Genomic DNA, 71,193 nt, shown 5'->3' with positions numbered 1-71,193 from the left:
ACGGAGAAGTTCAAATTGATTGCAATTGAAAGTTCAGGAGTTCAAATTGAGAGGTTTTGAAGTTTATGGGGCTTGTCAAATCACGTGGTAATTCAGGAGTTTAAAGTGAAATTACCCCAAACTAAAACTAAAAAAAAAAAAAATTAAAACAAAATTAATTTTTTTTTCAAAATTATCCGAGTATTTTTGAAGGCTTTAGGGAAACATTGTCAATGTTTTGATAGTTTGGAAAATACATTGTCAATTGGGTAGTAGTTTGAGAATATATGAACTTTTTTCCTATTACATTTACTCTCACTCACATAGTCTGACGTACTCTCAAGTTTACGCTCTAATGTCACATTAAAAATTATTGTTAAATTCAAAATTTAATAGTAAAAAATGTAAAAACAAAAGTGAGTATAACATTATTTCTCGTTACAAAAAATAAGTTCGAAGAATGCCTTAATGATATATATATTTTTTTACCTACCCAAAAAAAAAAAAAGATTATTTTTTCTGTTATTAGCATAAGGTACTGCTACTACTGTTATAAGTTACAAATAAATCTTTTTTCCATGACATATATTCGGTGATTTATCTTTGAGAAGTCCATGTAATTAATACATCTAAGATGGATGTGGTGCATGCACTGTGCACGCAATTTAATTGATCTTCATTAATTAGGCTTTGGATGAGAGGAGAGGGATATAGGGCTGCAGCATTAAGACTATTTATTGGGCGGAAGGAAGGGGTCGAGTCTGGAAAAGGATCGTCTCCATTTCAAAATTCCTCCATTTTTTCTATTTAATGCATTTTGAAGGGTAGTGTTGTCCAAAATTTTTAATGATAGTAGTGCATTAAATGCAATACCCTTCAAAATGCACTAAATGAAGAAAATGGGGGGATTTTGAAATGGAGAGGATCCTATTCCGTCGAGTCTAGAGGGGTCAAATGCCTCCCTTAATTTTAAAAAATTTCTTACCCTTGATTGAATTTTTATCAAGGATAAGAATCGGATCAAATGCCCCGATTGTCCACTCTCAATAACTCATTAGAGGACAAATTTGCCCACCTTCGCCCTGATTTTCTTTTGATATTATTGAGCAAAGCGTTTTTGTAATTAGGTTAATTAGAAAAATTACAAAAGCTGAAATTACAAAAGCTGAAGAAAAGACCAAGGAAACTAGTATTTGACTAACATCCTTACATTTCGAAGTACTTTCAAGAAACTAGTTTTATCCTCATTTGATATCGTGTGGCAAGCTGGAGGCAAATAGATTTTTCCATCCTCGCCAGTGAACGAATGAAGTGTACGTCTCAAACTCATTTCTTGCAAGTCTTTACATGCTTCAAGATTGTCCTTCATTTTCCCTTTAATGTCCATTATTGTGCCAAGTATGTTGTCCATCACATTTTTCTCTATGTGCATGACATTAAGGTTGTGCCGCCATAAATTATCTTTCCAGTACAGCAACTTAAAGAAAATACTTTTCTTCTTTCACAATACACTAGCAGTCGCTGGTTGTCATTTTTTAGGAGTCCTCTTCCGCTTCGGCTGTGTTATTAGTGGACTTTGATTTACTGGCACTCTCATCCCCAAACATCATCCCCTCTAACTGTCTTAAGATTTCATCTCCATTTGGCACATCGAGGGCACATTCTACTTCTTAGTTACCATCAAACGTTCTTTTGTTGCACCTCCACGTATGATCCATGGGCAAGTATCACCCATGCCCCATAAAACAAAATTTTTTCCCGTGTTTTAACCGCCTAGACCTTGTTACATGTATACAGCAAGGACATGTCTTTCTAGTCCTGGTAGGCCACCCGAACAAGTCTGCGTATGGCAGGAAGTCATTAATTGTCCACATCAACTATGCTCGGAGCATAAAGCTCTTTTTAATGGAGACATCAAATGTTCGTACCCCTACATTCCATAATTCATGTAATTCCTCAATTAAAGGTTGCATGTAGACATCTATATCAATTCCAAGTGAACTTAGCCCTGGCATAATCAGGGATAATATAAAAGACGTTTGTTTTATGCACATCCAAGGCGGCAGGTTGTACGGAACAAGCATTACAGGCCAAGTACTGTGGGATGTGCTCATGTTTCCAAAATGATTAAATCCATCCAAAGTTAAGCCAAGTCTTACGTTCCTACTGTCTGATAAAAAATTCTTCCGTGCTTCACCGTCAGCCGGGTGCCTCAATATGCCGTCCTTTGTGCGACCGACTGAACGCCACCTCATATAGGGTGCGGTATGCTCTGACATAAACAGCCTCTATAGTGGTGGTATGACTGAAAACTACCGCAACACCTTCACCGGACGTCTCTTACTCAACGATATGGGGTGGTCATCCTCGTCTAAATGAATTTCGTCCTTCCACCTACATTTTCCACATTTAACACATGAATCTAACTCCTTATTGCCCTTTCAGAACAACATACAATCATTACGACAAGTCGGGATCTTCTCATACCCGAGTCTCATGTTCCTTAGAAACTGTTTGGCCTCATATATATTAACTGACAAAGCTCCATCATCTGCAGGCAGCAACTGATTATGAACTCGAAAAAACACGAGAATATCGTGTTACTAACTCCACCCACACACTTCAAATTGTACAGATCTACAGTAGCACTCAGCTTGCTATGTTTGATCTTATCATGAAGTGACTTGTCTACCTTTTTAAGCAATTCCTCGTACTTCTATATGTCACCTCCATCGGCTTCGTCATGCACAACGTGTTCTTTCTCACCATGCACCTCAACTCAGGGCCCACTATTATCATCCCTGACTTCGTGCATGCCGAATGCATCACGCAAGCATGGCGTGCATATTTTTCACACTGTTCTGTGCTCACACCCGTATCTGCGGCCGGACAAATCGAATCAGAGCCTTCAACGGGAGCTCGTACAGGCCTCTTGCCATAATAAATTCAGTCTTTATATTGGGGCCACATTCATTTTCCCCATGTCAAGTGGTCGCTTACCAAACCTAGGGGGTGTCTCCTATTAAGGCGACATGTCCTACAGGGGCACACAATAAGTCTGTCTGGAGTTTCAAAATTCCTAACTGCGAAGTCCACAAACGATCTACACCCGTCTCTGAATTCCTTCGTACCCCTAGACTTCGTCATCCAACTCTTGTCCATAACGTTACTGCGTACATTAGAAATATAAATATGTAAAGATTACCCTCCACTTAAACATAAATGCATTGATATTCTTTTTACTTTTTATCTTAAAAAGGAATGTTCAAAACTAGATTAATTACTTGTTTTTTGTTATTCTTTTACTTTTTATATCGGCATATTTACATAAAGTAAATTTGCAAGTAATTAACTACAACACAAGATTCATGCCCAAAATTTAAATGCATTTGGTACGGGGACCCTAAATTAAATAAATCTATATATATTGTGGCCGGTTTTTATATTAGCTTTGTTACGGGGACACTTAATGAGATAACTATAGTTTAGTTGTTTATACGTGTTTCTCTTTTTTTTTCTTTTTTTTTTTCTTTTTTTATCAGCACTAGATATTTTATATAATTTACGAAATATAATTTACAATAGTGATGAAAATTTAATAGGGTTAAGTGAAGTTTAATTTCTCTTTAAAAATATTTCAATTACAATTTGGATCATAGGCATAATTACAAACATAATTTGGATTTGATTTTTTTTCTCCCACATATTTGATTCCTAACTCAGAGAACTTATCTAAGTCTTGTCCTGATACTCCATTTAATTAGTTGTAACCAAATTTTTTATTTTTTATTTTCTTTTTTGTTAGGATTTAGTCATGACCATTGAATAATTTTTGCTTTCCACTTCTACTTTGGGTATGTCAAAATTTAAACCAAATACTTAATTAGCAACCATCTCTATATTCTCCCATTGGTTAGCAATAGCATAATAAGATTAACCTAAATAATTTTGTTCATAATCTTTGATTAATCATGTTAATTATGCTATTGATAGCCAATGAGAGAATATGGAGATGGTTGCTAAGTGTGTAAAACAAATTGAAAAGCATTTGTTACGGGGACTGTAAATATCTAAATCTAAGTTATGTTTTTGTTGCATTTAAAAAAAAATATATATATATATATATACATAATTTGAAATTTATATGGCATGGGGACCCTAAATAAAATTAATCTAGCTAGCTAGGTTTGTTAACGTTGTATTTTTGCATACTATATTACTTATTTTGTTTTTGTTAACAAAAATTTATTTGTTGTAAATTCATTTATATACCCTAAACAAATTTGTAAAACCTACACAAAATAAAATATCTAGCTAATTTCAAAGTAATTACCTAATAAATAAATAGATATATTTTGCATGCATGCTCATATTTAACAATCCTACTTACGTACCTATCATACAAACATGGGACCCTAAAAATCATATATTTTAAACAAATTAATAAGTTAATTAGCTAACAAAAAATGATAATCATATCATATATACACGGCAGAAAAGCCCAAAATATACACTGTAAATACATACATATATACATATATACATATATATATATATATATATATATATATATAACAAAATATATGCAACAAGAGAGAGTGTATACCTGAGGAGACGAGATCGATGGAGATGCAGCTGATTCTAGTGCATGTCAGTCGGAGTTCTACCGGAGGGAGAGAGAGTGACGGACGATGGACGACAGAGATGATTTTGGCTAAGAGAGAGCGAGTGAGAGACTGCTGGGCGGCGGAGGAGAAAGTGAGTGAGAGATAAATCAACAGAGAGTGGACGCCGTGAGGTGAACACCGCCGCAGAAGAAAAAAAAAAGAGAGAGGTCTACGCGCGGGGAGGGGAAAAAAGAGGGGGAAAGGAAAACAAGGAGAAGAAGAAAGAGGGGGAATTGCCGCGTGGCACACTTACCAAAGTAGTAACTTGCCAAACATGACATGTTACTACACACATGATATTCCTGTTAGTGCGATCGAGCTCGAGCAACTTTTGGTAACGTGTAAACTTGACACGTTACAATTTCGTAACGTATCATGTTACCACGTTACAAGTTGGTAACGTGTAAAAATGACACGTTATAATTTTGTGACGTGCGAACCTGACACATTATCAAAAGATGATGTGTCAGTTTAACACGTTACCAAAATTGTAACGTGTTGAAACTAACACGTTACTATAATTCATAGTAACGTGTTAGAGAATTATACTAACATGTTAGAAATTGCCACGTTATGAAATGGTTACGTAGCAATAATTAGTGAACAGTTGAAACGTCACTAATGCTGCATTTTTTTTAGTGATTCCTTTTTTTTTTTTTTTTTTTTTTGTCTTTTCAAAACTCACAGTTTAGTTAAACTCTCTTTGCCTTAATTTAATTGTGTGGGCATGCCTAAAAAATAAATAAATAAATAAAGGCTTTTTTTTTTTTTTAGAACTTTGTGCCTTTAAAGCATTTATATTCAAGTTGCTCTTTTAATTGTTTTTTATATGATTTAAATAATAACCAAATAGCATAATAGCTATTTTATAACAATAATTATATATTTCATTTCACAAGTCTACACTACAAAAAACTTAATTTTTGCTGACATAAGTCTTCTGACGTGTCAGGTGGTCTGACACGTCAGAAATTCATCCTGATAGAGCATTTTTTACGTGTTTCAGGCGTTAAAATTATAGGTGTCAGAAACGAAAAATTTCTAACATGTTAGATTTAACACGTCAAAAGTTTCTTACGTGTTAGATTTAACACGTCAGAATTTTTCGACGTGCTAAAAGTGACACGTCAAAAATTGACTGACGTGTCAGAAATGACATGTCAGAAAATTTTCTGACGTGTCAATAGAGACACGTTAGAAATTTTCCCGACGTGTCAATAGGGACACATCAGAAATTTTCCTGATGTGTCAATAGAAACACATTAGAAAAATTTCTGACGTATATATTTCCCACACGTTAGAAATTTTTGATGTGTGGGAAATATACACGTAAGAAAATTCTGACGTGTCAGAGACCATGACACGTCAGGAATTTCTGACGTGTCATAACATGACACGTTAAAAAATTTGGTTATTTAAAAAAAAAAAAAAAATTCCCCCTATATATTTTTTGAATTTTTTCGGGACTGTGCCCGAATTTTGGATTACAATTAACCTGATATACAATTTATCCATTCATCCATGCAAATAATATACAATTTTTTCATCAATCCATGCAAATAACATAAGTCATATCCATTAACATCAATCACAGACTATCCACCAAAACTAGCTTCAAGACACCAAAAATGACATCTATACCAAGTGCGAATGGCCAACCACAAATAACATAATATACACCAATTTAACTATCTCTGTTATCATCAAGAAAACTATCATAAATACAATTAGATCAACAAAGTAACTTATACACAACAAGTGTGAATGGCCAACCAGACGTTCAATGCTGATCATTGACATCGATAGCTTCCTCTCCATGATGTCCATTACCTGCAAATGATAAAACAAACAATCACCAAACAATATTCACCGAAAAGACAATCACCAAACAATGTTCACCAAACAAATGAAATCCACTAGCTGCAAATGACAATACAATCACTGAGCAACATCACTATGTAAAGTGAAAAAAGCCTGAATATTCACCCAACTCAGTTGTTGATTCTTCCACAGTAAATGATATAACAAAAATAGGTAAAACGTTGAAGTTAGCAAAAAATTCATATAAAATCTGGAAAAAAAAAAAAAAAAAAAAAAAAACAATTAAGTCAATATATATATATGGTCACAGAGCAACAATGCTTTTGTTAAATTTATAGACATGAGAAGATGAACTTCGTTTTTGCCATGGCAATTATGTGAGACATGAAAACTTTTTCTTTTTTCCATTGCAATTATAAAGCTTCCATGCCTTTTTAATGTTAGGGGTTCAATGGAAGAGATGATAAAGAAAAAGGAAAAGCTCCAACGTGCCTACGAAAGTGAAAGCTTCATCCCTCTCTAGAATTGAGTGCTAGGAAGCTGCAATCCTATAAGGGTGATTTCATATGATTAACTACTAACTCTTGATTATCTAAAACACCATTCCTTTTTCTATTTTATCTAAAAATATATTTCAAAAACACCATATATACTACTCTCTAAATATTTCTATACTCTAACAATATATGTACTCCTTCTCAATGAGATTGATTTAACATGTAAAGTTAGAATCAAAAGCACAACCAAGATAGAATAAGTATGGAAGAGGAACCACTAACCCCATTTCTGTTTTAATGACCAAATATTTAGCTTAGATTTATTAATTATATAGACTATGCATCTATTTATTACGAAATATTGCAAGGCTAGTCTCCGTTTAAATGTTTAACTAATTAAGTCTCGAATTGGTTATGTACAACTACATGTACTGTTAAGTTAAACTAATATAGATTACAAAACAAGTTTTCTTTTCATATGATAATTAGAAGGTTAATTAGACTATTTAGATCTTAGAAACACACACTTGAATTGCATCTATTCATGGCAATAGGGGCCAAAGAAATTTTATAACTAATGTGAGATCGATTTGTACCGTGATACAATTCATTTTTCTTAAGAGATTGTCTCTAACTTAATTTATGATTTTATAACTTATTATGCTATAACAATATACTTTTACAGCCCCATTCATTTTATTTCAAAAAAATTTGCCAATGGCCTTCCATCTTATAAGATTAATAAAATAGATATATACATACTCTTACATTTTTGATTGACCGATTCAATGTTCAAAGCATATAGATGTAAAACATGGTGGGGTAGTTTTTTACTTAAGGTTAAGTGTCAAATTCCTACATACATGTCAAGTACAACCATGCCCAATCTATGGCTTGTTCAGCATTTCTCTGCTCAAGATTGGATTGTCAAACATACAAAGCTACTCAACCTACTCAACCTAGGTACTTTTACCCCCATGCATTTATATCCATTTATATTTAGAGTTACAAAATTAAGTTTCTAAACAACTGTTCCGGTCCAATATTGATTTGCATGTATTGCTTTGTGCCATGCATTTATATCCATTTATACGCCAATGAATATCTCTAAATAATTATCTCAACCAACAATATTTCATACCAGACCAAATTAAAGCCAACAATTTGAAATATAAATATAATACATCTAGCATTTTGATAATCTTCCAATAATATTTTAATTTGTTGAGGAGATTAACACATAGGAGTTTATATATATTCAAATCATGTTATATTAACTACTTAAAATTATGATATTCATCTAGTGTAGACTTGATCGTTTCATACTCTCACACAATTACATACACTAGATTCTTAATATTCTACAAGGACCATAGTGGTCCATCTCATCATACCAATAAACACTTCAAATGCAAAGCTCTAACCCACATTCACCACCAAACCAACCATAATATATAAACCAAAGTCAACAGGATTTACAACATCATTAATTAATGAGAATGACTACAACATATCAAAACTCTAAATTTAGAAGTTCACATATATATAGGGACAGTTCTAAAACCACATTGATCAGTAAAAAATGTCATTACCTAATCCACTATCGACCGATGATCGTACCATCGCAAAGGGTGGGGAAGCTATGTTTGGTGCGGAGCTCGACCGCATCATTTCCTCGAGCTAGCGAAAACGAGCATCAAACATTGCCTGACGTTCAGCTTCCTGTTGAGCCAACCACGCATTGTTCGCAGCCATCTGCTTTGCTACTTGCTAAGTTACCCACGCATTGTTCTCAGCCAACAAGGCATCTATCTCTTCCTTGTGCTTTGCCCTCTTCGCCTCAAGCGCTCTGTCAAGCGTTTCTTGTGATATCGTGGAGTGCCTGGCGTTTTCTGACCATGCCTATGACGATGTATAGTATGAGTGTATGTACCCCCACACAGGCAAAATATTCGGTCCAGCTTGCCGAACTTTACCAGCATACTCAGGCTTATTTCCAAGCGCCTGTGCGTACGCGTCGTTCGATGCCCACCTGACCGTTCCCTCTATGACGCTAGACGATGTTGCAGGGTCGGTGGGTATAAGCTCCGCCATCCTTTCGTGTATGTTACATTAATTATTGGGCCAGTGGGTCATACAACTGTTAATCACAAATAATTTATCAAATATATAAGCGAAAGAACATATGAAAGGTAAGTAGCATACACATCTCTCCTTCACTATATCATTCGGATATGTACCGTCCTTCGTGTGTGTGCGAATGTAATTCTGTGCACGAGTAGGATGAGTGCCCAGACGTATGGCCTGCCGAAAACATAGGACATACAGATATGTTTAAATATATCAAATGATAACATGTTTACATCTATAAGTATAGGGTAAATTACATACTGACCTCCTTATGTGTCACCCTGGCATAGCTCTTCGATCCGGTGCAATGGGGCGTATTATTCAATGCTCACAAGCTCTTCATTTTCGCCGCATATTCCTACACAGTTAACATTCTTAATATGTTAATACTAACACAATTACAATTAATGACACTACACAAAATGAAGAGTTTAACTCATGACCTACATTATTCTCCCGACTACACCATCTCTCCAATAAGATCTCCAAGTCATTGGCATTGTACGCAAAGAGCGTTTGTTCCCCCACTTTTGCCCGTACAGTGGCCGAGGTATCTTCCTCTGTAATGGCAAGAATTTTTTTAAGCTCGTGCCTCCAAGTCCGCGGCTTGGAGCCCATATCCCAGAATGCTTCATTCTTTACGGCTTTCAAGTTGCACTCGGGCGGAACGAAAAAGTATGCCCCCACAAGTTCAAAATTGATAAATTAAAAAAACCTAAAATATGTGTGTATATGTATATAAATATAAACGCACATATATATGTGCAACTTAGAGCGTATATATACATATATACATTAGGAATGTTTGACATAATATGCAACACATACCATCAAGGCGTCCCAAATATCCTCCTTGGTACGCTGCAGTACCTTCGTCCAATCGTCCGGTATTCGGACATAACTTCCACTCTTTATTACGTCTTCGGTCATTTGTCTAAACCTCATGGCGCTAAAGCTAACGGGCTGCCATTATGCATTGTACTCCAGTATGATCTGTTTGCCGGCGGGGTCTCCCGGCAACCTATGCGAGTCAAGAATGGTAAACACCTCAATAATGGTGTTTTCATCTGAATCGGTACCTAACAAATTAAAAATTACCAATGTAAGTTATTTCGAATTCAATACTAACTACAAGAAAATTAAGACCTATATGCATGACATTCGAGCATATACACTTACTTATGGTTCGGACCTGCCAAGGGCCTAACCAGTCGTCGGGAGCAGGGTCGGTGGGCTGCGGGTCATCCATGGCCCATGTCCCACCAGGAATGTCTTCCTGGGCTTCTGTCTCACTGTCCTCGGGACCTGCTTTGTATTTTTTTAGAATGTTTAAAATTCTATGAAGTTGTAGTTGTAGTTAAATATAATTGATATCGCACCAATATAGTTAGACACTTTCAAAACTTTCAATCTTTCAAACAAACTTTCGGCCGTACCTGCGCTATGCTGGCTGTATAGCCGCTCCACATGTCCCTGAGAATTCTGTCCTAACTGGCTGTATGGCAGATACCCCATCTGTGCCATGTCTGCCCATCCGTATGGATTATGGAGAGGGATCTCCCCATCCATATCACCTGGAAGTACTGGTCGATATCCGTCCTGCATCCCTAGAAGCTGAGCAACATCTTGTTGCTCGCTGTCATCAAGGTGGTCTAACAGAGACCTATGCAACATAGACTGCCGCACTAAAGACGAGCCCCTGCGTGCTCTTGTCTTCCCCCTAGTACTCATGGTAACCTGCGAAAAACTCCACAAACCCAATTAATTACGTATATAATGTATGAAATATTCACTATCTTATGCATGCATGACTTACATATTAAAAATAAGATATATACCAGATTTTACCCAATGCATAACTTAATTAAGTGTGTTGATGTAATGTGCATATAGTGAACAACTACCAATCAAAACACACACACACACACACACACACACATATATATATATGCATTTGTTATATATGGGGACCTGAAAATTAAACAAAACTAGGTTAGGTATTTAATTAACAAATATATCAAGTATTCATGGATATTAATTTGTTATATAAGGGGATAGTACCAAAGTGTGTATTTATAACACTTATATATATAATTAATCTTGAAAAACCAAAAAATAAATAAATAAATACTCTATCCAAATTTAAGCATTTTGTTTTGTGGAGACCCTAAACAAAATAATTCTAGCTAGGTTATTTTATAAGATTTTTCAATAACATCTACCGAGCTAGGTTCGTTATGGGGACCCTAAATACAATAAATCTAGGTTAAATGTCACTCTTTGGCATTAGTATGTGATGACATGCATGGGTCATACAACTCTTTTGTTTGGTTTATTTATATATTTATTTTTTATATGATATATATAAAGGTTAAAAAATTTTGAGTGTCTTGCAAATATTGTAAATGGTTTCTTAATATTTTTTGGTGGGATGTTTCTTGGGTTATTGACACATTAGATTAATTTCTTTTATATTAATCACAATTTTAAGAAAATTCTAATTCGTTTTTAGGTAATATTAATTTTAATGTGTTATATTTCAACTTGAAAAATCTAAGTTCCTCAAACCAAAAGTTTAATCCTTTTTGGATGGTTTTTTTTGTTTGAAAAAATATGTTATGTGGGATGGAATTAAGTAAAAATCGTATTGAATATATTTTGCATGTGTTTTAGGTTATGTGTTTAATTATGATTAGATTTGTTTTAAAAACTCAAAACAAAAGTGTGAAAGAAAAAAATAGTCTCAAAAACAAAGTCATGACTTTTACTTATTCATTTGGAGTCTCTCTAAGTTTGACAAGGTTTGCACTTTTGCCAACTCTTTTTCCCGTTAAATCCATGGAATTCGGATTGAATCCTCGCGTTGTGCGAATTTATAACTTACAAATTAATAAGGGATCAATGTATGTTTATGATGTTTCAATATTAATCATTTCTTTCAATATTAAGACTCATTATATTTTAATATTAATTAAACAAAGTCTTAAATTAAATCTCTATAATTATCACCACGTATTACACGTACTTAGAAGGTCAAATGATTGAAAAGGAATGATTAAAATTGACATAATGTTCTATAAATTCCTCACTAATAAGCCAACCTTTTCAAGTAAACAAAAAAAAAAAAACTAGAAGCCACATTTAAAAAACTATTATATTTTGGAACAAAAACCTAGCTAGCATGAGAAACATCATTTTGCATGGATGTGCATATACAACGTACAATAAGTAATAGATATACAAAAAAAAAAAAAAAAAAAAAAAAAAAAAAAAAATCACCTAAATTAAATGCTCACAAATAGAACATCCAATGCCTTAATAAACAATCATGCGGATTAATGACAAAATAAAACAAAACAATATATATATATATATATGCTGGAGAGATGATATTGCCAGAAAAGCTAAGGTGGGAGAACTGCCAGAGACGGCGACGGCAACGAACGGGAGTTGGCCCGCTAGAGATGAGAGTGAGCTTGAGAGAGAGTGTGGTAGCTGCTGTTCCAAGTTGAGAGATAGAGCTGAGAGAGAGAAAGATCGGGACATGAGGGAGCTAAGGAAGAGTGAGGGAGAGACGGATCGGAGTTGAGGGAGGATAAGAAAAGAAAGAAAAATGGGGGAGGGAGGGGTTCTGGTCTGGGTAGGAGAGGAGAAAAAGTGGGGAGGGAGAGAGGGAAAAAACCAAGAAAAAAGTGCAGCGTGGCCTCGCGATGGGACGGCTAGTAGGCGCTGGCCTTCCCAAGGCACGGTTCCTAACGTGCCACGTAAGGCACGTCAGGAATTTCATGTGGCACGTCAAAATAAATTTTCTGACGTGCTGCATGTGGCACGTCAGAAATTGCTGACATGCCACATGTGGCACGTTAGGATCCATGCAAATATTTATTAATTGGCTTCCATTAAATATCTTTTTGGTTAATTTATTAATGTTAAGTCTCAAACTTAATTTGTTAACAGAATATAATCAATTTATCTATTTCTTAATTTGCAGAAGTACTTCAAATTTGCCGGAAGATTAAAATTAACTCTATCTATATATAGGAGTCGATCTCCAAATGACGCCTTGATATATATTAATCTTAACCCAAATATCATGGTTCTATTAATTACTTGATGTTCGATTCCATCACATGTGAAACTCCAACGCTTGTTGAATGTATATAAGAACATAAAATTAAAACACAAGTCAAACAAAATGCATCGTTCAATACTTCAATGGAAGATATTAATTCACTCAATAAGTAAGATGTGATTAACCCACACTGATCTAATTCGAAATAAAAATTTATTAACGTGCATGGTTCAAACCTAAAGGATATATAACATTTTCCTCATTCATTTGGAATCTCACTAAAATAATTAAATTAACATTATTCATATTGAAGTTTTGACATATATATATAACAGAAAAATATCAAATTCTTATCGTGCCTGTATTATATATAACTGTTTGTTGTACACTAAGACATCTTTGTAAAATGGTCCAAATGATTGACAAAAGAAGAAGAAGAAGAAGAAGAAGACGAGGAAGCTAGAAAGAATTGAAGAAGAAAACCTAGTAGTAGATGCAACGACAATTTCATTTCATGTTTCTTTGTTTTATCTTTAAATAAATTGTGTTTTTTCGTTAAAAAAAAGACATAGAGCATTCAACAGATTTTTTATTTTTTATTTAAGTTCTAAACTAAGCGAATGGAGAATAATAAATCAAAGAAATCCAGATCGGAAGGCCAAGAGTAGCAATAGAGTTATTTAATAAAGATCTGGAAAGATTTTGAGTCTCATCTTTATTTAAAATTCTTCCTAATAAAAAACAAAAATTAGATGAAATATATATAATATAAAACAAACATGATATAAAACAAAAAAAACAAAAAAACAAAAAAATAGTTAAAAGAAATTCTGACGTGCCACATATGGCACGTCAGAAATTTTCTAACGCACCACATATGGCAAGTCAAAACTTTCTGCCTTTGGCACGTCAGAATTTCTTTTAATTATTTTTGGCATGTCAGAATTTCTTTTAACTTTTTTTTTTTTTTTGGTCAGCAAATTCAAAATAATTAATAAGGTGATCATGATGAAAATTATTAACAACAGTAAATAAGATTAATGAAGATATATTAATTCACTCAATAAGCAAGATGTATGTGGTTAACCCACACTAATCTGATACTAAATGAAAATTTATTAACGTGCATGGTTCAAACCTAATGGATATATAACATTTTCCTCGTTCATTTGGAATCTCATTAAAATAATTAAATTAACATTATTCATATTGAAGTTTTGACATATATATATAGGAAAATATCAAATTCTCCTTGTGTCCGTATTATATAACACTGTTTGTTATACACTAAAACAGCTTTGTAAAATGGTCCGATTGATTGACAAGAAGAAGACGAGGAAGAAAGAATTGAAGAAGAAAACCTAGTAGATGCAACGACAATTTCATTTCATGATTCTTTGTTTTATTTGCAAATAAATATTGTTTTTTTTGTGAAAAAAAAAAGAAAAAGAAAAAGACATAGAGCAGAAAACAGATTTTTTTAAAAATTTTATTTATTTATTTATTTAATTTCTATACTAATCGAATGGAGAATAATAAATCAAAGAAATTCGAATTGGACAGCCCAAAGCAGCAACAGTGTTATTTAATAAAGATCTGGAAAGATTTTGAGTCTCATTTTCATTTAAAATCCTTCCTAATAAAAAACAAAAATTAGATGAAATATATATAATACAAAATAAACATGATATAAAAAATTAAAAAATAACAATAATTTCTTGACGTGTCAAATTAACATGTCAATAAATTTTGACGTGTCTAATTTTAGCACGTCAATAAATATTTAAATATTAAGTTATTTAAATCAAATTTTAAAATTTAAATTGAATTTAAATTTCTTGACGTGTCAAATATTGATACGTTAGGAAATACTGACGTATTGAATGTAACATGTCAATAAATATTGACATATCACATACAACACGTCAATAAAAAATTTGTTGGCGACATTTATTGACGTGGCAAAACTTGGATATTGTTTGCCACATTAATTGTAGTGCTATTATGTATACCAAACGTACCCTTAAAATTTTTGGGGCATACGGGTACTCATCAATTTGAAAAAGTCCTTTGAATCAGCGGTTTTTATTTTTTAACTTCCCTTGGCTTTGCGCGCCAATCACAAATTTCAAATTTCTCCGCGAGCACGTACGGTCCGCTCCACAAAATGGAAGATCTACGTGAATCCTCGATGCGGTTCTTCTCCGATCAAAACCTTTGCTACGCCGATATCGTCTCTCCTTCTGAGGTAACAATTTCTTCATCATCATCATTGCTCATTCTGTTTGGTTTGGTCCAAATTCGAAATTTTTTGGTTCAGGTTCGAGCGAGAATCGAAGTGACGGTGCTGAATTTCCTCAGAATCTTGACCGCTCCTGCTCCTGCAATTTCCGATCTGTCTCTGGTACTTCTATCAATCATTCAATATTTGACTTCATTGTGCTGCTTGATTAGCATCCTTTGCTTGGTTGCTGTGAAACCTCAGGAAAGGAGAGAGGAAAATTGAATTTAGGAAATGTTTAGGTTTTCATTTCTCGGTGCACTTTCTCAGCAACCAAACGGACATTAAGTTGAAATTTTTCTGTCAATTATTTGACAGATCAGTAGAGACTCGAGCAATAGCCGAGTGAGTGAAGGGCTGTTGACTCAAGTGTCATGGATTTTCCTCTCTCACTCGTTTTGCACAAGGTCTTTGATGAGAGCCAATACCGCTAAAGCCTTCATTCGAGGTATTAATTTCAATCGAATAATATCTTTCGCTTCTTGCTCTACAATAATGAGCTCGAAGATTATAATGTCATTTTTGTTTTCATTTTTCTACGTGATAGTGTGGAAGGTGATGGAGATGTGCTTTCGGATTCTGGTGCAAGAAAAACGCGTCACGCAGAGGGAGCTCTTCTACAAATTGCTTTGTGATTCGCCGGATTATTTTACCTCTCAATTGCAGGTTAACAGAACAATCCAAGGTTAATTGTTTGTGATTTTCTGACATTTTATGAATCACGATCCTCTAGATTTTATAAAATAATTTTATATTAGAGTTCCTAAAATGTTAACAATTATTTTTAAATTAGATTATTCGGTTTTATGTTTTCACAGTATTTATCTTTTTTTTAAAAGACTCTTAATTTTTTTCGTAATTCATTTCATTTACATACTTATAATTTAGCTGTTTCTAAGTTACTTAGTAAATGTGTAACAGATGTTGTAGCATTGCTTCGGTGCAGCCGATTTAGTCTTGGAATCATGGCATCCAGCCGAGGACTTGTTGCCGGGCGCTTGTTGCTGCAGGCACGTTAATTATCCAATTTTCGTCTTAGTTTTATTAATTGTAGTGAAAAGATGCCCCATATTTGAAATCAATCCAACAAATTAACTTGCCGTTTTCTTTGTTATCTGGGTTTTTTTTTTTTTATTCAATTTGTTATCTGGGGTTGAATTGCTTAGCTTTTTTTTTTTTTTTTTGGATGAATTGCTTAGCTTTAAACCTTCAGCTTGAGCAGCGAGCTTGTGTTATTTATCATATAAAGACTCTTAGAGAATTATTAATTCTTGTATACTATCAATGCATTGTTTCAACAATGCATTGATACTTGGTCACTACTTTAGGGTGCCCGAATAATTGCTAGCAATGCGAATCTCACTTATTTCAGACAGCTTTTATATGGTCAGGAAATGAGCTGAGCATATGGGCCCTGCTGCCCTCCACTCTATGAATTCGGGCATCTAAGTGCAGCAAATCCTCTTCTTGATAGCGTAGACGACCAGTTTTTAAGTTTGTTTAACTCTTCTAAGTCATTTTGCCCAATGCTAGCAACTCATGCATATAGATTGGTCACTGAAAGTGTTCTAGACTCATGAGTCGTGACCTCAGATGAAAAGTTGTTTAGCAGATCATATTAGCAAATGTTTGTGGCTGTTTTTACCTTAATTGGCCATGATTTGATACTGCTTTCTTTTGCTTTGCGATGAAAAAACGCATACAATATGTAACTTATTTTCCAGTTCCATCTCTTTGTAAAATGCATAGGAGCCAAATCAAGAGGTTGTGGATTGTTCTGCATGTGGATCATCTGGGCATCCTATTTCTGGTGACCTGAGTTTGCTAGAGAAGTTGGTTTTGAAGACAGATGCACGGTACATCATTGTAGTGGAAAAGGTAGTAGTTTCTTTGCTCATATTCTCAAGCAACACCTTCTGATGGCTCTTTCTATTTTCCATGCGACACTTAATATGTTGGGTACTTGCATTGTATAGCACGCAATATTCCAGCGGTTGGCAGAGGATTGCATATTCAATCAAATTCCAAGCATTCTTATCACGGCCAGAGGGTACCCAGATATTGCCACAAGGTAAGTTTTGAACATGTCACTCCACTGGAGCTTAAGCTCCAATAGCTAGGCGCTTCTTTCCTAAAATCTTCCATTGTTGCTTCATTATGGATTGGTCTCAACCTTAATTATGAGGTCTGACATAGGTTTCTTCTTCACCGATTGAGCCGGGCTTTTCCACACTTGCCGATTTTAGCACTGGTTGATTGGTATGGGCAAACTTTTCTCTTTGCCACCTCAAGAGTTACTTGTTAGCACTCAATTGTAACTTCCAGAAACAACTTTAAAGGAATCCAGCCGGATTAGCTATACTTTGCACCTTCAAATATGGAAGCATAGGGATGGGCCTGGAGGCATACAGATACGGTAATTTCTTGTTATATCATATGCTAAATTGCACCTACTTTCTCCTTTAGTAAAGTGTAAAATGTAAATGCCAAATGCATTTAGCTTGCAATGTGAAATGGATGGGACTTCGAGGAGATGATTTACAGCTGATATCTGAACAATCTATGGTTTCATTGAAGCAGCGGGACCTGCAAATTGCTAAAAGCTTGATGTCCTCAGAAATCTTACAGGTAAACTACCCAGCACCACACAACTTAGGCCCTTTTCATTTTTCCCTAACAACGTCCAAGAAGGTTGAGCCTATCTTCTGGAAAATTGTGAATATAGTACAAACTGGTATTTGGCAGGAGACCTATAGAGAAGAGCTGGCAGTGATGGTTGTACGTGGCCAGAGAGTAGAAATCGAAGCTCTGTACTTCCATGGGTACGATTATTTGGGGAAGTACATAGCAAAGAAAATTGTTCAAGCCAATTACATCTAATAATGGTCCCAAATGGGTATCTATACGAAGAAGATTGCTCAAGGAGATGGAGACAGGCAAATTGCTAGTAAGATAGAAATATGTGAGAACATAGCTTATCATGTACATGTAATCAGCAGTAGGTTGCAAAGTATCAGTGTATAAGATACGCTAGATACATTTTACTTAAAATGTAGAGAATCCAATTCATGTTGGAGAAAACTGACATAGAATTTACCCCATCAAAATGACTGGTTAAAACTACTGTTCAAAACTAATATTGTTGTAGGTTCATTATCTTGCCCACACTAAGCTTTACCCATAGATGTCCAGTCACCTGTTGCACCCAACACATTTCAAGGAGGGCCAAATACATCTAAATTTGAGTGGCATTTCACCCTTACTACAACTCATCCGCTGATTCTTCAATATTAATTGGTTTAGATCTTCACTTCAAGCTTCATCCTAAACATGGATATATCACTCAAGTTTGGGTCCATAGGCAGTAACAATTGCCCTATAAAAACTTCCTTTCGCTATAGCTTTGATAGATTCCCTAAACCAAGTCACTACCTATAAGTTGCTGGCTCATTCTTCAACAAGAATGAGCCCCAAGCTCCTCCCACTAATTCGGGGCTTGTGGTTTCATGTTCTATTTTACTCCTTGACAAGAGTTTCTAAGGTCTCAAATTTCCTCCTGCCACAGCTAGGGAAATGGCGAAAAGCTAACTTAAAATGTCATCTAGTCAGTACGCATACATAAAGGAAGTATTTAAGAACAGTTAGATCATGGGCCAAAGCAAATGAATATGGTTAAGAAATATCAGGTTGTTGTAAAATTGGTAGATTCATCTTATTCCATCCAAATCTATAATATGATTTTTTTTTTAAAAAAAATGAGAATACCATCATCGTAATTGTTTACAAGTCTCACCCAAGTAATGACAATGGCCGCCATTACATTTGAGCAAAACAATTAAAGCATAAATTATCACAAAATTTCCATATAATTACGACAACGGACCTAGCAAGGGTCTTGTAAATTAAATGATAATCTAACCTCAGATGCAATACACAGATTCGTACATGCAACACAAATCCCAAGAAAAGAATATGGCATTCCAAAATTTGTAGCAAAATTTTCAGCCTCTCCTCGACGTAAGACTCACTTTTTTTCCTTCCACGTAGAACTTCTGACTGCCTTCCAGCTGCAATTGCAACCAAAGACTTATTGAATTGCACACGAACAAATAAAACAACACTAATATGATGCATCTTAAGGGTCTCAGTTTGTTAATGTTGCCCAAGAGCTGAAACTATTAAAGGAATTATGAAAATTGGCAAGAAAAGAAAAATCCTTCGGGGCTAAATCATACTTCCATCCAAAATTGTTCCACACTAACTCATCAACCATACCTTTTGTTTTAAGTAAGCTAGAGCATCTCTCTTTGAAGCAAAATTGGAAAAAACAGAAGATGAGTGTCCATCAATAAGAAGTTTCAGCTGTTTCAGCTTTAATGACTCTCCAGATACCTGAAATAAGCCCTCAATCAGTGATGAATGAATTTTGAACATTGAATTTACAGTTTTTTGGAGAACTGACCTGACGAAGAAGCTTTTTGCACAGCTTCTTCAACTTCACTTTAGGTTCATCTGTCCGTTGCTGTTCTGATGAGTCATCACGTTTTCGTTTACCCAAATAACCAAGATCAGAAGAATCTTCATCTTCGCTATCACTAAATGATGTCTTCTTCCCCTTAAAGTGGCAACCGGCTACTTTTTTTGGCCGGTCCCTAATACCCAGTCCTTGCTTTCCAGTTGTGGCTTTCTCCTGAAATGATAGCAAACTTATAACAGAACTCAAAAGTCTTAACATTTCTCTGTCATTATGCTGTTCCTTCCCTATACTCAACTAACTTGTCATACAACTATAGTAAATAAATCACCCTTCTACAAGATGTGTAGAAAATCCATCAGCATCTAGCATTATTAACCAAAAGATCAGCCATTCCTCACTAGTCACTTCTCATTATTTGCTTCACTTTCAGAAATATGGATAAAATTAAATGATTAAACTAAGAGCAATACAGCATGAACTTTAAAACTTACAATCATTTTCGTTCACAAAAACAACAGAGTACCTCCTCTGTTCCAAAAGCAAAAATAAAAACAAACAAACAAAAATAGGGCTAAAGAGATCCCCAGATATTTGTCCAAAATGAGATTTGTTTACTTTCCCTAAATAGCTTTTGTCGTCCAATATATATCATTTATGTGGTGAAGGAGTATGTCATATGTTGCAAAGAAAGAGTTTGAAAGAATAAGTTACATACTTGGACAAGATTGTATAGATTCTCCTGATCATCTTCAAAAAATACAGTTCTCTCATTATGGGTTTGAGCTTCTTCAGTCATCAGTGATTTCTTTCTTGAAGATTTTGCCCCAAGAAAACCTCCTGAGATAAACCCATATTTATAGCCCCACCATTCTGCAGAAACAACTTCAACTTTGTCTTCTGTCACAATGTGATAAGGCTATTTCAGTAATAAATGAATTTATCCATCGAGCCAGCAGTAAACAAAAAGATTATGAATAGCAAGTAATTGAGGAATATATAAGGCTTTAAATTGAACAGCATACTTTACACATAAATGCAGATAGATTTATTTTCCAACAAACACATTACATAATGCACAAAGTTTCTGAGAAGAACCAGAATTCAAAATACCATCTGCAGGTTATACGACAAGATCATGACAAAACATAATGAATGAGAAGAAAAGGAAGGAAATGACTTAAAATTTCAGAGTTTGACGAAGCACCAGCTCAATCTCTGACAGAAGACAACTACTTAACAAGCCTATCAGCTTTTCTCTATTAGGCATGTAATTGGTAGATATTTTTTATATGGAGCAATATATTAGAGTATACACTACACATTCTTCAGATCACCCAAGTCTGATCTCTTTTTCCCTACATCAGATATCTCTCTCGTGTATAGCATTCATCAATGAACTTCTGTGCTCCCATGGCGGCACCAATGGTTAAAAGTGAAGCAAAAATTATATTTCTGTGTTTACTCGTACATATTTTTTTTCTCGGTGTTACTAATAATACTATTGCAAGGATAAACCTCCCAAGCAACATGACTTCCACAAGCAACTGACTTCTGTAGTGAACAATATTATGGCGAGGGTGCACACACAAAGACCTAGTACAACTAAACATTCTATAGGAAACTAGCATTTTACTTTTAAGCGTAGTGAAGAAAGTTTTAACCATGTTGTGAGAAAAAAATGTGTCATATATAGGAAACTACCATTTCACAATAAGAATTCCACCCCCATTATTCAAAACCAATGGACAATTTACAGCTCTATGTCTACTTACACTCCGAATATTACCTTCATCATTAAAAAATTGACTTTCAGATGGCTCTACTAATTCCAACTCGCCATCTAGATCAGGATTTGTTCCAGGCGACTCCTCAACCTTTTTGACCTAGAGCATACATTCCCAAAGCATTAAAGTATCAAAAATAATTACAAAGAAGAATGTGGAGACATTAGTTTCGCGAGAACTATGCTTTTTAAGCTTACAAGAATTCCTTCAAGATCCTTAGAAGAATAGGCATGGACAAGCTTCCCTCTCTCTCTTTTCTTATACCTAATTATCCCAGAGAAAAATGGACAAAAGCATACAGCATTAGATAATCATCTGTGAACATCCATAACACCCAACACAGACTTTACACAAAATTGCAACAACCTTCCCTGTGGTCGGGTGGCCTTGACAACTTGACCCTGAACATCATTAGACACATTGGTCTCAGTGCCGACTTCAGGCGAGCTCTTCTCATCGCCTATCACACAAAAAAAATAATCCTCAGGTTGCATTGAAACATTAAAGTAGCAGCAATACTAAGTCAAAACTCATTATCTTATAATGCATTACCTACCTTCATTGCTTGGTTGCGCCGATTGCTGCCAATCAAAAACCAAACAAAACAAATTAGCTACTTTGCAACGTAATTAAAACCTAGCGACCCTAACTTCGAAGAAGAGAACGCAGAATGTACATACCACTTTCAACCTTTTGAGAATATTGTCAAATTGTGTGGTGTCAAATGCCCAGCTGTTTGGCTTCTCCAAACCAACACCTATCACAAAATCCAACCAAAAACCGAAACCCTAAGTTACATATTTCATTAATCCAATCCCTCTTCTCAAAATTGAGTAAAGTTCATTTTTCTTTTCATTAAGCCCCTAACAATTGGAGATGCGAAATTCAAAAGTTAACATTTTCTTTTCCTTTCCTACATTTTCTCAGCAGCCAAACATGCGCAAAACATAAGCGAACAAAACTAACCAGTAGTGTCCTGTTTGTTTTTTACTCTGACGTGGCTTTTGATTCCCTGCTTGTCTTTCCCGAGCCCTTCTCCTTCTTCCCATCCCTAAACCCAAAACAAAACCCTAAATCAAACGGTCCAATCCAAATTTTCAAACAGAAAAATCAGAGGGAGAGAGGAAAGGGGGCGTACCATTTGTTTCATGAGGCGGAAAGCAGCGGATTGTTTGGCCACTCCCACATAGCAGAGAGGAGCTTCCGGAGCGGCCATGCCTTGTGCCGCGTCGTTTTCGCCCTTTGGCCGACGATCCACAGTCTCTCTTGGCTGTCGAAGAGTCAGAAGAAAGAAAGAGTTTGGAGAACGAGCTCGAAACCTAAGTAGACGGATCTTCGACTTCGTAGTGGTGTAGCCTCGTGAACGGTGTCGTTTTTCTTTCTTTAATGTGTGTTTTTTTTTTTTTTTTAAGAGTAAAAAATATATGCTTTGAACAATTTTTTTTTTTAAAAAAAAAAAAAACTTATAGGGACTTCAAATAAATACTTTTTATTGAGTGGAGTACACATCAGCATGTAATAACAAAAAATAAATTTTAGGAAAAATTTTACTTTGGCCACATGAACTTTCATCCGATTTTACAAACCCCTGAACTTTTAAATATCTCATTTTAGAATCTTAAACTTTCAATTACTCTCAATTAGTACCCTTCCGTCAATTTTAGCAGTTAAAAATACAAAAAAAGATCATAATGTCCTTGATTTTCATTTTTTTAAAAATAAAAAAATGTTTTGAAAGTTATAATTTTATACAAAAGACAGGGGTATAAATATCATATAACGTTTAAAATTTAACGTATAGATTCACATTGAGAATAATTGAAAGTTTAAAGGTCCAAAATGAGAGATTTATGAGTTCATAGGAAGTTTGTAAAATTGAATAAAAATTCAAGATGTCAAAGTGAGGTTTCTCATCAATTTTATGAAAAATAAGTGTGTCAATCTTACACGTCTCTCTCTTTCATCTCTTTTTAAATATAAAAATTAAAAAAATCATCATTAAACTTGTAAGATCATTTTAAATGGTGAATTTGTCAATCTCTATTCTTTTGTACGGAGGTTGACAAGAGATAAGTAAAAGATAAAAACTCAATAATTTCTCTTAGGCGGAGGGGTGCCGTTTCTTTTTACAAGAGAAGCGACAAAGAAAAGGTGAATGGGATTTTTTTATTTTTTATTTTTATGAAAGATAGAGAAAAGTAAAGATCCAATGTTTTCATAACACTCATTTTTGTTGTTACATACTAATATATCATATTCTCAATAGATAGTACAAAATGCTTAGTTTGTGTCAAATTCTTATAAAAATTATTTTCATTCATTGCACACAAGTAGGACTGTAAATAAACTAGTTTGTTTGACAACCCGCTCGATTTAGCTTGATCCGAATTCGAACTTGATACTGTTGAAACTTGCTAGATTAGTAAATAATACCTACCTGATTTACTCAGAAAAAAATTTCGATAGGGGCCCATGAGCTCAACTTGTTTAATATATTACTAAAAATTAGTTATATAAAATTAAGTATGTATATTAGTAATTAAGTAATATATGTTATATAGGTTACTTAATATTTATGTGTGTGTATTCGTTAATATACTTTCTAGTTAGTTCATAAATTAACATATTATCTAGTTACTTAATATTTAATAGCTTAGCTCGAGTTCGAGTCGAACCTAGCTCGTCTCGACTTGGTTCGACTCAAACTTGGCTTGAATAGCATTCTCAATGAGCTCAAGTTCACCCGAACTTTTAACGAGTTAGTCTTAAACACACATTTTATAGTTCAGCTCGAATAAGTATCTTCGTAAACAAGTTAGTTTTAAAATTTTAAAACTTGACTCGATTACCTAATCATTGCTTGGCTGATTGATGGTTGATTGTCAACTGCCTAGTAACAATGTACGAGTAATGCCCAATTATTTTCTTGCCTCCCCCATCAATGGGGGTGGGACTAAATAAGGCCCCATTGAATGGATTGAAGTATCATTTGAGCGTTAAACAGTGACAAAATCTCTCTTAATGTGTGTTTAAGTGCTTTTAGACTGGTGTACTCTATTGCTGAGAAGAAAAACAAATAGCTGGAGAATCATTTGAAACAACAGATTTCAATATAGCTGAGGTCTACTGCTGAGAAGAAAAACAAATATTTTAGTGGGGTGTGCTCTATTTCTGAGAAGAATCACTGGAGAATCATCTGGAACAACAGACTTCAATATAGCCGAGGTGCCATTTTAATTTTGCTGTACAGTTTATTTTTCTAGCACAATTATATGAATTGTCATTTTCTTTTCTGAGCAAAAAAGGTAGGCCGGAGAAATTAATTGTGGCTATTTTACCTAAGCATGGCCATAATAACATCTACCCGCTCAGAGTCGCACATGAGGGGTTTAGACGGTGGAAACCGCAGGCGTTCCCTCAAGTCCGACAACACCATAGCCTGACCCAACCTCACTAAGGCATTAATGGCAATCTAAGGTGGCTAATACTAATCAGGTATATGTGGGAATTCTCCATTACGAAAATTCGAACCCACGCCCTAGTATATGTCTTGACCACTTAGAAACTTTCTTGGGTCATTGAACCACCACTCTTAATGGTTATATGAATCATCTAGGGTTGTTTGATAAAGGGTTGTGGGGTTTTAGTGATTTGATACTGTAACAAAAATTGATGGATGTAAAAAAAAAGTAAAAATATTTTTTTGAAAAGTGAAAAAGTAAAAGTGTTTAGTATAGAAAAATTAAAAAAATTTATTTTATAGTGATTTTTTATTTTAGTAGTAGTAAAAAAAATAATTAATGTGATATAAAAAGTAAAAAAATATTAAAAAAAAAAGAAATAAATAATATTGAAACGAAACAAACGCAACTTATACACTGGTAGAGAGCTATGCAAACTTCGAGAAAGCATGTGTTAGTCCCAATAATGTGTCAATGATGTCACTTTCCCTCATCGTGTCAGCTGGATACAGTCGTGGGTGCAGTCTGCAGACAACATTGTCATAATAATGCATCCTATGTATGTATGTAGGTTTTTGAACATTTCAATGCATGTCCTTTTTGATAAGTTTTTTATATATATATATATATATTTTTTAAGATGAGTTAGAAAACATAAAAGCAAACATCATATAGTTACAAAAAAAAAAAAAAAATACAGAATTTAAAATATAAATACCAAAAAAGAAAATTTTATTTTGACAACAATCCAACTACAGGTTCAAACAGAATTCTTAAGTTTGATGTTCATGTACACCTTTTTTTTGTCTCAAAATGTGAGGAGGTTAGGTAGCTTTGGGTTGGTAGGCAAGGTGAGAGGAAACAAAAGAGATTGGTGATATTGGTTGCCAGGAATGGTTATTTTCTCCTAACAATGGGTTTGAGAGTCACTTAAAATGTGCTACACCCCAAATTTATGTCTACTCTTATAGTAATCAAAGCTAAAAACATGCTTCCAAACTACTCTTTTCAGCTTTATCCTAATATTTATAATGATCACTTATTTTTTTATTTTGGTTTTAGTGGTTTTACGTTGTGCGGTTTCAAGAAAATAGAAATTTTACAATGCAGTTACTAATATCGTAATTTTTAAAAACACATAGAAATATTTAGTAAAATATACCGTATGAGAAAATAGTGCCTCAAAATATGTTTATAATCGTGCATTTTTAAGGAAGTAAATTTTTGCACATTTTTAAACCATCATTTTTTTTTTTCAAATACACTTAATTTGGACACTTTCTAAAATTTTATTTAAAAATGTACATTTGATATGCAAAATTGTTAGGCCAACCACACTTTTTGTGAAATAGAACACTAAACCAACCATAATAGTAACAATAATAGACAAATTTTTTTAATTATCATTATATATATTTTTTTGTAAAGGCTATATATATGTATGATTATCGATTTACTACACCAGGCCCAGCGAGGCTGGTTCTAGAATCGGGGCATTGTGCGTGTGCTCTCTCTCTCTCTCTCTCTCTCTCACTCGCTGCCTCTCTAGACTTTGTTGCAGAAACCTGCGTTTGATGGGGTCTATGCTCGGTGATTGGCCGTCATTTGACCCCCACAACTTCAGCCAACTCCGACCCTCCGATCCTTCTTGTCCTTCTGTGAGTATTTCACTTTCCAAACTGAATCCATTTTGATGATATTTACTTCATTGTGTTTTGTAGTCATGGAAAGCTTTAATTTTGTATGATCTGCGTAGCTTTTGGATGTTACCCACTTGTGCTTTTGGGAATTTGGAAGTATTGTTATTGGTGATGGTGAAGTTTAGAAACACATTGATTTGTGTAGGCAAATTGTAGTTTCTGAAATTGTGCATTTTGAGTGTATGAAGAATTTGCTTCACGGGAGTGTGATTGTTAATTTAACTTGGATATCCGCTCATCATAGCTTGCTTTTTTTTCTTTTTTTTTTTTTTTTTTTTTTTTTTTTTTTCTAGTTTTTCAGATTTTTTTGACCTTATGTTCATCTTTTCCTCCTGATCAGGGGTTCTCTTCTATGCTTATTGTGTGCTAGGGTTGCAACCTTTTTTAATGAGATTGAATTACTTATAAGAAAAACTTTAACTTGGTTTGTTACTCTTAGTTTTTACATGATGGCGCATTTATAGGTTTGAGACACTGGGCTTAGATTGAGTCGCTTGTAATTATGGTACTGATTCTATTTGCAGCATACCTATAAAGATGAAACTTTTATTGAAACAGATGCTGGCCTGCTGGGATTTATTCTTAACCATTTGCAAAATTGAGAGTTTATTTAATGGTTTGTATAAACTAGAAATGCATCTTGGCTTGACTTGTATAATATTGAGAATTTCTTTAATGCTTCTTTAATGTAGTTATGGAAATGTGATTATTACTTTAACTTGCTGAGTCTTGTTGGAAATGCTATTACAACCATAAAGGTGTTAACTTGGCTTGACTCGGATAAAATTGTGGGAGAGTGTAAGTCTGCGAGTCAAAATGCATCTATTATATTTTATGTTTTCTCCCCAGCAAACTTCTGTTGCTCATAAAACATAAACTTGATGCGTTGGGTTGGGTTGTCAATGGCTCTTCAATTTCTATGATATAATTTCCTGTAGATATTCAAATTTTGCTTTCTTTGTCTTGTGAAAGTTAATGTGCTATTTTAGCTTTCAGCTCTTCTATGCTTTTATACCTCAAACATAATAGAGTTATTTTATCCTTTCCATGGGGTTGTCGTTCTTGCATCATGCAATCATTAACAAAATCAATTCATGCCATGAATGGCATAATTTAATTTAATTGACTTGTCATGGTTTTAAATTTCCTAGAGAAAGTGGATATCTGAATTGATTTTAGAGGCATATCAAAAGGAGATCTTGTTTTTCGAATTTATCATTGTGGATACACTTGACTGATATCAATGGAAGTTGTTAGAAAAAAAAAATGGACAAGTATTCCTATTCTAGAAGGTGGTGAGATGTTCTTATGGTGAGGTGTCCCCTATGAGTTATCCTATAATGAGGTGCCTATATTCTAGAATATTGTAATTGTTCCTATATATTAATGAATTGTGAGGTCTTGGGCCACTATCTTTTGTGAAATAAATAATGATACTCTTCACATATGTCACACCGGCCAACATGATGTATTTTAAGTGGCGTATAATATTAACTACTTAAGAAAACAAAAAGTGTAAGCTACTTAAAACACGCCTTGTCAGCTAGTGCTATATGACTTTGATAAATGGATGTGAAGTATAGCATTACTCTTTGTGAAAAATACACTAATCTTAACTTGGTATTAGAGCCTACGAATTAAAACGAAAAAAGAAAAGCATGTCCGCTGTTTTGGCATTTTCTTCGTTGTTCTTTCTCCCTGTTTGCAACAATGTGGATGTTGATGGTGGTCTCATCAAGATGGAAGTGAGTGGCTGTGAGTGATATAAAGAAAAAAAAAAATTGTTTGGCGCTTGTGGTGGTAGCCGGTGGTTTTTGTGTTCATGGTGTTGTGTAGAGTTTTTTCGATTGTTTCTGTTGTCTGTGGTGGTCAGCCGTGTCTGTAGGGGTGGTTGGTGGTTTGCTGTGGTTGAAGTGGTGGCTGGTTGTTGGTTATGGTCAAATTCCTCATTTGGAATACTTTATCCTGGGTTTATCTTTGGGCCAGTCTAGTCAAGTTCGGCCCAAGTTCAAAGCCCAGTCCATACCCAAATCTTCTTCACCTGGGCCAAGCCTAGGCCCAATTTAAAAATACCAAACCGGATCGACCTAGATATGAGTCGACCTGTCGGTATTGGTGTTTCCCGAAGAAGTTTCAGCCGGTGTTGGTTGTTTCCGGCGAATCTCACCGGTGTTGGTATTTTCCACAAGTTTTCAACTAGTATTGGTATGTTTTGGCAGGTTTTCGACCAGTATTAGTGTTTTTTGGGAAGTTTCGATTCGTATTGGTGTTTCCAGTGAGTTCTCGACCAGTGTTGGTGGTTTCTGAAGAGTTCTTGATTGGTGTTGGTGTTTTTCGGCAAGTTTCGAGTGGTTCTCTGGCGAGTTTCGATCAGTATTTGTGTTTGGCATTGGTGTTTTCTGATCAGTTTCGACTGGTGAGTTTTTTGGCGTCTTTAAGCTAGATTTGTTGTTTTCTGGTGAGAATTTGCTGGTTTTGGGAACATTTTGGCAGGTTCAGGGGTTTCCAGCTCTGTTTTCGGCCGGTTTGGTAGTTTCTGGCGTGCTTTCAGCTGGTTATTGGCACTGTTTTGACCGGTACTGGCTGGTTCTGTTCCTTTCGGCCGGTTTTAGTTGTGTTTCAGCTTATACAGGTCAATTTCGGCTGGTTCAGACTTTCTTCGGCCAGTTTTGTTATTTTTTTGGCTGGTTCAGCTTGGTTTTCAGTTGGTTTGATTATATTTCATCTGGTTCAGCTTTGTTTTTGGATGGTTTGGTTATATTCTGTGAGGTTTGGCTTCCTTTTTCTGCTGGTTTAGTCCAGTTTGGTGATATTTCAGCCTGTTCAGCTTGGTTTACTGCAGTTTTGTGTTGTTTTTGGCTGGTTTTTCTTGTTTTTCAACTAATTTAATGGTATATCAGCCTGCAAGACGATTATTTACAAAGTGTTTGTGTCCATAAGAGTTTATTTGCTCTGCTCCAAGCTGGAGCTTATGTGATATATATGTTTAGCTTGTGGAGGAGTATTGAAAGAAAGGTACAAGTGTCCCTATTCTAGAAGGTGGTGAGATGTCATGAGTTGTCCAATGGTGAGGTGTCCATATGAAATGTCCCTTATGAGTTGACTTATGGTGAGGTGTCCATATGAAATGTCCCTTATGAGTTGACTTATGGTGAGGTGTCCATATTCCATGGTAATGTATTTGTTCCTATATATAGCAATGGATTGTGAGGGTTGAAATAAAAAAAGAAGAGATCCTGGGTCACTCTCTTTTATGAAATACACTTAATCTTAACAGAAGTTATATAAGTTGAGCTTTCTCCTACTTAATTTGGCATTTCCAGTGATGTAATTACTAATGATAATATTGTTCATGTCATTGCAAATATCTGCAAATTAATTTTTAGGTAGATTTGATGGTTTAAGATGCTACATTCAGAATGATAATGGGAAAAAGTTAATAAAGAGAATGATTAGAGAGATTGTTCTTATCTTTCTTGTCTTGTTCTCACTAAACCCTTGTATTGTTTATCTGTAGTTCCAAATTTTCATGGGTAATGATTATGCTAGCAGAACTTTATGAGTATTGCTACCAAAGCATTAATGAATCCACAACAAATATTTTTTTGGTAATATTTAATTAGTAAGTCTATATGTTAGTTCAGCTGAATAAATACATGTTAATACATTTCCTTTAGTATATTATTCTTTAATACTTCCACAAAATGAATGGTATTTTGTTTTGGTTATGTTCATCAGCACACCCTTTTTGCCCCATCGACTTGACATAATTGTCATGTATGCATCTCGTTTGCAGTTTTCTAATCCAAACTATGCATATTTGTCCGTTAACTTTCAAAATTTTTAATTGAAAATTTCCATGTTTTGGTATGAAGCTGCATTGTTTTTTATAGTCTGTATCTATGACAATATCTTCATCTAGGTCTATATTTTATTCTTGGGTACCATATATTGTTATATTCAGGTATTATAGAACTCATTGAAGTTCTATAATTTAATGCAGAAAAAGAAAAAGAAAAATTCTTAGTAGAATTTTTTATCTTGGTAGAATAGGCATACTAAGTAACTACACTATAATTCAGAATTTAGCAATATGGAAAAAATTCGTATTGGCTTTTAAATGTTTGGTAATTATGACTATTCTATTTACTTGCAATGTTTTTAAGTATTTTGGTAACTTTCCATGTGCATGAAGACTCAATAATATGTTTCAAATTTGAGGTAGAAAGCATATTGTCTTAATATGTATGCTATTATGTTTTGTTGGAGTATTAATTAAATAATTAAGTTCACTTTTTACTATCAGTTTAAGCTTTTGGGGTAATTGGTAATTTAACATGGTATCAAAACAAAGATCTTAAATTCGAACCTTGACGCTACCGTTTACTTTTATTTCAATTAAATATTACATATATTAGGTCTCACGTGTTGATGGGGAGTTTGAGCCCACAAGTAGAGGAGAATGATAAAATATTAATTAAATTATTAAATTCATTATTTCTTATCAACTTAAGTTTTTTGGACAATTGGTGATTGAACATTTTTCACACTCAGAATTTGGGGACGGTGTAGGTTGTTGTTTGGTAAGTGTTGAAAACCATGCCTTATTTCTGGTAAAATTAACGAGTTTTTGTTGAGTAGATGGCTGTTGTCAAGAGGCTTCTTACTCTAGACAATCTTGTCAATTTTGGGAGATCATGACTCTTTCTAGTAACCTTAGGAGAGTGTGGAACACCTGCTTTTTGGTTGCAAGTCACCAGGAGCATATGAGCGATATGTTGAGGTGGTTTTTAAAAGTGGAACTATATTGGATATGTTGAGGTGGTGTTTACTCTTTTTACTAACCTAAAGCATGTTGTTGTTGTGGCAGCTCACTTGGAGCTTTATGGTGGATCTAATTAAGCTTTATTAGAGTAGTTTATGATTGGGAGATGGATGTTTTCGCCTTGTTCTTCAGGGTGTTGTACTCAGTAAGAGTGAGACAGATAAGTGAAGACAAACTTTGGTGGGTCCCCTCCAATAAAGGAATGCTCAATGTTCAATCCAAGCCATCATTTTGGGTTGTAATGATGGCTTCCTTTTCCCTTGGAAGAGTGATGGTGGACTAAGGTTCCCTTGAGGGTAGTTTTTTTTGCTTGGTCGGCAGCATTAAGAAAGATCCTTACCATAGACAATCTTTTAAAACGGCATATCATTGTGGTTAATAGGTGTTGTATGTATAAAAGGAATGAGGAGTCTGTGGAACATCTTCTACTCCATTGTGCGGTTGCCAGTGCCTTGTGGAATGTTTTCTTCAGTCAATTTAGGATGTCTTAGGTTATGCATAGACGAGTAGTCGACTTGTATGCTTGTTCCATTAAAGCTCATTACAAGTGAATAGTTTCCCACTTTCTGTTATTTGTTTCATTTATGAGACGTAAGGTGAAAGGACTGCATCCTTCTTTCCATTTATAATAATGTTACTATGCTATCTTTATGTAGAGGATGACACCCGCAACCTATCATCCTACTCACGGCCGCACGCTTCCGCCACCCGATCAAGGTAATGCCGATACCTTAGTATCTCCTCATTATTTTGTTTTTTCTTGGTTTCATTTTCCTCGTTGTTTTGTTTTGTTTTTTCTTGGTTTCATTTTCCTTTTGCCGTGGCAAATTGTTGCTGTGCTTAGCTATCTATGGTATTAGATAACGATGAACCGACCTGTCTTGAACTCTTTTTGCAGTGATAACTACTGAAGCCAAAAACATTCTCTTAAGACACGTCTATCAGCGTACCGAAGAGAAGGATGTAGTGAGTTCTTCCTATCGCATATTTCTAGCGGAGACGTGTGCACACGCATATAACATGTCACGCACACATAAACACAGGACGGTTTTTGAGCCTCTGACATTCTTCTAACTTGTATCACCTTTCTCGTTGCAGTTGAGACCGAAGAGAGCTCCATCTGAGCTTCTTACACCCGAGCACGGATGCAAGCAACCCAGGGCGTCTCCCTTATGAGCTCTTCTATTGTTATATGGAAGTCCAATAACTAATGCATGTAAATGTTCTTGCCATGTCGAAGATGTTTGGGTTTGCTGTGGGGGGTGAAAAGGGTACTTAGCTTGGTCATTGTCTTAAACTCCTTGACCTGAAGTGTAGATTTTGTGTGTACAAATTATATGGACAGTTGGGTGATCCCTGTTTAGTTTACAAGGAATGAAATGAAGAGACTTGCTCCCCTTTTTGTTCTCTTGTCGATGCACAGAATTTACTGATCCTGCGCAGTCATTCTGGGGCTCTTAAATTCCATTACAAAAATTTTGTACAGAGTTTTTATTTATTTATTTATTTTCCCCTAAATTAAAATGCCGATCAGTATAATAGATTGAATTGAATTAGAGAAAATTATTCTAACTTAATTTAGAGAAAATTTTTAATCTTTTGATAATGTGGAAGCTATTATAAAGATGTCCACAATATATGGCTTCACTTTATTTGTTCATTTAAAGTTGATGTATTTAACGGTTTATTAATTATCACATTATTTAAATTTTTAAAAAGATGTGCATCATGTACATTATTTGTGCACAAACTTTAAAGCCTAACTACAAAATAAATATTATATATAGACTTAAAATGGTTCTATTTTGAATCATAAACTTAAATGACACCTGAATTCGAGGTTGTTTTTAAGTGGCATGTAGTAATCTCTACACATTAAGGGTTGAGATTCAAAATTTTAGAAGTAATACTACTTTTCAAACCCATTTATGATTTATCATATAAATTTCATAACGGTTTACATGGTGTAATTTAAGTGAGTTTCTTTTTGTTATTTCTAAGTGGCTAACTTCGCAAACATAATGGATAAGGATCCTCATTTTAAAATTATGTGAATTCAGATAATCCTATGTTTTGAACGGTTTGAAAAGTGCTACTTATTAAAAATATGATATTTTACCAATGAAAATACGTTCTTTTGTTTTATGTTGTAGAAAAGCTTTGAGTCAAAGTTAATTCTAAAGAACCCATTTGAGAAGAATTTTTTATTTATTTTATTGTCTTGGTAACATGTTACATTTTTAATTAATAACATTTTTCAAACTGTTGGATGAAATTCATGAAAATTTTAAAATCTACAATTTCTTAAAAATAAAAAAATTGTAAGAAATCCTCGGCAGTTACGTGTCACTGCCCAAGGGTAAGAGGAGGGATCCCGTCCACTTCATACGGCTTTTCAACACCTTTTGGAAAAGAAAAACATGGGAATATGCGATTTAACTTCACTTGGAGACAAATCCTTTAAAAACACTCGTTTTACAAGTGTTTAGCGGAAACCGCGTACACCCGTACTCTCAGTTGTGTCCCAAAGCTTTCTTCAAAATCCAATGGCCATGGCAGCACCTCGACTCTCTGCCTCTCCAATCCCTCGAAAGCCACTCTTTCTGCCCGCTCACTCCCACTCTTTCCCTCTCTCACGCCTCTCTATCCGACCAACAACAGTTAGGCCTTCCGTGTCGGCCGCCGCAACTTCCGCCTTCGAAGTCGGGCAGGCCCCACTGTCGGTTACTCCCTCCAAAGCCTTGCCCTTTCGGGTCGGGCATGGGTTTGACCTCCACCGGTTGGAGCCTGGGTACCCTCTGATCATCGGTGGGATTGACATACCCCACGATAAAGGCTGCGAGGCTCATTCGGATGGTAATTTCATTAAATTCTGATTTTGGGCACTTTTGGTTTACAAATTTTGTGATTCTAAATTATGGGTTTTCGTTATTTTATTAAAATTTCTTGGTGTTGAAGTGTGTTGGTGAAGCCTGAAGGTGGCGATTTTCTTTTGTATTTATTTATATTGTTGTGTTGTTGTTGTTATGGAATTTGGATAATTCATTAAGAAATTTTGTGATTGTAAATTTTGGGTTTTCATGATTTTCTTATTACTTTTTCATGGAATTGAAGTATGTTGGTGAAGGTGCTGATTTCTTTTGTACTTATTTCTATTGTTATTGCTGTTGGTGGTGGTGGTGCAGGGGATGTATTGCTGCATTGTGTCGTTGATGCGATTTTGGGTGCTTTGGGGCTTCCTGATATCGGGCAGATATTTCCTGATAACGATCCTAAGTGGAAGGGAGCACCATCTTCAGTTTTCATCAAAGAAGCTGTGAGTTTTTTATTTTTATTTTATTTTTTTAAAATGTAGTTATGGGGCATGTTCAGAACTTCATTATGGATATATTTTGTATTTTTTTTTAATGTCGGAAATCATTTCACTTTTGATAATTGCAAATTCGTGCGAAACACTTTTACAGACTTCACAACGTTAAATGGTTTGGAAAAAGCAAGCATGAATATTTGTGTTGTTGGTAAAGTACTAGACCGTTTGCAATATGAATCTTAAGGACACATTTGATACCCGGAATAAACTTCCAAAATGATATAGCTATTCCGTGGGAATGACTATTCATTTTATGTGGGAATATCACATAAATTCTAAATTTAGTCAACAGCCCTCCATTAACCCAAATCAAACTAAACGTTCCTATCACTCATGCTGGATCCCCAATGCTCCACCTGCCTGAGAGAGCGAAAGTGTCTTGCATTTTGTGCAGCTTTGAAGCTATGGATGAGAATTCAGCAATCATGGATGTGGGTCTGCTTCAAACTCTAAATTTCCGCTTCGCCGATCAAAAATTTTCTTCAGAAGGTGTTTTTGGCTGGAGTTTCAATATGGGTTTGCTTCAAAATTTGCAATTTCGCAATATTCAGCACCAGCCACCAGATCATTTTGAAAAAGCCTGGTTTCATTGTTGGGTTCAGTGTAGTTTCCTTTTACTCTCTCAAATGGCGCTTCTCGGTCCACTAGAGTTGCAGTGTCGGGTTGGGGGGGAGGATCACTTTGTTTTGTTTTAAGCAAAGGAAGGAGCACCAAATTCAATGTAATTATATCCATTTAAAATACTCAACATTGTAGTTTGTTTTTGATTTTTTAATGGTTATTCTGCAGTTCCTTCAGATGGCTCAAATGAAAAAGCAATTTGTTTTATTGTTTAATTCCAAATGTTAACAATCAAATTGGGTTTCATTTACATCATAATGTCTTCTTCTTTGAAAGTTTTTTGTGCACGTTTGGGTTTCATTGGGTTTCATTTGTGCTAGTGTTTGCGCTTCAAAGTTTTTGGTACTGCTTTGAAGCTTATGAGTGATTTGACTTTCTTTGACCATTCAAAAAGCGGTATTTCTTTGTTGAAGCTTTTCTAGGCTATGATTTTTTGTCATTTTTATGCCTATCAGCTCCTATTTAAGTATTTCTTGTAGCTTACATGGATATCTAAGTTTGTACTCGTTTGATTTTGATATTCCCCCGACGAGGATGAAGGTAGACTTTTCTTGGTGCTAAGTTACTAGTCAAGGAATGATTTTTCCAATCCCTCTCTCTTTTTTCTTGTCTCTTGCTTTCTTCGTGGTTACTTGATTTTCTTGTTGGAGTGTTTAAAACCTGAAGAGAAATTTTTGTTGGGGGGGTTTGAATTGAGCTTTGAGAGTATATTAGGTTCACTTTTGTCATAATTTTGCTTTCTTTGTGGGTTTTTGGCTCTGTGTTCTGCGGAGTAGAATCTGGTGGGAGATTTCAGACTTGTCATTTGGTATAATTCAAGAGTCTGATCATGGGATTTGAAGGAGTTTTAGGTTTCTTTGGAGCTGATTGAGTCTGGGTTTTGGTGGTTGGACTGAGCGACGAAAAGGGTATGTTTTTCTGCTTCTGAATCTTAGCTCTATAGGGGTTTTGTTCTATGGTTGTATCAGTGTGAATAATTCAGGGTTGTTTTGAGCTTGAATGTTGAGGTTCTGGGTTTTGCTTTGAAGCTTGATTTTTGAAAGTTTTGGGTTTTGGGTTTTGTTTTTGATTTTTTTTTTTTTTTTTTTTTCTTTTTCCTTTTCACTTTGCGGGTATATGAGAGAAAACTTATTTGGTTTGCTGAAACAGTTGGTGATTGAGGTTGATTACACGAAAGATTGCTAGTGTTTGTGATTCAAAGTTTTTGTTACTACTTTGAAGCTTATGAGCGATTTGACTTGGTGTGATCATTTCAAAAGCGATATTTCTTTGTTGAAGCTTTTATGGGCTTTGTTGCATTCAAATTTAGTTAGATTACATCTTATCATTTTGTATTATAATCAATTCATTTTCAATTTTAAGGGTGTTTCAGAAAATTTGATTATAATATGATTTCATTCACAAGCAGCATATTGCACTCTACCAAACACTGGAATACATATTCAGGGTTCCCTAAGGGTTTGAATTTGGTGAATTTTAGTTAGTGGTACTGTTAAACATATTAAACTATGATTTAGTGTAGCTCAAAGCATTTTACTTCTCATGACGTATTCTCCAACCCTGCATAAGCTCAGATGGTCTAGTATATATATACTTTTCAGATGGTTGTTATTAAATATCTATAGGACAACACCTCGTCACCAGTGTATTATGTAGAATTTAGAATGTAATACAGATTTGGGTACCATGCAATTATGCTGCCGAATCTTGTTTGATAAATTTGAGAATATTATAGGGTTGAATTTAAATGTTAAAGCTTCAACCTTGAGATAACTATCATAGCAGAAATGGAGATAGATATAGAGTCGGGATAAGATCATAAGAGTCGTGTTTTTTCAAATGTATTTGTAAGTACTAAAATTAGAGGACATTATGCCCGCCTTACTATATTTAAAATAGCGGTTGAACCCTCAGGAGTTACATTCGTAACTTAATGGTCTGTTCAGATGGTAATGTACTGCAACCAGGAAGAGAAAGACTGATAGCAACAACTCAACTGGATGAGCCATCTCTTATTTAAAGGATCGTGGCAACATGTACCGTTCCAACTACTTGGGAAAAAATGGCCACAACAAGAGACGTACTACTAGTATGTGATGATGAAAACTATGGGACTAACATATTGGATAAGATATAGTCTCGCAGTCCACTGTATTTTGAAGTCAAGTGGCACCTCTACCTTTTGGAAAAGGAAGGTCTTGGGTTCAACCATGGGGAGGAATGGAATTGAGTAGGGGGAGGACTATCCCCTGCACTGCACTGTGGCGTATTATTAACATGTGAGAAAGTAGAAAAAAGAAGCATAACCATTCTATTTTTTCGATGAATAAGAAATTTCATTAAGAACACAGCTCATAAACAGAGCAACTCCTCAAACACAGTTACAACCCTTATAAAGGCTGATAAGACCAACCAAAAACAGGGAAAAACAACTCCTCAAACATACAAGCCCCTTACAAAGACTCAATAAAACAACCAAAGCATGGAAAACACAGCCTACATGCCAACATTACACAAGCATATCAGTAGGTAAATTCCACAAAGAGCACAAAGAAAGATTTTCTTTAGTTCTAGGAAACCTTCCTTTCCCAACCATTCTAGCTCTAACCTCCCACAGATTTTTTTTTCAAAATCTGATCTTCAGTGCTTGGTGTACCAGCATGTCTAAGATCATTTCTGGTGCGCCAAAAATTGTACACAGTAGACCCAAGAACCAGACGACATAACAAACAGTGAAGAGATTTTTTTCCCCCAATTATTACAGCCTAGCTGCATAAGATTATCCCAGATCATAGGAGGCTGCTCAATTCTGCAACGAAACATGCAGAAATTCCATATTCTGGAGTTAAAACTGCACTCAAAAAAGAGGCGATCACGAGTTTCCAATTGGCTATGGCAGAAACTGCATTGCACCTCACCCTTATAGAAAGCATAACTATTCTAGCTAACTAGTATATATAGGATTTGATCAAAATGAATCACGAACATTCCGAACTTAATTCAAAATCTGTCAGCTGGTAGCATATCACAACTGAATAAAACAAAGGCTATATTCATAGTTGAGGTCTTTATTGCAGGAGTGCTGTTGGTTTCATAAATGACAATGTGGTTTAATAATTTGTCATGGGAAATTTTCTCTTTTTAATCGTAATCATGTTTTTGACTGTCAATCTTATATACCACACTTGAAGTTGTGCTCCAGTTTGCCGTGTAAGAAAGTTCTTTTATTTTCTGGAGTTTGTTTGGAAGATGGGTGGATATTCCACAACATATTTCATTCATGGCAGTTAAAACTTAAAATTGAATTTTCTTGTCAAGCTTATTCTCTTTGGTATGATTCATTTCAGGTGAAACTCATGCATGAGGCTGGTTATGAACTTGGAAACTTAGATGCAACTTTGATTCTTCAAAGACCTAAAGTAAGCCCGCACAAGGAGGCTATCAAGGCAAACTTGTCTGCTCTGCTTGGAGCAGACCCTGCTGTTGTAAATCTGAAAGCAAAAACTCATGAGAAGGTTGACAGCCTTGGAGAGAATCGGAGTATTGCAGCTCACACTGTGGTTCTTCTTATGAGGAAATAAAAAGGTGCCAACAAATAGCGTCTATATAGAAGTGTAAAATATTGTATGTTTTTAGCATCGCTATATACTGCTTATAGAGATACAATTGTTTGGCTGTCAAAACCAACACATTTGGTTGGAGTAGAATATTGGTGCAGTTAGTCTCTAGTTAAGGTTGGTTATGTTATACTTGATGGGAATTTACTTCAAGTAGATTCGGATCCTTAGCAATTTACTACTTGGAATCCGAGCAGCAAGTGTGGAAGAGCCCTTATGGGGGGGCCCGTCTGTTCTAACAGAAGCCGGGCTGTCCGATACCTATTTGGGCAAGTGGGCCCCCATAGAGGCTTTCTCACATTCATCATCCAGATTGCCAGAGATATCTCTATCCTCTATTTTGTGTGAGTTATTCCTAAAATTGGTCAAGATTTTTGATGTCTATCTCTTTATCTGGAAAACTTGATGAAATCATCTTTTATTGGGGAGAAGCTTTGGTCTAAAATAATATAATTTAAGTTTTTCCATGTGGTTAACATTTTGACCAAGATCAGTCATGAACAGGCACATAAATACATAATTGTTTAAAACAAGATCCACATGAGAAACTTGCCTAGTTTTGAATTCAAACGTATTGCCATAGAATGTGTCTTCAATTTTGATGTCTTCAAAACATGTATCAAAATTCTTTGTTGACAATTGTAAATGATGCGCAGATCTTTATGCTCATAGTGGTTGAAAATCTACTCAGAGTCTTAAATTTTTTTTTATTTCCTCGAAGTTGAGGAGGCGTACAGCCCTAAAAAATAGTTCTTTGACTAGACATGACTATTTGTATCAGACATCATTTTTGAACCCTTAATTTCAGCTTCTTTTTTTTTTTTTTTTTTTTTTTTTGGCTTCTTAAAAGGACAAAAATTTACTAGAAACTCATCTAATAAAGTGATACACACCCCTTAACATGTGAGAAACACATGTTTTTTTTAATAATGTGTGGTTCTCACATTTTTTTTTTAATAGTCATGAGACACATGTCATTTTGTTATGTTAGATGAGTTTGTATAAATTTGAGACAAACCGGTTTGTGGCAAATTTTTGTCCCTTAAAAAATATATTTAATACCCTTAATTTTCAATTTTATTTTTTATTTCCTTTTAATATTTTATTTTTTTAATGACATGAGTTTACCCTGTTTATTCCAAGACTTCTGTTAGCATTTTGTCAATTTTTACTGGTGAAAAATTATTCTTTCACTTAGACCTTTCCAATCTCTCTCTCTAAAAAAATAAAATCATTAAAAAAATTAATAGAAATGTTTATCAAAGTGTTGAATGAGACCAAGATATGAAAGCTCAACCTAAAATTTTAAATTTAGATCTTAAAAATAAAATAAGGTAAATTACATGAGGGACCAAATATATATATATATATATATTTTTTGACATGTCCACACAATAGGAGGAATTTGAACTAGTGACTTTTGCTTCATGAGGTGTGATCCCAAGTCGATTGAGCTACCTCTTGGAGACAATAAGGTGAAGTACAAGAGGGATTAAATATATTCTCCCAAAGTTTTTATTTATTTATTTATTTTTTTTTTAAATTTTTTTGGTGACATATTCTCCCTAGGAGTTATACCTTTTACGGTTGCTGGAAAAATATTATAGAAAAAGAGAAACTTACGATACTGGGACCTTTACCAAAATATAGAGGGAGTAGGTGAAAATGGTTAGAAAGTTTGAAGCCTTATCCACGATACATTGTCGGTTATGTTGACTAAATTATTCTCCAAAAACAAATTTTTAAAAATCAAACTTTTTATCTATCAGATGAGATGGCAGTGCCAAATGCATCCTAACAAACGTAATTATAATTTTCAGTTATTGTGTGGTTGATTAGATAGGCTAAGGGCTTGTTTGGAATTGTGTTTGAGGGTAATAAAAATGCGTTTAACACTAAAAAAATTCGTTTGAAGAAAAAAGTAGTCGTTCGGTAAAAAAATTAAAAGCGCTTTAAGAGTGTAAAAAATGGCAAAAATACACTTTTGACAAAAGTTTAAAATGTTTTTTTTATCTTAAAAGCTTTATTTCTCAAACACAATATCAAGTCGATAGGTTGAATTATTATTTATTTATTTATTTCTAATATGTATAATAATATATCATTTTAATAGATTGGATTAAACCTAAGTTGGAGAAAAAATTTTATGGTTTAAAACCTAATCCTAGTAAGAGTCGTACCCTTGCTGAAAGCCGAATCCAAATTTTTTTGCATCTCTTCCTAAATGGATGGGAATATTGCTAAGTGAGCTGTATGGACTAGAAGTTTCAACGTCCACGTGTAAAAGAGAAAGAAAAAAAGAAACGTATGACTTTTGACAAAAACAATAAGAATTTTTTCAACTGAGTGGAACATAACCAGAAAGAGGGGGTTGAACGGTTCTCGTCTGACCAAGACAATTTAGATTCTGACTAACTCATTCTTCCGCCACCCACATGCTCAACAGAACTTTCATAAGAGATATTTGAATTATAATCAAACATGTATATGGTTTCTGATGTTATTCAGTATACTGTTGTACAATTGTCACATTAAATAACGTGACAGCAAAATCAATTTTTGTATTAACATATGCAAAAAATAAAAAAAAAGGAAATCAATGGCTGATTTGTTATATGATAATTGCACAGCGGTACAAAAGTTTCGACAGGTAAGATATAAAGTTAAAACCCTGATGCAACATATGGTTTGGAATTTGGACAAAAGAGATATAAACCTAAAACCTACCTTAATTAGTTCTACGAACACCAGTCGTCCTTTGATTTCTTGACCGAATCGACCAAGTACATCCATGGTTAAAAACATGCATAAGTCATTTATTTCACCAAATGCAATGCAAAATGGCCACATCATTTGGCGGTGCAGCAGCTAAACTATACCAAAAATCATTTCGTATTGGGAAAATTTTACTTTTTGTTAACGTAGTGTTTTATTTTTTTTATGTTTTATTTTTTTCCTGTTTACTTTAAGTTGTTTGTTAAGGATAAAAATTCGGTGCATTTACATCGTCTTATTGCGCTGCAATAGGGCAAGGTATATGTGAATGCAGTGAAAAGCTCTTGAGCATGCAGGGCCGAGCTACTTGAGTACTTGTTTGAGCAAGTGAAACCCTCCCTTCAACTCACGTACACCTATTTTATTACACTATAATAAGATAAGGGTATTTGTACTAGATCTTAATCCGTTTGTTAATATATTTGTTTTAAGAACATAAACAAAAGTTAAAAAAAAAAAAAAAAAAAAACAAAAACAAAAATACAAACATAGACTTAGACTTGTAGTGTCTCACAGAAAGTGGAACTCTGAATTAGGAGCAAAAAATATGGGGCCAGCAGTAGTTGGAAATTCTAGATGGAGCACAAGAAAATTGAGGTCTTCAATTTTTATTCCTTGCAGAAGAAAAACAAAATAAGCATTTGATGAATAAGGTACTTGTAATGTTTGTGCCGTTGATCAGTCTTTGCATAGGACCACAAGGCCCACAACCTTAGCTGTCTAGGGCACCTAAGTCTTCCATGACCCCACCTATTTGGATTTACTCTCACATGAAGCTACTTGAGTACCTAGACCCCACCTATTTAGATTATTCAAGCATTTTATAGAATGAATTTGGTTTTTGATCTTTCTGCCTTTTTTACCCTATGTCAGTATTTCTTATTTATAATAATAAAGAGATTATTTTGTTTACAAGATTAATATATAATCGATAGAAACCTAATTCTATATAAATTGTTTTTGAGAGATAGTTTACTTCAATTCTTATTCTTACAAGAGTTTCTGTTTGATCAAAGATCCTTTGTCATTATCTTTATCACAATCCGTTATATGTGATTTATCCAGTCCAATATGCCCGAACAAGTGAGGGCCCTAATAAACTCTTATATGAAGCTATTTTATTGCGGGATCACTATTTGCTCATACTTCACTTGTTTGAACAGGTACTCAAGCAACCTAGACCCCACCTAATTATTAGACGGACACAATTTTTTTTTTTTTTAAAAATTGGTTTGGAGAAAATTTCTTTCAACCTACTTTAATAAATGACAAGTGTCATTCAACATTTTTGGGTTTTTAAAAAATTAGTGTTTGGGTTTCTAAATTAGTGGAATAACAATAAATGACTATTAAAATATTAAAAAAATATGAAAAATGACATTTGACACTTATTAAATTGGGTTGAATGAAATTTTCTCCAAATGAAATTTCTATCCTTATTAAATTGCTTGAGCATCTATTTGTAGGGACGGAGTCAATACGTAAATGAGAAATATAATAAGATAGGAGGCCAAAGCATGAATAAAAAAATATTAAAATTGAAGATTAAATTGATATATATATATAGAAAATAAGATTAATCCATTGAGTATTAAAAAAATAAAAAAAGAATAAGATAAGAAACAAAATATTATTTGTTTCTTAATATATTTCAATTTTCAACTTAAACATCTATCAAAATAAAACCCGAAATAAAATCTTAACAAAAGAAAAAAGGGTCAAGTGTAATGATATAAGAATGACTAGAGTCCTCATTGAATCCTCTCAAATGTGATGTAACTTTTAAAATCACCAATAGATCAAAGTTTAATAACGATAGTCTCAAATTTAATGATGATTTTAAAATCATCATATTTCTACTTGCAAGAACAAATTAGTCTCTATCTGTTTCCTATGTGTAGAGAATATGTTTAAAAAATTGCAAAAAATGTCTCATAGCAGACTCTCTACATGAGCCTCAACCATGAGAATTGCTACAGTGGAACCCAAAGTATAATGTTCTACTATTGTAATCCTTATGATTATTAAAATAAAATAAAAAACGTTTATCTTTCTTCTCTACTCTCTCCTCTTACAACTTTCTCCTCTCTCATCTCATATATATATATATATATATAATGAAAAAAAAAAAAATTAATGATATAAGTAATGATTAAGGAAATCTATTGAGGTGTATTTTGACATATAGAAATAAAAAGTAATTTGAGTCCTTAAATATAAAAAATTGATGAAAAATATGCTGAAAATGCCCTAAACTAGCACCGGACGCTGCCCACCACGGATCATTGTCGGTTGTATTAGCAGTTATTTTCCAATATTATTATACTTGATTGTAAAGAACGTAGGCCATGATGCGATGGGATGACGTTTATGTTTCATCTGGGACCCGATATTGACGTATTTTGTGGGCAACACGCTTTAATTTAACCCCAATAAATAAAAATTACATTGGAAATAAATTTTAAGGCGCACACCAATTAATGCTCACCAGATTTTCAAACCCTGTACGTATATTTGTATCCTTCATGGAAACTTCATCTTGTTTCTGGTCTACTCGTTTCTCTTTTTTCTAAAGAAAAAACCTGGAAAATCACAGGCAGCAACAGAGTACTACGTACGCCACTATAAATAAGCACAAAGGGAAGTTGTGTTTATCTAACCCTTCACAAACTTTCTGAGTCAAGCAAATAAGCACGACTGCTCTCTCTCCTTTCTTCCCCATAGAAGTGTTAATTTCCATCTTGATAGATTAATTTCTTGCTGCATTTCTCAAAGATTAATGGGGTTCATGAACAGTAATGAACAGGAACTGCTGTCTAAGATGGCAACAGGCAATGGGCATGGCGAAAATTCTTCATACTTTGAAGGTTGGAAGGCGTTTGATAATGATCCATTTCATCCCACCAAGAACCCTCAAGGGGTTATCCAAATGGGTCTTGCAGAAAATCAGGTAAAAATGCTTATAACCTTTCTTAATTAAGTACTATTATTCATTATATATATATATATATATATATATATATATATATATATATATATATATATATATTTGAAGCAGAAAGTCAGCTGTATTAATCATGGGTTTGTTTTGTCTTGAATGTGCAGCTTTGTTTTAATTTGACTGAAGAGTGGATTCTGAATAACCCACAAGCTTCCATCTGCACCCCAGAAGGAGTAAATGAATTCAGAGATATAGCAATCTTTCAGGATTATCATGGCTTGCCAGAGTTCAGAAATGTATGGAACACATTCCATCTCTCTCTCTGTCTGTCTCTACAATATTATCAGATTGAATAATCAAGATTATTTTTATGTATATTAACAAGATATATATTTGGAACCAACAGGCTGTTGCCAACTTTATGGCAAAAACAAGAGGAAACAGAGTCAGATTCGACCCTGATCGCATCGTTATGAGTGGAGGAGCAACCGGAGCTCAGGAGATGATTGCCTTTAGCTTGGCTGACCCGGGGGAGGCATTCCTTGTACCAACACCTTATTATCCAGGGTACTATAAGAGATCCCACTTCAATTTTTCTACTTCTTTTTATGCTTTATTGTTTTTCTTTCTAATGAAAATTAAAAAAAATAAAAATAAAAATAAATTGATAAAATAAATGTTAAGTTAGGTGCATATTTGATGGCTTTAAAAGCTTTAGTTTGACTTGGTAATTAATTGGGTCTGGTTTTCTTCGTATACCATGACTCTTGACCTTTGCTAGCTGCTGTCTTCCACACCTACCCACATTAATTATGAAATCTACTTTGATCAATATAAATTAACTTAAAGAGATGATATTTAGTCAACCAGACCGATGGCAACATCTCCGGCTCTTAAAGTCACCACCTAAGCACCAGGCTCAACTTTAGATTTCCGACAGTTTTATTCTCTCGTTTGTTAGCAATTTAGACAATAAATATAAATAACTGAACAAGTTTTAGGCTGTTTGTACTTTTATTTGGACAAATGAGTTTAATATCGACTCTCATATTTATTGTTCGAATTAATTTAAATAATAAATTAGTGGGGATCCGGATCCAACAAGTTGAATGATTGGTGGGGGCATGATCACATCCAATTTGCAGTGGTCCTCAAGTAAAGGGTTTACTCTCATACAAACCTCCAAACCAATTTTTGACAAAAAATCGGAAGATACTAGAGGAAAATGATCAGCCCCATCTTCCTCGAAGAAAAGCCTCTTGTTCTCAATTTTGAGCCAATTAGCATTAGTCCAAGATCCAGAAAAAAAAAATTGTAGTTGACTGATAGCACCACTTGAGTCAAAGGGTAAAGAATTTTCTTTTCAAAATGCCTGTAACAGTCAAAACAATGAGGGAAGCAATTACGCACTGATGGTTAAACGGTCAATAATTTGGATTAGTCAATGACAAAGAAAAGTATTTGAATTTAATATGGTTCCAAATTTTTACATAGATATATGCAAGACCTCTAGAAACATACAAAACATATAATTAATCTCTATATATGCAGGAGAAATGCTAAAACAATTTGGGTTTTTTATTGCAGTTTTGATCGGGATTTGAGATGGAGAACAGGAGTACAACTCCTTCCAGTAGTCTGTGAAAGCTCTAACAATTTCAAGGTGACAAGAGAAGCTTTGGAAGCTGCCTATGAGAGAGCTGAAATGGAAAACATCAGAGTAAAGGGCTTGCTGATTACCAACCCATCAAACCCTCTTGGCACTATATTAGACAGACAGACTCTAATAGAACTTGTAAGCTTCATCAATGAGAAGAGCATCCACTTGATCTGTGATGAAATATATGCTGCAACTGTCTTCAGCCAGCCTGGTTTCGTAAGCATATCTGAGATTCTAGAGGAAGAAAAGGAAATGGCGTGCAACCTTGATCTCATCCACATTGTTTATAGTCTTTCAAAGGACATGGGGTTCCCTGGATTTAGAGTTGGGATTGTCTATTCATACAACGATGCTGTAGTACAATGTTGTCGTAAAATGTCAAGTTTCGGGCTGGTTTCCTCACAAACACAACATCTGATTGCATCTATGCTGTCGGATGATGCTTTTGTCGACAGATTTATCTCAGAGAGTGCTGAAAGGTTGGAAAGTAGGTATAAGTTCTTCACTTGCCCTCTTGCTCAAGTAGGCATTGATTGTTTGAAGAGCAATGCAGGCCTGTTTGTGTGGATGGATTTGCGTCACCTGCTAAAAAACAAGACATTTGAAGCAGAGATGGAGCTGTGGCAGGTGATAATAAATGAAGTTAAGCTCAACGTTTCTCCTGGTGCTTCTTTTCACTGCTCAGAGCCAGGGTGGTTCAGGGTTTGCTTTGCTAACATGGATGACAGCACCATGGGAGTTGCTTTGAATAGAATCCAAACCTTTGTGCATAAAAATAAGGATGTCAGAAATCCCATTAAGAGAAAGCATTGGAACAGCAATCTTAGACTCAGCCTTAAAAGTAAAAGAGTGGATGATATCATGATGGGACAGAGCATGCGGTCTCCTCACTCTCCTATACCTCAATCACCTCTTGTTCGAGCCAGGACTTAGCCGTAAAAGACAGTGACTTTGCACCATTAATAGGCAACTTCCTAGATAAAGGCTGACACATTCTTTAATTTATTTTAAGTCAGGCAAAATAGTTGGGCAGAAAAATTGTTAGCTCCTGTTAACATAAGGTGTGTTTAGTGGTGCTTTCGTTCTAATGGGGATATGATGGTTTCAGCATCCCCCAGCTTCTGTTTCTTTCCTCAGTGCATTTTTTCTTTTTTCACATTCCAAGTGGGGGTGTAAAAAGTTGTTTGTATTTTCTAAGAAATTTCTTTGTAAGCATTCATTAAATTTGTAATGTTTGTTTGTTTGTTTTTTTTTTGTCGAATGAGATTAAAGACTCTTCGAATGTGATTTTTTTTTTTTTTAATGATAAATGATGATTTGATCGCCTTAAATTAAGGGATTATTTACCTCACTCTCACTCTCCCTCTCATACTCTCTAATGTTTATTTTTTTGATGTTAAACTAAAAACTATCATTGAATTTTTTATTAATTAATTACTACTAAATTTTGGACTCAATAGTTTTTTTAGTGCGTGGTCCGTGTATTTGTAGTGGATTCGGCTTGGGTTTGGGTACTATCACAACGGCCCATAATATAAACAAGTAGGAGCCAAACCAAAAGATACCACCAGCACGGGATGGTTTCCAACAACCAACAACATGGGTTGAGTAATCAAATTCACATTTGCTCCTAATTTTTATATATCTATTGATAGCTAAGTTTGGATACTTGTTTTTTAACAAGTAATTGCCCCAAATGGATTCACTTTCAGGATAGCCCAGGACCTAAAAATTCAAAAATCAAATCCAATCGGCCAGTCCACCTCAAGATAGGATTTCCGACAATCACCAACATCAACTGGGTAATTAGAATCTCAATTATACCACCAACGGCTAGAAAATTCCTAATCTTACCAAACAAGAGAAGAGTACCCAACCGTTGGATTTTGCATCCATCCTACGGTCTGATTTCAATAAAGAATTAGACCGTTGGGCATTCTTTAAAATTCAAAACTCTGAAGATAAATAGAAAGCTCAGAGCTAGGGTGAGGGAGAGAGGGAGAGAGAGAGAGAGAGGGAGAGAGAGATTATGGCATTTGGGGTGGACGAGGTGGCGTCTCCAAGTGTTTCTGTCATCGATGTTGTCGAGCTTTGGAGGAGTTTTTGGCTATGACGCCCAAGAACAAGAACAAGAACAAGAAAAGGAAATGGCCTCAAGAGCTATTGTTCCTCTGCAACTGCAACATCCCGGAGGGAGGAGGTACTTCCAATTCCTTTTTGGGTTTCGACCCCATCTCTGTTGGTTTGCATTTTCTATCTGTTAGTTTTTCTATCTGTTACTAACACATAAATGTATATACTAATGAAGGTGATCAGTTGTCAATTGCAAAGGAGACAGGCCGAAGCCGAAGACAAGTAGGCTCAATTTGCTGCATCCATAACATACATAGTATGCTAACAAAAGGTTTGGAACAATTGGATCAGATGGCATCATTTCCATCACACCAGGTCTGCATCCCCTAATTGCCAAATTTGTTGCTTAGATAGATATATGTGCATAAAAATGATTATTGACCTTCATATTATTTCTAAAGGAAACATTAATTTAGTCTTCATTCTTATTACTAATGATAGAGTTGAAGCATTCATATTGCAAATGCACAATGTCAATAAAGCATTTATGTTATGCATATGTATTCTGCGGTTGTCCAGACTGATTATTGCTTAGATAAAGGATTATTTTCCCGGTTATATGCTCTGGGATCTGAGTAATATTTCAGTTCTGCGGGATCTTTGTTTGATGCAATTTATTATAGCTTGTTATTTACGGCAGTGTGTTCTAGCTTTTCTTTAATTCTTGGAGAACTCTTTTTGGTTTTCTACTGTTTCAGTATCATTGGTGTTTTAAGGTTTGTTGCTTCTTTAATCTATGTTTGTTGCTGACTTTCTGCTCTTCCCATTGCAATATGTTATTATTGTTTGATGCTAATAAAATAAAAAATCCTTTCTTTTATGAAGAAGTTCATAAAGCTAGAATATTAAATGTGAAATAATAAAATAGACACAAAGTGATTCGATCAACGACCTATATTCATAGATAAAGCCCAAAGAGCAATATTATGTTCTTATTGTTTGATTTTTTTACAATACATGACACTCCTATGTATACGAGAATTAGGGTAGATAAGTTTGGTAATGTAATCAAACTATCAAATCTAATTACAATAAAATCAATCAATCAGATTTAATTTGTCAAATCTGATTATAGGAGATTACAATTAATTACAATATTCTCTAACAATTTTCACCCAACTTCTGTCTCTTCTCAATTTATCTTCCTTCTCTGCTCTCTTGTTTTGCTCCTCTGTTTCCTCTCTTCTCTCTTTATCTCTCTATTCTTTCTTTTTCAGCTTCTTTTAGTCCTCCCTTTTTATCAATTTCCCTCTCTCACTCTGTGATCCTAATCAAAATTTTTCTTTCTGTTCTTCCACCCCCCCCCCCCCCCCCCTTTTTTTTTTATCAAAATTCCCTCTCACTCTATGCTTTCTCCTTCCCTCTCTCACTGTGTTAATCCTAATAAAAAAAATTTCCTTCCTTTCTCTCAGCCTGTTGTTTTGCTCATCTATTTCCCTTTTCTTTCACCCATCTTCTCGCTCTCCTCTCTTCTCGGTTTCTCTTCCTTTCGTCTCCTTTCGCTCCTCTGTTCTTTTTTTTTTCCACCTTCTCTCTTGTTCTCTATTTCTTTCTTTTCTCCATTTTCCTTCTCAATTTTTTTTCCCTTTTATTTCACCTAGCTTCTCTCTCTCTCCTTCTTTTTTTTCTCTTCTTCTTTTTTCCAGCTTCTTTCTCTCTTGTTCCAATTTCCCTCTCTGCTGTGACGCTAATCAAAAATTTTGTTTCCTTCCTTTCTCTCATTACGTCATTTTGCTCTTTTTTTTTTTTTCTTCTCTCTCCTCTTTTCTCTCATTTTGCTCTTTCCTGTTTTTTTTTTTTTCGTGCTTTCGTGCTTCTTCTATCTGGTTTTCTATTTCTTTCTTTCTCAGATTCTTTCGTTGGTCTCTTTTTATCAAATTCCCTCTCAATTTGGGCTTTCTCCTTCCCGCTGTCACTTTGTGATGCTAATAAAAAAAAAAAAAAAAAGAATTTCCTTCTTTTCTCTCATTCCGTCGTTTTGCTCATCTATTTCCTTTTTTTTTTTTTTCACCCATCTTCTCGCTCTCCTCTCAGTAGTAGACTTTTCGATCCTCCACAAAAAGATTTTTCGGTAATGTCGATGGGATGAGTGTGGCTAAGGGTAGGCAACAAGCATCAAGGGAAATTCTATCTGGGGTTGCTTAAGCAGCCAAACATAAAATTGCTAAGATGAGCTTGTGATAGGCAAGTTGACCCTTGGCTACTATTGGGTCGACCGGAGGGCGTGGACCATTGGGCGTCCTCGGTCAGTTACCAACAAGCCCTTGATTAAAAAAGGGTAGGATTGGATGACCTCTTAAAATCACTCTGTTTGTTTTGCTATAAAATGATTTACGGAAAATGATTCTTATTTTCACAGTAAACCATTTTTCCGACTTTGAGCATCTCATTTTCAAATTGGCACGGACTCTCCCAAGACCCGCTCAGACCTACTCGGAACTTGATCGGGACTCGCTCAGGACCCCGCAGAACTTGCTCGGAACTCGCCCGATAGCCACCCAAAACTTGACCGGGACCCGACCCACCGGGACCTGACCCACTGCGACCTGCCCGGAACCCGCCCTGGATTTGACTGAGACCCACTTAGGACCCGCCCAGGACCCTCTTGGGACCCGACCAGCCCTGCATGGGACCCGACCAGCCCTGCATGGGACCCGATCGAACCCGCCAAGACCCACTAGGGACTTGCCTGTGACCTTGGACCTAGGCATTCCAGCAAGGGACTCGCAAGTCCCTTGCTGGGACTCGCCCAAGGGCCTTGGACCTCGCCGAGACCTACTCGGGACTTGACCGGGCTTGCCCGTGACCTTGCTGGAATGCCTAGGTCCTGCCTGGGACCTCACCGACCTCGTTGAGACCTGCCCCCGGAGCTGACTGGACCTGCCAGGCACACACCTAGGACTCGACTGGACCTACTAGAGACTTGACCAGGACCTCGCTTAGACTCTCTCTTTAGGACTTGCCCGTACCAGACCGAACTTGCCCAGTATCTCGCTAGGACTCGCCCAGGACCCAACTGGACTTGCCTGGGACCACACCGAGACTTGATCGGGACTCGCCCAAGACCCGCTTGGGACTCAACTGGACATGCCAAGGACCCCGTCAGAACCTGCTCAGAACCCGCAAAGGACTTGATCGATACCTGCCCGAGACCCAACCAAACCTGCTCGGGGACCCACCCGAACCTGCCCGTGACCCTACCGGACCTGCCTAGGACTCCGCAGGGACCTAATTGGGACCTGTTCGAACCTGCCTGGGACTCGCCTGGGACCCAATCAGACCTGCTCGGGACCTTGCCAAGACTTGCCCAAGACCTGCCCTGGGCTTGATAGAAAACCGCCTATGACCCTTCCGTAACTCGCCTGGGACCTGACTGGACTTGCTTGGGACCCAACCAGACTTGCCTGGGACCCACCCTAGACTTGACCGAGACACGTTTTGGACCTGTCGGGACTTGCCTAGCACCAGCTTGAGACTTGACAGGGACTTGCCCAAGACCCGCCTAGGACATGATCGGACCCGACCGGACCTACCTAGGACTTCATCGAGACCCGCTTGGGACCCGACCGGACTTGCCTGGGACCCGCCCTAGACTTGACCGAGACCTGCGCGAGACCCGATCGGACCTACCTTGGACCTGACCGGACCTTCCTTCACAGGACCCGCCTTGGACTTATCCGAGACCTGCCTGGGACCTACCCGGGACTTGACAGGGTCCCGATCAGACCTGCTCGAGACCTGCCCAGGACACTCTTGGACTTGACTGGTACCTCGTCGGGACCTGCCCAGGACTAGACCGAGACTCGCCTAGGACCTGCCTGGGACCCAATCAGACCTGTCAGAATGCGCCTGGGACCCGCCTGGGACCCGACCGTACTTGCTAGGGACCTGACCGGGACTTGCCCGAGACTCGACTAGACTGCCCGAGACCTCACTGCCCGGGATTTGATCGGGACTTGCCCAAGACCCACTTGGGACACGACTGGACCTGCCTAGGACCTCACCGGGTGTAATACGCCGGTTTACAAGGAATGGTTAAGAGATTTATAAAGGACCCAGTTTTATGACAAGAACCCATGCCCACATTTGCAACCTAAAAATCCTTAGACATTTTGAAGCACTAATCCGAACTTAACCTTTTTTGACTGAACGTACGCCAGGGTTACCGAACGTACGCTACTGTTTCTAGTAGAGGACGTACGCAGGGGGACCACCCGGATGTATGCTAACAATAGTACATTGGGGACCATCTAGACGTACATTGGGGGCAAACCCCTGGATAATACCTGGACGTACGATGAACCCTTTTACCCAATGTGTAATAGTACCGAACATCCGCTACTTTTCAAAATATTTGGTGAACGCCTCTAGCTTTTCCTCTCTATAAATACCCCCCCTAACATCCCCAACCCGATAGGGCTAGGTCTACACTTTATTTTCTTATTTTCTTTCTTTAATAATGCAAAGATCTTGTTACAATTTTGGTATCAGAGCAAAGGTTATAAGGTTCTGCAGACTTTTCAAAAAATAAAATAAATAATAATAATAATAATAATAATAATAATAATAATGAATTAAATTTGGGGTAATGGGAAGCCACATTTTGGTCAGGTAGAGTCAGTTGTTGTAGTCACTACTAGATAATACAAGATTCTTGTCTAAGTTGTTTAATGGTTGTTATATTATCGATTGTGAAGAAATGACGTCCCCAACTCACAATAACCAAGATAGCAACACTGAGTTCAACGACTCTAGGAGTGGAGAAAATGCTATCATCAACCATGAGTTAAACCCTATAACAGCGTTGGCAACTTAGCTTGTGAACCTGCTAGACAACGCCCAACGCGGGAAAGGATCCACTGGCGAAGAACAACAAGGATGCACGTTCGAAAGGTTTCGTCGGCAGCAACCCCCTACCTTTGAAGGAAATATGGGTGCAAAAGCTGCGGAAAACTGGTTTCTGCAAACAGAAAGGCTGCTAAAGGTGATGGACTGCGTTGATAATAAGATGGTTAGGTATGCTACTTACCTCCTAAGTGATCAAGCAAATCGGTGGTGGGAAACCAAGGAGGCACAAGTACGCAGCCGGCTAGGACTAAAGGAAGAGGGTCCCATTCCCTAGGAAGAATTCAAGAAGGAATTTTATGAACGATTATTTCCTCCGACAGTTCGACAAGCGAGGGCCCAGGAATTTACGGACCTAGTTCAAGGGTTAATGACAGTAGAGCAATATGCTTCCAAATTCATCGAGCTATCACGATTTGCCCCTTATCTCGTGTCGACAGGAGAGCTAGAAGCAAGGAAGTTTGAAGAGGTCTACAACCAAGCGTTATGAACCTTGTGGTAGGACTCCAGATTGGAAACTTATCAAACCTCGTCAACAAAGCTGCGATAATCGAGCAAACCCAGAATGCAAATTTGGGGTATTCCAACCAAAATGCAAATTCAGGGTATTCCCACCGGAGGAAAAGAAATGTCCCACAATGGAACCACTCTCCTAACCAGAATGCAAATTCAGGGTATTCCCACCAGAGGAAAAGAAATGTCCCACAATGGAACCACTCAGGAGAGCAACCCAGTAAGAAGAGATTTTACCAAACCCCATAGAGAAATTTTACACCACAACAATTCTGTCAACAAGGAAATAGTGGTCAACGTGCATCATGTCAGAAATGTGGGAAGCTTCATACCGGGAACTGTCTGTTTGGGCAGCCAGTATGTTACAGATGCGGGAAATCTGGACACTTCCTAAGAGATTGTAAAGCTCCTGCAAACAACCCAAGTGATCAGAAACGCCTTAAGGAACAGAAGAACCATACAACTGCTCGGGTTTATGCTCTAACGCCTGGTGATGCATCAGCGTCCAATGAAGTGGTGGCAGGTACCCTCCCTATTTCTAATGGTGTAGCTTCCGTTCTTTTTGATCATGGAGCAACGCACTCATTTGTGTCATACTCCTTTGCTAAAACATGTAACCTAAAGTTAGAATCATTAGATGTAAGCCTATTAGTTGCTACCCCAGTAGGAAAGACAGTCGTATGTACCTCGGTAGACGGTAGTTAGACGTTGTCTTGTGTCGATTAAAGGTCATGTCATGCTAGAAAATTTTGTAATATTCGAGATGAGCGGGTTTGATGTGATCTTAGGGATGGATTGGCTATCCATGTACCATGCGTGCATGGATTGTTTCCACAAGGAGGTAATATTTAGATTGTCAGGAAAAGAAGAGTCCAAATTTTATGGAAATCGAACTATCAACACGCCGAAGTTGATATCCACATTGGATGCAACTCGATTAATCAAGATGGGCTGTTTAGGATTTTTGGCATGCGTGACCGAGGTGAAAGCGGAAGCAAAAATTGAAGAGATACCTGTTGTACGGGAATTCACAGACGTTTTCCTGGATGAATTGTCGGGAATGCCTCCCAATAGGGAAATTGAATTCACTATAGACCTACTACCAGGCACCATACCCATATCCAAGGCTCATTCTCGCGGAGCTCAAGGATCAACTACAGGAACTACTCGACAAAGGTTTTATTCGTCCGAGTGTATCACCGTGGGGAGCACCTGTTCTATTTGTCATGATGGATCTATGAGATTATGTATTGACTATAGGGAATTGAATAAGGTTACAATCAAGAATAAATACCCGCTCCCGAGGATTGATGATCTCTTCGATCAACTCCAAGGGTTGCAAGTATTCTCTAAGATTGACCTTCGTTCCAGTTATCATCAACTCAAAATTCGGGAGGAGGACGTGCGAAAGTCAGCGTTTCGGACAAGGTACGGACATTATGAATTCTTAGTAATGTCTTTCGCTTTAACTAACGCTCCAGCTGCATTTATGGACATAATGAATCGAGTATTTCGAGAACTTGTTGACCGATGTGTGATAGTATTTATCGACGACATCTTAATTTATTCAAATACTCGGGAGGAAAACAAAGAGCACTGGTGTTGGACATCTTGAGGAAGCAACAACTTTATGCGAAGTTCAAAAAGTGTAAATTTTGGTTAGACAATGTGGCTTTCTTGGGACATGTTGTCACTAAGGGTAAGAGCTCTATTTATAGGAAAAACCAAATACTATTCTACCTTCCATTTACAATAGAATTGTTAATTGATTTTTCCTATAAATAGAGCTCCCTCGGTTTTTCCTACCTCCCGAGTCTTTAAATAAATTAAGAAGTCGTCAATAAATACTACCACACACTACCACACATCGTTCAACAAGTTCTCGAAATACTCGATTCATCATGTCCATAAATGTAGTTGGAGCATTAGTTAAACCCGAAAGACATTACTAAGAATTCATATTGTCCGTACCTTGTCCGAAACGTTGACTTTTTTGCACGTCCTCCTCCCAAATTTTGTGTTGATGATAACCGGAACGAAGGTCAGTCTTAGAGAATACTTGTGACCCTTGGAGTTGATTGAAGAGGGTCATCAATCCTCGGGAGCGGGTATTTATTCTTGATTGTAACCTTATTCAATTCTCTTTAGTCAATACATAATCTCATAGATCCATCCTTCTTTTTCACAAATAGAACAAGTTCTCCCCACGGTGATACACTCGGACGAATAAAACCTTTGTCGAGTAGTTCCTGTAGTTGATCCTTGAGCTCTGCGAGTTCTTGTGGTGCCATCCGATAAGGAGCCTTGGATATGGGTGCGCCTGGTAGTAGGTCTATAGTGAATTCGATTTCCCTGTTGGGAGGCAGTCCTGGCAATTCATTCAGGAAAACGTTTGTGAATTCCTGCACAACAGGTATCTCTTCAATTTTTGCTTCTGCTTTCTCCTCTGTCATGCATGCCAAAAATCCTAAACAGCTCTTCTTGATTAATCGAGTTGCATGCAGTGCGGATATCAACTTCGGCGCGTTAATAGTTCGATCTTCATAAAATTTGAACTCTTCGATCTTCATAAAATTTCTCGACGGTCTAAATATTACCTCCTTGTGGAAACAATCCACGCACGCATGGTACATGGATAGCCAATCCATCCCTAAGATCACATCAAACCCGCTCATCTCGAATATTACAAGATTTGCTAGCATGACACGACCTTTAATCGACACAGGACAGTACCGAGGTACAGAGTGTCTTTCCTACCAGGGTAGCAACTGATAGGCTTACATCTAATGATTCTTGCTTTAGGTAATGGAATATGAAACAAATGAGTGTGTTGCTCCAGGATCAAAAAGAACGGAAGCTACACCATTAGAAATAGGGAGGAATAAGGAGGGTACTTGCCACCACTTCATTGGACGCTGATGTATCACCAGCATAAACCCGAGCAGTTGCATGGTTCTTCTATTCCTCAAGGAATTTCTGACCACTTGGGTTGTTCGCAGGAGCTTTGCAATCTATTAGGAAATGCCCAAACAGACAGTTCCCACATTTCTGACATGGTGCATGTTGACCACCATTTCCTTGTTGACGGGATTGTTGTGGTGTAAAATTTCTTTGTGGGGTTTGGTGAATTCTCTTCTTACTGGGTTGCTCTCCTGAGTGGTTCCATTGTGGGACATTTCTCTTCCTCTGGTTGGAATACCCCGAATTTGCATTCTGGTTGGAATACCCCGAATTTGCATTCTGGGTCTGCTCGATTATTGCATCTTTGTGGACGGGGTCTGTTAAGTTTCCAATCTGGAGTCCTACCACAAGGTTCTCATAACGCGTGGTCGCAGACTTCTTTCATACTTCCTTGCTTCTAGCTCTCCTGTCGACACGAGATAAGGGGCAAATCGTGATAGTTTGAGGAATTTGGCAGCATATTGCTCTACCGTCATTGACCTTTGAACTAGGTCCGTAATTTCTTCTTGAATTCTTCCCAGGGAATGGGACCCTCTTCCTTTAGTCCTAGCTGGCTTCATACTTGTGCCTCCTTGGTTTCCCACAACCGATTTGCTTGATCACTTAGGAGGTAAGTAGCATACCTAACCATCTTATTATCAGCGCAGTCCATCTTATTAGGAGGTAAGTAGCATACCTAACCATCTTATTATCACCTTTTAGCAGCCTTTCTGTTTGTAGAAACCAATTTTCCGCAATTTCTACACCCACATTTCCTTCAAAGGTAGGGGGTTGCTGCCGACGAAACCTTTCGAACGTGGATCCTTTCCCGCATCGGGCATCGTCGAGCCGGTTCACAAGCTGAGTTGCCAACGCTGTTATCTTGGTTATTGTGAGTCGGGGACGTCATTTCTTCACAATCGATAATATAACAACCATTAAACAACTTAGACAAGAATCTTGTATTATCTAGTAGTGACTACAGCGACTGACTCTACTTGGCCGAAATGTGGCTTCCAATTACCCCAAATTTAATTCATTATTATTGTTATTATTATTGTTTTTTTTTTTTTTTTGAAAAAGTCTGCAGAACCTTATAACATTTGCTCTGATACCAAAATTGTAACATCCCCAACCCGATAGGGCTAGGTCTGCCACTTTATTTATTTATTTATTTAGGCAAAGATCTAAAACATTCTTTAAGAGATTTTATTTCAAGCGAAATTAGAAAACATTAAACTTCAGTTGCAAAATATCATATTATTACAATAACTAATATGAAAAGACTATGAAAATTAATAATTATTCCTGCCCCCATTCTGGCCTCCTATTCCAACGTCCTTTCTACTTGAAAGCAAGAAATAAAACTGAATGAGTCCAAAGGGGCCTAGCAAGTAAAGTCCACAACCATAAATAGTTTTTACTCATTGTTCTTAGTTTTGAAAAAATGTTTTTACAAATAAATATACAACTAGTCATAATAATATATGTATGTATGGTTGCATCTCCTATAGCATATACATACTATTACATCTAGTAGTAAATCATCGTCATAAATCATCTTTATAAATCATCATCATAATGCATCATTGTAAATCATCATAGCATATCAGAGATAAATTTATATTATCATTTTCTCATATTAAGGCTCATGTACACTGTTACCCCTGTGTATGAGGGTTGCGGGTCCTTGTGACCATGGCACTAAACTATGGCCTTAGCCATGCCCGACCGTCATGTTGGTGCACTCAACGGTCATGTTGATGGAATACCGCCTTCTTGCATAGCCTCCTTCAGTGGTTTCGCCTCCATCCGAGTATCGGTATCAAACTCATTTCTTTCTTTATCTCTTGGGGCCAAAAATACTCTCCATATGTGCCCTCGTTTCATAAATATTTATGAAATAAACATTCATTTCATTTCATAAACATTTATCTTATCTCTTGTACTTTTCTTTGTACTTCTTTTGATGCATCTTAGGGCAACATGTAGGAGGGTTTATCATCATTCGTCTTTCTTATAATTATCATCATTTCTCAACTTTCTTTTCTCAAAATGGAAACTTTTCCAAATATAAACTTATTTTACTTAGAAAGCGTTTAAAGAAATAGAAGCTTTCTAAATGAACGGTAAATACAATAATTATTTACATTTTGATATAAGAATGTATAAATAGCATGACATGAAGAAATTTTAGAAGGGGTAGTGAATTTACTTACTTCTAAACTGAAGCTAAAATTGGTCTGAAGAATCTAGTTACTCCAATCTAACTAACACCACTAGTATGTTTTTTTGAAACTAATTTCTCAAGTCCGTTCTCTCTCGTGTTTTTTCTTTCTTGCAGTGCTTTGTCTCGCCCTTTCTCTCTCTGCTCTGAGTAAACACTCTTAGAAAGAAGAAAGACTGAGTAGAAAGCGAAAGAAGGAAGAATATGTGGAAGAGAAGGGAGAGGAGTGGTGAAATTTGTGAAGGGGAAGAGCTCTATAGAAAAAACCAAATACTATTCTACCTACCATTTACAATTCTACCCTCATTTTACATATCCTAAGAATAGAAGCTACACCATTAAAAATAGGGAGGGTACCTGCCACCACTTCATTGGACGCTGATGCATCACCAGGTGTTAGAGCATAAACCCGAGCAGTTGCATGGTTCTTCTGTTCCTCAAGGTGTTTCTAACCACTTGGGTTGTTGATAGGAGCTTTGCAATCTCTTAGGATATGTTCAGATTTCCTGCATCTATAACATACTGGCTGCCCAAGTAGACAGTTCCCGTCATGAAGCGTCCCACATTTCTGACATGGTGCACGTTGACCACCATTTCCTTGTTGATGAGATTGTTGTAGTGTAAAATTTCTTTGTGGGGTTTGGTGAAATGTCTTCTTACTGGGTTGCTCTCTTGAGTGGTTTCATTGGGGGGACATTTCTCTCCCTCTGGTGGGAATACCCCGAATTTGCATTCTGGTTGAAATACCCCAAATTTGCATTATGGGTCTGCTCGATTATCGCAGCTTTGTTGACGAGGTCTGATAAGTTTCCAATCTGGAATCCTACCGCAAGGTTCATAATGCGTGGTTGCAGACCTCTTTCAAACTTTCGTGCTTCTAGCCCTCCTGTCGACACGAGATAAGGGCAAATTGTGATAGTTTGATGAATTTGGCAGCATATTGCTCTACCGTCATTGACCCTTGAACTACGTTCGTAAATTCCTAGGCCCTGGCTTGTCGAACTGTCAGAGGAAAGAATCGTTCATAAAATTCCTTCTTGAATTCTTCCCAGGGAATGGGGCTCTCTTCCTTTAGTCCTAGCCAGCTTCGTACTTGTGCGTCCTTGGTTTCCCACCACCGATTTTGCTTGATCACTTGTGCGTCCAAACCATCTTATTATCAGCGCAGTCCATCACCTTTAGCAGCCTTTCTGTCTGCAGAAACCAGTTTTCCGCAGCTTCTGCACCTACATTTCCTTCAAAGGTAAGGGGTTGCTGCCGACGAAACCTTTCGAATGTGCATCCTTGTGTCCTTCGCCAGTGGATCCTTTCCCGCATCGGGCATCGTCTAGCAAGTTCACGAGCTGAGTTGCCAACGCTGTTATAGGGTTTAACTCATGGTTGATGTTAGCGTTTTCTCCACTTCCAGAGTCGTTGAACTCGGTGTTGCTATCTTGGTTATTGTGAGTCGGGGACGTCATTTCTTCACAATCGATAATATAACAACCATTAAACAACTTAGACAAGAATCTTGTATTATTTAGTAGTGACTACAACGACTGACTCTACTTGGCCGGAATGTGGCACCGCAAATTTAATTCATTATTATTGTTTTTATTCCTATGATTATTATTATTATTATTATTATTAGTATTGTTTTTTTTTTTTTTTGAAAAGTTTGCAGAACCTTATAACCTTTGCTCTGATACCAAAATTGTAACATCCCCAACCCGATAGGGCTATCTGCCACTTTATTTATTGATTTATTTTTTAATAAGGCAAAGATCTATAAGGTCTATCAGAGTACTTGATTTTAAAAGATACGATGAATGTATAAAACATTCTTCAAGAGATTTTGTTACAAGCAAAATTAGAAAACGTTATACTTTAGTTGCGGAATATCATATTATTACAATAACTGATATAAAGGACTGAAAATTAATAATTATTCCCGCCCCCATTCCGGCCTTCTACTCTAGCGTCCTTTCTACCTGAAAACAAGAAATAAAACTGAATGAGCCCAAAGGGGCCCAGCAAGTAAAGTCCACAATCATAAATAGTTTTACTCCTTGTTCTCAGTTTTTAAGAAATGTTTTCACAAATAAATATACATCAAGTCATAATAATATATGTATGTACGATTGCATCTCCCGTAGCATATATATACTATTACATCTAGTAATAAATCATCATCATAATGCATAATTATAAATTATCATTGTAAATCATCATAGTATATGATCGATGAATTTATATTATCATTTTCTCATATTAAGGCCCATGTACACTGTTACCCCTGTGTACGAGGGTTGTGACCATGGCACTGAAGTGTGGCCTCAGCCATGCCCGACCGTTAATTAAATCTTTCTTAGTGCACTCAATGGTCATGTTGATGAAATACCACCTTGTTGCATAGCCTGTTTCAGTGGTTTCGCCTCGATCCAAGTATCGGTACCAAACTCATTTCTTTCTTTATCTCTTGGGGCCAAAAATACTCTCCTCCGTACAAGTGCCCCCATTTCATAAATATTTATCTTATCTTTTATACTTTTGTACTTCTTTTGATTCATCTTAGGGTAACATGTATGAGGGTTTATCATCATTCTTCTTTCTTATAATTATCATCATTTATCAACTTTCTTTTCTCAAAATGGAAACTTTTCTAAATATAAACTTGTTGTACTTAGAAAGCGTTTAAAGAAATAGAAGCTTTCTAAATAATTCTTTTAGAAATCTTTCATGCATGCAACATATCTCCATGACAGGTAAATAAAATAACTATTTATAGTTTGATACAAGAATGTATAAATAGCATGACATGAAAAAAATTTAGAAGGGGTAGTGAAGTTCTAGACTGAAGCTAAAAGTGGTCTGAAGAATCTAGTTGCTCCAATCTGACTAACACCACTAGTATGTTTTTTTGAAACTAATTTCTCAAGTCTGTTCTCTCTCATGTTTTTTCTTTCTTACATCGCTTTGTCTCGCCCTTTCTCTCTTTGCTCTTAGCAAACACTCTCAGAAAGAAGAAAGATCGGGTAGAAAGCGGAAGAAGGAAGAATATGTGGAAGAGAAGGGAGAGGAGTGGTGAAATTTGTGAAGGGGAAGAGCTCTATTTATAGAAAAAACCAAATAATATTCTACCTTTCATTTAGAATTCTACCATCATTTTACTATTCCACCTACCAACACTATTATACCTACCATTAACTATTCTACATTCCATTTACAATTCTACCCTCCTTTTACTATACCAATACTATTATACCTACCATTAACTATTATACCTTCCCTTACTATTCTACCTACCAATACTATTCTTCCTACCATTTACTATTATTTCACCAATTACCATTCTCTAATTACCACTCCTGGAACACCATAAATTTATCAAGAATTAAAATCATTGGCTAAAATGAATATTAAAATAACATCATCATCAAAATAATCTATTTAAATAACTTTGAAAATTCTAGGACGTTACACCCTCTCTTCATTCTCAGAGCACTTTTGTCATTCTTAATGTAACCCCTTACCGTTTTTTGCTTCCATTACTGTTTTATTGCTACAAGTTTTCAAAAGAATACCATGTTAGGTTTTTGCTCCTTTCTTTACAAACCAATAAACGTTTATAAAAAGAATTTCGAAAACTCCTTTGATTTCTTGTATTGTTTCATGTCGAATTTTCTTACGTTGCATGTGTCTATTTTATTAGCCTAGGAGGAGATGTAGAAGCCTATAGATTTTGTAGAAGCCCTAAAACACAGTTTGAAGCTTACTGTCGGATTTCCTAACTCACTGACCGAATGTACGCTCTCGAGCCCGGACGTACGGCCAGGAAACCGGGTATCTACCTCTTAGCCTCACTCTTGTGTATTTTTTAGTCTAGCGATCCTTTAATGGATAGAGCTTAGTATCTTACTTGTAAGGGTCCTCTAGAACTGTGCATGACAACATGTCATATTTCGTTATAGCAGGATTTAGCTATGTCGGAGGATTCAAGCGAGCACGCGAGGTAGGTATACAATGACGAGCTTTTTCCTTAAAAACCGTGGAATATGTCAGTTGACTGACCACGAGGTACACCGGTAACTGTCTTATAAACTAATTGTTAAGATGCATTGTAGGACATGGTACACCGGTACGTACGGTATAACGGCCATGAGCTTACTATATAGACTTGATAGCCTTAACAGGCGGTCATTACAGGACGGACATAATTACCGGTGTAGACCACTCGAGGTCGGACTCGGTTGTGCCGTTAGTGTTATGTACGGTAGCATACAATGACTTGGGCGCCGACATTGTATTACAGGTCCCTCGAGACAGCGCCAACCCTACTAGGAAGGGGTAATATCTCGGGTAGACCATATATGATAGTTATGACCTATAAAACATTATTCTTTCTGCATTAAAATACTTAGGTTATTGTCGTCGGTAGTACACCACACGCTCCTGTAAACAAAACCCTACTTTATGGTGTAATAACAGAGGCAACACCAATCCTTAATTTCTTACTCAAACTGCACATTTATTTTTGCTTAAATGAACCTTTATCATACTAAAACTGTGAGGTTTACTTACTAAGTCGTTAGACTTACGCTGTTATTACACTTTGAGGAAGCTTGTCACTAGAACCTAAGAGTAGTATGGCTACCACTGCAGACACCGCTTAAGGATTTGTATAATGTTATGAGGTTTGCCATTTTTCTGTTGATTAGTTGCTCCATGTATTTAATTTGAGGATTTTACTTCTACCATGACAATGTAAATAGTTTCTCTCAGATTGTATTTCACCTTCCTATGCATTACTCTGAAATGCTTAGAGGGGCGATTCCTCATTTAGCCACAAGTTGGTTTAATTGAGGCAATTGCTAGAAACCCTGCGAGGTTAGCCAAGACTAATTTTGGGGGCGCTACAGTATGGTATCAGAGCATACGGTCTTGCCGATCATAGCAAACAATCTGAGAATAGGATCTGTTACCCCAGGTGTAAATCTTAAATAGTGGAGCATAGGATAGACCCAGGTTCTCTGATTGTTGTTTGATTGAGGTGCGGGCTATGGCAGTAGCCTTCTTGATTGTTTAGTTTAAGAGTTGAGTGTAATAGCCTGTTCCGCATTACAAGTGCTTAATCCTACTTCACACTCAGATGCGCGATGGGTGTCGACGCTGGGCAACTGTTCGGGAATGGCCAACTGAGTTCGGGCCTTATATGCCTGGGTACAAGCCTCACCTTGGTAAGCACATTGTTTCAACCCGGCCCTCTTAGAAAGCGAAATCCCGACCATCCCTAGAACCAATTCAAGAAGAGAAGGCATGAGTGGAATCCAAGAACAACACAGCCGTGGTGAAGTGGAAATGCCGCAGTGTTTTAGCAGTGCATGACCCAGATTGCGGATGAATATGCTCAAATGGAGCTAGAGGAGATTCGAGTATTGAAGGCTCTAGCTTTGCTAGAAGGATCTGATCGCCAGAGAACTGCTTTCCTCTATAGTATCAATAAGGACTACGAGGCACTAGTCAAGGATGAAGAAGACCAGTCAGAAGAATCGGACGAAGAGCGATAGACCTAGGAGTCGGGTAGCTTTTGAATGAGTAGGGCACTAGGTAGTTGGGTTATGTGCCATGTTTAGAAGCATGTTTTGTATCCATGTGTTTTCCACAAAAAAAAAAAAAAAAAGAAAAAAAAAGAAAGAGGGGGGATTTCAAAAGAAAATGAATTTTTGCTCATGCCTTTAGTTTTATGAAATCTGTTTACACACTGAAACCTTGCCTAGTTTTTATGCCTCTTTGTTGTTTCCTAAAAAAAAAAAAAACAAAAACAAAAAAAAAAAACATTTGGTTTTTGAGTGGACGTACACTCTCGTGACCTGACGTACACCCAGAACCCCAAGCGCCTCTTCTTTAAAAATGGCCGAACGTCCTTTAAACCCTATTCATTTCAATTTTCTCTCATTTTCCCTCAAACCAAATGTTTTCCAAGCGATTTTCAGCCAAGTCTCCAAGGATTTCAAAGGTTTCCTACCCCTCTACAAGAATTAAAAACAAGGATGATGACATGGATAAAAGCTAGTACAGTAGCCTCATCCTCTTCATGTCCGCGATCTCGTCGACTCCTGGCCACGATGCAGAACGCCCAGGACCCCGAGTCCGATTTTGATTTCGAGATGGAGGATATTATCCCTGACGCCTCTCCACCGGTTGGAAGTCCTGAGCCAGAGGGGCCGATCAGGGAAGTTAGTAACGGCACTGACAGCAACGAGGATAGCCTTACCTACGATCGCACCGGCTTTAGAGTCGATAAGGCTCGGCGTCGTTACCAAGTCCTTTACAAGGGAAGGAAGGTTATAGTTGAGTGAGGGATCGATGTAACTGATGTGGCCAATAAAGCTCCAAGGGTACGGACGATATTAGACTCCCAGGGTTGGACGGACATGCTAGCAGATCACCGTCCCGCAATCGAAGAATTGGTCCGCGAGTTCTACGCCAATATCCACATGAGGTGCGACGACTCTTTTCACACTTGGCTTAGACACAAGTCAAACATAGTGGCCCCTACCCTCATCAGTTGCATCACCGGGACGCCACAAGTGCCCAATCCTGTGTACCCGTGGCCAGTCGACGACCTCCCCACCAATGCTCAGCTAGTCGAGTGTTTCGCCGGAGGGCATCCCCACTAGATGGAGATGGAAGGAGAAGGAGGATTTATGATGAGTGACCTCAAGAACAACGAAAACCATTATATCTACCACCTCATGGTGAGCCAGATTTACCCGGTAGTGACCTCACATCCATCACCATTAAGCTAGCTCTTTGCCTTTACGCCCTCTTGACTGAGACCCCCATCTACTCCGGTTCCTTAGTCACCACGGCGATGATAGGAGTACGGCTAGCAGACTAGATCACTGCCCTTCCGTATGGAGCCTTGATCACCCGTATCGCCGAGCATGCTGGAGTGTCCACTTGAGGACTGAAGGAGCTACCGCCACCTAAGGGAATCATAACTTCGCAATGATTCAATGTGAGCAATGCTCACCTCATCAAGCAAGAGCAGAGGCCACCGCAGCCACCAAGTGCGCCCAGAGTAGCTGAGGTAGCTTCTTCATCTGCAGGCCAGAGATTACGGCCTTCACAGCCCGAGCATCAACAGGGGCAGAGGGAGCCCGAGTGCAAAGGGCACACCTGGTCGAGGATATGTAGTGCCTATCTCGAGGAGTCGATCCCGCTCTTAGAGCAATCTTGCTTTGTTGTTTTTGCAAGTTCACCATGGTGGTGAGAATTTTGTATGTCTTGGTTACACTGTAAGTCCACCTTGGTGGTGGCAATTTTGATGTGATGTATGACTTACCTTTTTGTGATGATTATATGTAGATGCTTCATCTTTCTCTTAAATTTGATTATGCATGTCGATCTTTTCAAAAAACATGTGTTTCGTTTTAAAACTTTTAATTGTTGTTTTTAAAAACTCTCTCTACCAGGAGGATCTTGTTTATAACTAAAACTAAATTTATAGGACGAAATTCCTATAAGGAGGGGAGAGTGTAATACCCCGATAAGGACCCGATTTTATTACAAAGAACCCACTCCCAAATTTGCAACCTAAAAATCCTTAGACATTTGGAGTACAAACCTGAGCTTAACCCTTTCTGACCGAACGTACGCCAGGGTTACCGGATGTACGCTACTGTTTTTAGTAGAGTACTTACGTAAGGGGGACCACCTAGACGTACGTTACTATTTTTAATAGAGGACGTACGCAGGGGGACCAACGTTGGAAAATATTTTCGTCCTAAGAAATCATTTTCCGGTATTTGGCTTGTACCAAAAATTAGGAGGGTGTAACTCCCCGTGAAAATCAATTATCTGGTAATTGACTCCATGGTTCGTCGCACAGCCTACATCCCTAGAAAGCAATAACTAAACATCACAAGCACAACCACTAGAGTAAAGATAAAACATCATATCATAAATAAGTCATCAAATGTATGGTGAAAGACCGATCTTCAAAATATTACAACCCCAAATCTCTGTTTTAAAATATGACAACAAGATTAACACCTAATCGTAAGTAGTGCAAGCATGATCACTATCTCGATCATTTCTCCCCAGATAGTCCCTCCATCATCCCACATGGATTTCAGCTAAACAGGGTCCATATCCTAAAAAATGACCTGAATCAGGTCCTGCACAATCACCATAATCGGGTCCCAAGGCATCTCCCTCTACGCTAGCTAAAACGCGCAATTATACATAATGAGAGAAAAAAATAAAAAATGGTAAGTCAAAGGACTTAGTGAGAGATAATGCACATAATACCTATGCCATTTTAGTGATAAACTCCGTTTGGTAAAAAAATGCAACATTTTAGGTATGACAGTTATCCATAAATGCAGCATGCCGAGTTTTGCAGGCTGAAACAGAACAGAAACATATAAGTAATTGGACAAATAATTTTTTTTTTTTTTGATAAAACAGAATTAAAATTAAAAATAACCAACTAAAGGAAATTAATTCTAAACAAAATTTGACACAATCCTCGGCAACGACGCCAAAAACTTGTTGTGCCAAATACCCACCTAAATTAATAGGCAAATACTTGGTACGTTTTACTCGCAAGTGCACAAGATCAAACGATAGTATAGCAGGCAAATACGAGATCATTCCCACGAGGATTGGTAAATTATGTTTAGAAATAAATTCCTATTTAATTACACATATAAAATTCAATTGTCACGATCGAATTTAATAAAAATAAATAAAATAAAAGATAAACCAAAACTAAAAAGGATTAGGGATTTGATATCCACCACTAATCAGACTAATTAAGATAACAATATGCCAATGCACCAATCATACCGGTATATCTAATGTTTGCCAACCTAAGACCATAGGTGTATACTCCTTAAGCTATAGATTTTCCTAAGCAACGAATTAGGCGTAGGTGTATACTCTAATTCTTTTCTTTCTTAAAGGATTTAGCATGGGTGTATACTAAGTTGTTCTTTAAGAAAGCATAAATCTATAGAAATCGACAAACACATGAAGCCTATGGCAAGGGTGTATACTCCCGATTCCCCATGTTGATTAACCAAGAATCCGGCATGGATATTTTTTGTTGCTCTTGTTAAACCCAGGACTCGGTCATGCAAATTGATTTAACTAACTAGTCCATACCACATGCATATGTTGATCAGACAAACACATATGAAGAATACAAGATAAGAGGTATCAATCAAGTTAAATACACCAAAATATAATTGTAGCAAAGGTGCCAATATTGTAATCTTAAAAAGACATGACTAGGGCTTCAATCTAGCCCTAAATAAAATATAAACTACATAATAAAGATAAAAGGTGGAAGAGAAGAAAAACCCAAACTTCTCTTGATCTAGCCTTCAGTTCCTTTCCAGAGCCTGTGCCTCTTTTCTCCACACCTATTCCTAGAGGCTAAGAGGTCTATTTATAGGCTTTAGAAGTCCTTGTTACACTAGTAAACCTAGGAAATTCGTAGGGTTTTACTCCTATTACAAGTGGGAGTTGGAAAACCCTAATATGGAAAAAATTACAGTTTGACTGCAGCTTGATGTGTCACCTGCGCACGGGTGCGATCGATCGCAACCTGTGCGATCGAGACTCTTCTGTTGTGCGCTCAATCACACGTCTGCGATCGATACTCTTCTGTTGTGCGCTCGATCACACATGGCTGCTTCATGCTTTGTTTTCTCTGGTAGTGCGCTTGATCGCAGGGAACCACTATCAGGGACTCCAATTTTTCCCCATTTCTCTATTTGAGCCTAATTCTTCCAGATTTACTTCTTTATCTTCCAAAAGCCTACAAAAGCATGGAAAACACATAAAAGAACTAAAATAGCATAAATTAACATCACTTATGGAATTAACACACATAAGTTTAAGGGTTAAAATATGAATATTTTGGCACTTAACAGCGATATAGATATAATACATCCTTATAATCATGAGAATTAGTGATAGTTCAACAATATAGTCTACCCGCGATATTACCCTTTCTCAACAGGGTTGGTACTCTCTTGAGAGACCTGTAATACAATGCCGGTGTCTCGACCATTGTACGCGTCCATAACACTTGCAGCCCGACTGAGTCCAACCAAGGGTGGCCTAGGCTACTAATGATGTACGTCTTGTAGTGACCACCCCGTTAAGGCTGCTCTAGTCACAAAACAACCATTGGATCCAAGGCCCATATAGCAACATATGCATTTGACCATAAAGTTAACATGTATAGTAAGCCCATAGTCGTTATCCCATACGTACCGGTATACCGTGTCATATGATGCAATTAATCTTGTCCGTATTTTATGTGCATGCTTTTACAAATCTCAATGTCATTATATTGTTAAGTAACACATTTTCACAAATGATAGAGTTCATGGTGCAACAAAGTGTTTGTCGTGAGAGTTGTAAATATGCATGTTTGGTACACAAAATAGTCGAGCAATGCGGGAAAATAAATGACGAGGATTATATGAGTTAAAACTCACTTGGGTCGAACAAGTTCTCCGAGTATTTCTCCAAACAATCCGAGTTCTCCAAATTTGTGGAAAACCTTCCATTAGTCCTAAGTCCAACTAAAACAAGCCTAAGACTTAGAAACAAAGGTTGTAGGCTGTTCAGGCAATGAAGCGTTCCTTTGAACGTAACTAGTCGAGCACTCGTCAATAAGGACGAGCATTTGGCCAGTGAGGTTCAGGTAGAACCTCATTTGGTTCAAATGCTACCCAAACCTTTCTCGACTATTCCTAAGGCCATAAAAAGGGTTTTTTTTTTTTTTTTTTTTTTTTTTTTTTTTTTTTAACACCTTTCAACCAAAACAACGTCTCCAAATAACAAGATTAAGCCTAAACGGAAATGAAAACTTAACACGAAGATAAAGCTTAAAACTCATAGATACTAACAACTAAGCTACCATAAATCAAGAAGCTAACATACCTAACCTAACAAAACACTAAGAGAGAGAGTAGTAATTACCTCATCACGCAAATCCACCAAAACACCTCCTTCTTCAAAAACAAACACCACCTCACACACACTCAAGAATCAAAGCAACAAAGTTTCTCTAAGGTTTCAGAAGCTAAAATGAGGGTTTAAAGGCATATGGGTTGGGTTTAAATATGGGAAAAAGCTGAGGGCGTTGCAGAAAATCTCTAAAAAGGTGTGAGCTCTTGTGTACTATAGTGTCGAGTGCTCGTGTACTGTTTATCCACGGATTTTTGAGTTGCACGTGGCACGCGCGAGCAAAAACTAGCAGTCAACAAAAAGTCAATGAGCACTCGGCTTGGTCCCCACACGATCACTCGTGTACTGTTGTTAGGAGAACATTGGTGTGGTCCCCCACACGAGCATTCGTCTATTGTAGCTTCGAAACTCAAAAATTTCAAAAAAGGCCCTCCAAGTGTCCATAGTGACCCAAAGTTTAATTAACCCCTTAATTAAGCTGTCTTAAGCCTAATTAATTATGTGGGTCACCACAAAGGGTCCCCCAATGTCGAAAAACATTTTTAACATAAAACATTTTTTGGTATTAGGTGTGTACGCAAAATCATATTAAATACTAAATTACGAAAATGACCCTGTCGGGTCTTGTGCGAGTCTTCCCATGGTCCCGAGCAGATCCTCACGGGGTTTGGGCAGCTCCGGGGTGAGTTGTAGTGGGGTCCTTGGGGACTTGGTTAGGACACCTCTAAGACTTGGTTGTGACATTTTCGTAATTTAGAGTTTAATATGATTTAATGAAAAAATATATTTAAAAAAAATAATTTGTGATTTTTCGCACACACCAAAACACTGTAAAACATTTTACGGTAAAATATTTTCTGACGGAAAGCATTTTACCTCGAAA

General features: G+C 36.7%; 6 protein-coding genes across 7 annotated transcripts; 4 read left to right on the top strand and 2 right to left on the bottom strand.

The window, feature by feature from the left end:
* Positions 1-15,333: 15,333 nt before the first annotated feature.
* Positions 15,334-18,528, top strand: SPO11-2 (sporulation 11-2). Its single transcript, XM_088514927.1, has 11 exons — positions 15,334-15,414; positions 15,487-15,570; positions 15,766-15,895; positions 15,995-16,132; positions 16,369-16,457; positions 17,197-17,325; positions 17,424-17,518; positions 17,644-17,706; positions 17,787-17,863; positions 17,948-18,075; positions 18,193-18,528. The coding sequence occupies exons 1-11, from the start codon at positions 15,334-15,336 to the stop codon at positions 18,325-18,327; spliced, it is 1,149 nt and encodes a 382-aa protein (XP_088371053.1). The 3' UTR covers positions 18,328-18,528.
* A 717-nt stretch (positions 18,529-19,245) lies between these two features.
* LOC132176525 (D111/G-patch domain-containing protein) lies at positions 19,246-23,033 on the bottom strand. Of its 2 annotated transcripts, none has more exons than XM_059588761.2 (11): positions 22,847-23,033; positions 22,675-22,759; positions 22,389-22,465; positions 22,265-22,289; positions 22,075-22,168; positions 21,906-21,972; positions 21,711-21,807; positions 20,640-20,818; positions 19,910-20,137; positions 19,723-19,839; positions 19,246-19,514 (listed from the first exon to the last, which is right to left on the bottom strand). In XM_059588761.2, exons 1-11 carry the CDS (start codon positions 22,922-22,924, stop codon positions 19,449-19,451), a joined length of 1,113 nt encoding a protein of 370 aa, XP_059444744.2. In that variant the 5' UTR covers positions 22,925-23,033; the 3' UTR covers positions 19,246-19,448. The 2 variants fall into 2 exon arrangements, with proteins under 2 accessions (XP_059444744.2, XP_059444743.2); XM_059588760.2 differs by having other exon boundaries at positions 20,640-20,821; positions 22,847-23,031.
* Positions 23,034-26,636: 3,603 nt separating this feature from the next.
* Positions 26,637-33,101, top strand: LOC132176702 (DET1 complexing ubiquitin ligase). The gene is made up of 4 exons (XM_059588982.2): positions 26,637-26,827; positions 32,351-32,411; positions 32,593-32,660; positions 32,793-33,101. Exons 1-4 carry the CDS (start codon positions 26,744-26,746, stop codon positions 32,868-32,870), a joined length of 291 nt encoding a protein of 96 aa, XP_059444965.1. The 5' UTR covers positions 26,637-26,743; the 3' UTR covers positions 32,871-33,101.
* Positions 33,102-34,159: 1,058 nt separating this feature from the next.
* On the top strand, positions 34,160-39,455 carry ISPF (isoprenoid F). The gene is made up of 3 exons (XM_059588068.2): positions 34,160-34,550; positions 34,880-35,010; positions 39,033-39,455. The coding sequence occupies exons 1-3, from the start codon at positions 34,241-34,243 to the stop codon at positions 39,264-39,266; spliced, it is 675 nt and encodes a 224-aa protein (XP_059444051.2). The 5' UTR covers positions 34,160-34,240; the 3' UTR covers positions 39,267-39,455.
* Positions 39,456-44,596: 5,141 nt separating this feature from the next.
* On the top strand, positions 44,597-47,923 carry ACS6 (1-aminocyclopropane-1-carboxylic acid (acc) synthase 6). The gene is made up of 4 exons (XM_059586444.2): positions 44,597-45,027; positions 45,183-45,314; positions 45,425-45,585; positions 46,606-47,923. The coding sequence occupies exons 1-4, from the start codon at positions 44,857-44,859 to the stop codon at positions 47,609-47,611; spliced, it is 1,470 nt and encodes a 489-aa protein (XP_059442427.2). The 5' UTR covers positions 44,597-44,856; the 3' UTR covers positions 47,612-47,923.
* Positions 47,924-56,313: 8,390 nt separating this feature from the next.
* On the bottom strand, positions 56,314-57,782 carry LOC148586803 (uncharacterized). Its single transcript, XM_088514344.1, has 2 exons — positions 57,693-57,782; positions 56,314-56,922 (listed from the first exon to the last, which is right to left on the bottom strand). Exons 1-2 carry the CDS (start codon positions 57,780-57,782, stop codon positions 56,314-56,316), a joined length of 699 nt encoding a protein of 232 aa, XP_088370470.1.
* Between the last annotated feature and the right edge of the window lie 13,411 nt (positions 57,783-71,193).

The sequence above is a fragment of the Corylus avellana genome, chromosome 3 (genome assembly GCF_965113065.1).
Source record: "Corylus avellana chromosome 3, dhCorAvel1.hap1.2, whole genome shotgun sequence".
In the NCBI taxonomy this organism is placed as follows: domain Eukaryota; kingdom Viridiplantae; phylum Streptophyta; class Magnoliopsida; order Fagales; family Betulaceae; genus Corylus; species Corylus avellana.
This window is presented reverse-complemented; position numbering and strand designations above follow the sequence as displayed.

Excerpts from the sequence above, each read along its gene's own strand:
- SPO11-2 (XM_088514927.1), top strand. The coding sequence starts at position 15,334 with ATGGAAGATCTACGTGAATCCTCGATGCGGTTCTTCTCCGATCAAAAC. Across the intron at positions 15,415-15,486 it reads ATATCGTCTCTCCTTCTGAG|GTTCGAGCGAGAATCGAAGT; the intron begins GTAACAATTTCT and ends TTTTTGGTTCAG. Across the intron at positions 17,326-17,423 it reads ACATCATTGTAGTGGAAAAG|CACGCAATATTCCAGCGGTT; the intron begins GTAGTAGTTTCT and ends TGCATTGTATAG.
- LOC132176525 (XM_059588760.2), bottom strand. The coding sequence starts at position 22,924 with ATGGCCGCTCCGGAAGCTCCTCTCTGCTATGTGGGAGTGGCCAAACAA. Across the intron at positions 22,466-22,674 it reads AAACAAACAGGACACTACTG|GTGTTGGTTTGGAGAAGCCA; the intron begins GTTAGTTTTGTT and ends ATTTTGTGATAG. Across the intron at positions 22,290-22,388 it reads TTCTCAAAAGGTTGAAAGTG|CAATCGGCGCAACCAAGCAA; the intron begins GTATGTACATTC and ends TTTGATTGGCAG.
- LOC132176702 (XM_059588982.2), top strand. The coding sequence starts at position 26,744 with ATGGGGTCTATGCTCGGTGATTGGCCGTCATTTGACCCCCACAACTTC. Across the intron at positions 32,412-32,592 it reads GCTTCCGCCACCCGATCAAG|TGATAACTACTGAAGCCAAA; the intron begins GTAATGCCGATA and ends CTCTTTTTGCAG. Across the intron at positions 32,661-32,792 it reads GTACCGAAGAGAAGGATGTA|TTGAGACCGAAGAGAGCTCC; the intron begins GTGAGTTCTTCC and ends TTCTCGTTGCAG.
- ISPF (XM_059588068.2), top strand. The coding sequence starts at position 34,241 with ATGGCCATGGCAGCACCTCGACTCTCTGCCTCTCCAATCCCTCGAAAG. Across the intron at positions 34,551-34,879 it reads CTGCGAGGCTCATTCGGATG|GGGATGTATTGCTGCATTGT; the intron begins GTAATTTCATTA and ends GTGGTGGTGCAG. Across the intron at positions 35,011-39,032 it reads CAGTTTTCATCAAAGAAGCT|GTGAAACTCATGCATGAGGC; the intron begins GTGAGTTTTTTA and ends GATTCATTTCAG.
- ACS6 (XM_059586444.2), top strand. The coding sequence starts at position 44,857 with ATGGGGTTCATGAACAGTAATGAACAGGAACTGCTGTCTAAGATGGCA. Across the intron at positions 45,315-45,424 it reads GCTTGCCAGAGTTCAGAAAT|GCTGTTGCCAACTTTATGGC; the intron begins GTATGGAACACA and ends TGGAACCAACAG. Across the intron at positions 45,586-46,605 it reads CCAACACCTTATTATCCAGG|TTTTGATCGGGATTTGAGAT; the intron begins GTACTATAAGAG and ends TTTTTATTGCAG.
- LOC148586803 (XM_088514344.1), bottom strand. The coding sequence starts at position 57,782 with ATGGACTGCGCTGATAATAAGATGGTTAGGTATGCTACTTACCTCCTA. Across the intron at positions 56,923-57,692 it reads GGGAAACCAAGGAGGCACAA|GAAAGACACTCTGTACCTCG; the intron begins GTATGAAGCCAG and ends CTACCCTGGTAG.